This window comes from Cannabis sativa, chromosome 2, assembly GCF_029168945.1.
Source record: "Cannabis sativa cultivar Pink pepper isolate KNU-18-1 chromosome 2, ASM2916894v1, whole genome shotgun sequence".
NCBI classification, from domain to species: Eukaryota; Viridiplantae; Streptophyta; class Magnoliopsida; order Rosales; family Cannabaceae; genus Cannabis; species Cannabis sativa.
In genome coordinates, this window is record NC_083602.1 from 24,004,863 (window position 1) to 24,065,810 (window position 60,948).

At 34.3% G+C, this 60,948-nt stretch overlaps 6 protein-coding genes across 7 annotated transcripts; 3 read left to right on the forward strand and 3 right to left on the reverse strand.

Annotated features, from left to right (window-relative positions):
* Positions 1-1,471: 1,471 nt before the first annotated feature.
* Positions 1,472-4,753, reverse strand: LOC115718861 (CBS domain-containing protein CBSX6). The gene is made up of 2 exons (XM_030647670.2): positions 3,660-4,753; positions 1,472-2,674 (listed from the first exon to the last, which is right to left on the reverse strand). Exons 1-2 carry the CDS (start codon positions 4,001-4,003, stop codon positions 1,744-1,746), a joined length of 1,275 nt encoding a protein of 424 aa, XP_030503530.2. The 5' UTR covers positions 4,004-4,753; the 3' UTR covers positions 1,472-1,743.
* Positions 4,754-39,651: 34,898 nt separating this feature from the next.
* On the forward strand, positions 39,652-42,586 carry LOC115719288 (receptor-like protein CLAVATA2). Its single transcript, XM_030648268.2, has one exon. It carries the CDS (start codon positions 40,101-40,103, stop codon positions 42,309-42,311), a length of 2,211 nt encoding a protein of 736 aa, XP_030504128.2. The 5' UTR covers positions 39,652-40,100; the 3' UTR covers positions 42,312-42,586.
* Positions 42,587-42,673: 87 nt separating this feature from the next.
* LOC115719289 (protein TRIGALACTOSYLDIACYLGLYCEROL 3, chloroplastic) lies at positions 42,674-46,476 on the reverse strand. The gene is made up of 10 exons (XM_030648270.2): positions 45,959-46,476; positions 45,527-45,658; positions 45,311-45,406; positions 45,095-45,172; positions 44,945-45,006; positions 44,755-44,830; positions 44,485-44,592; positions 43,410-43,585; positions 43,226-43,310; positions 42,674-43,075 (listed from the first exon to the last, which is right to left on the reverse strand). Exons 1-10 carry the CDS (start codon positions 46,148-46,150, stop codon positions 43,037-43,039), a joined length of 1,044 nt encoding a protein of 347 aa, XP_030504130.2. The 5' UTR covers positions 46,151-46,476; the 3' UTR covers positions 42,674-43,036.
* A 139-nt stretch (positions 46,477-46,615) lies between these two features.
* Positions 46,616-48,435, forward strand: LOC115721199 (uncharacterized). 2 transcript variants are annotated; one of them, XM_061110315.1, is made up of 4 exons: positions 46,630-46,754; positions 47,196-47,359; positions 47,844-47,948; positions 48,032-48,435. In XM_061110315.1, exons 2-4 carry the CDS (start codon positions 47,270-47,272, stop codon positions 48,128-48,130), a joined length of 294 nt encoding a protein of 97 aa, XP_060966298.1. In that variant the 5' UTR covers positions 46,630-46,754; positions 47,196-47,269; the 3' UTR covers positions 48,131-48,435. The 2 variants fall into 2 exon arrangements, with proteins under 2 accessions (XP_030506318.1, XP_060966298.1); XM_030650458.2 differs by lacking the exon at positions 47,196-47,359 and having other exon boundaries at positions 46,616-46,754.
* Positions 48,436-48,900: 465 nt separating this feature from the next.
* On the reverse strand, positions 48,901-51,719 carry LOC115721198 (probable glycosyltransferase At5g20260). The gene is made up of 4 exons (XM_030650457.2): positions 51,364-51,719; positions 51,106-51,266; positions 50,014-50,374; positions 48,901-49,670 (listed from the first exon to the last, which is right to left on the reverse strand). The coding sequence occupies exons 1-4, from the start codon at positions 51,646-51,648 to the stop codon at positions 49,005-49,007; spliced, it is 1,473 nt and encodes a 490-aa protein (XP_030506317.2). The 5' UTR covers positions 51,649-51,719; the 3' UTR covers positions 48,901-49,004.
* Positions 51,720-56,590: 4,871 nt separating this feature from the next.
* Positions 56,591-58,950, forward strand: LOC133034860 (uncharacterized). The gene is made up of 3 exons (XM_061110316.1): positions 56,591-57,870; positions 57,967-58,057; positions 58,133-58,950. Exons 1-3 carry the CDS (start codon positions 56,753-56,755, stop codon positions 58,877-58,879), a joined length of 1,956 nt encoding a protein of 651 aa, XP_060966299.1. The 5' UTR covers positions 56,591-56,752; the 3' UTR covers positions 58,880-58,950.
* The last annotated feature ends 1,998 nt before the right edge of the window (positions 58,951-60,948 follow it).

Below are 60,948 nucleotides of genomic sequence, written 5' to 3' on the forward strand. Positions count from 1 at the left end.
AATCCCCTTTGTATTGTCCTCAGATTCCTACTTAGAAAATATGATAAAACTTGCACTACTATGGAATTGTTATCTATACGTTTGTTTAGGACTTTCACTTCTATGTGGCTCGATAGGAAGACAAAAAAGAGTTCATAGCAACAGTTCTTCAAGGTTTCTTTGAATGCAAGGAGATTGGTTGTAACTAGAGAAGGCTCATGCGAGCAAGTGAGATGAGGTTCAAGACTACTTCAAAGACATTTTTATTACTTTTGCATGCTACACAATGACGTGAGAATTTTATTTATAAATTAGCTAAACTCTTCGAAATTTAAGAATTCAAATTGAGGTGTAACAAAGAATAGAAGCATCACAACAATTATATTTTATGTTTATAATTTATATTAAACATGTTTCTTACTGACATGTTTATTAATTAAATTATATATCACATCATCTATTATAATAATTAACAGTTAATAATACATTATTCAAAAAAAAAATTCAAACATACAATTGCAATTAACTTTAACCTAGTATATATATGTATATATATATGAGCATTATTATTAGGTACTAGTGGTGCCTAGCACCTTTTAGATGTATTGTTTTGCAATTGGCTAGTGATACTCCTTAAAAGTGATTGTATTAAACTATATAGGATCCTATACTTAATTAGACCAATAGCGATATTGACACGTAGAAGGGTGTTCAGCACCATTAGTGTTTTTTAGCATATTATTTTTCATCTGTCTGAGTTATATAACAATTTGGTCAATTTTAGTTCAAGGACCAAATTTTAGTCCATTCAAAGAGCTACTATGCAATGGTATACAGACTTTCTTGTACGAGAAATATTCTTCCATAATTTAACTTTCTTTTGCAAAAAAAAAAAAAAAGATAGAGAGAGAAACCCTTTGGTTATTAAAATCCAAAGACATTATAATTTGGAAGAAGACAAAGTATAAGTGGGTGTAGTTGCAGTGACAAATTGCTGAAGATGGAAAAGTATTATGACCAAGGAATGAGGCATCTAATTTCTTGAAAATGTTCTACCTATCATGATAGAATGAATATTGGTTTGATGCTGTGAACTTTCTGAGTTGGAGGATTCAAATATACCAAATTACCACCCACTACTACTGCAGTGCAAGCCATGTGTACTTGACTTTCAAACTAAGATCTGGACAATATATATGTATATATACGTTCTGGGATTTTTTCTTTGTTTTGAATGAGCACAACTTAGCTCAAATCTTATAGACTCCACCACTTAATAGTTAATAACAATAAATATACTGGGATATAAAAAAGCAATATGTATATATATAATTATATTATGTAATGGTATTGCTGTCTAAAGCTTAAGCTTCAAGCTCCATTGGACATTGGTCTTACTACAATACTAAAATTCAGTTGGGATGTTTACCAAACCAGAAGAAAAATCTCACCATCATTTCCCCTCTTCCAACATGAGCTCTTAAATAATCAGTATCATAAGAAACACATCCATTATTTATAACATCATCATTCATTACAATTATCATACAGATTGTGAAGATCTTATAAATACCACGCCAGACAAGCCCAAAATCAATTCATACAGCCACAACCAGTAGAAGTTGCAGGGGGGCTAGAAGTACAAAAGAAAGTTCAATTCAAAGTACTGAGTTCTCAAACAAAAATGTTTGGTTGGAAAAGTTTAACAGACTTCGGCACTTTTACTAGGCTAACAAATCAAATAATACCAATCAAACAAACAAATCAAGTTTGAATTTCATTAACAATTCCCCCCTCACAATGTCGACTTGCCGCAGCAAAAGCAGCAGGTTGTTTTGTCACAGCTGCCATGATGTCTGCATAACCCACCACGCCTACCAAAACGTCCTCACTTTCATCCTCAATCACCCACACATGGGTTGCTCTGTGGGACAGCATTTGAGCCATGACGGCAGCTAATGAGCTGGTGACCTTGCAAGTTAAGGGTGCACTTCTTCCCCTGTACATGCTCCTACTAATGCCAAAACTGGAGTTTCCAGGATTAAACCCCATACTTCTGCTACTAAACTTCCTGGCCCTTGTCGATCCACCTCCATTAGTTTGGCCATTGTTGCCAACATTTGGGTTCAAACAGAAATCTTGTGACCTTGATGATACATTATCCTCAACTCCCATAACAAACTGCCCAGCTGAAAAGTTGGCTAAAGCCCAAGCAGCAGCTAAATGATCGCATTTCCATAGTTTAGAGGCAGAGATCTCACCAATGATCTTACATTGATCGCCATACATACGTTCCACAACAGCAATTGCGCAGGGGTCTCTTGGAATATTCTCGGTGGTTTCTATGGCTGGAGAGGAGGCTTCAATTGAGTGGTAGTTTGGGTTGATGATTCCAAGGGACGAGATGGACGAGAGAGGAAGTGGTGCTAAGGCCCCAAGACAACCGATGACAAAACGAATAACATCTTCTCTAGACAGACAGCAGAATTTGTCACGGGATGTCGTTGTAGAAGATGAGGGCCAATTTGGATTGTGATAAAGGTTGTTATTACTGCCACCAGTGGTGTCAACGTTCTTGAGCCACTTACCATTATAAAGAATCGAGAATCGTTTGCTCATGCCTTTCCACACCACACTCTTTCGAACCAGAAGACGCTTCACTCCTTGCTTCATCATCTCAAGTGCATCAATCAATCTTGTACAAGACAGAAAAAAAACATTAGAATGAGATCAGTCATTGGTGAAAATCCATCTCTTGATCCTGTTCCAATGTGGATCTTACAAAGATGAAAAGCCTACAGTGAATCATACGATGATCCACTATATCTATTATATACAGAAATAGAAGAAATTCAAATGAATATACAACTGCAATATGTATACGAAAAGGAAGCGAAGTTTAACATCTTTAGCCCCACTCCAAATTGACCACATTCCAAATAAGCAAATAAAGCATGAGTAAGGCATAAAATGCTTAATTTTAAACACTATACCTTAGCCATAAATTATCTTACAGTATGTATGTTAGCTTAACATCCAACATTAAATTTGGCCATCATTGAGAACATAAAAATATCTGACCTCCAAATTTGGAGGAAACCCCAAACCCGAGATAAAATTAAGGTGTCCTTTAAACAAGGAAATTGCCATCATTAGTGGCTTACACTGAATAGTGCCTGGGAAGATATTGAGGTAAAAAAAATACACAAAATAGAAGAGACCCTCATTTATCAAGATATCATTTCACGTATGAGTATGAAAACTGAGGACTGGTGATAGTACTACGGTAAATCAATTGTATTTTACAATGTAGAAAACAAAATCAAAGTAAAAACCATGTCTTATGTCTTGGCTCAAAACTTGAAATCACCATAAATATCAATGAAACATATCATTGCCCCCAACCCCTGCTTGAAGGTTAGGCTGTAATATCAACTCGAGCAAGAACTGAATCCAAATACAAACCAAACAAACAAAGAACATAAAAGAGAGCAAAAGCTTTTATTCATTTTAGAGAAACAGAGCAGAATGAACATAATCTAAGTTTTCCTCATACAAACAAGAAAACACTCAATTATAGGCATCCAAAGCAATTAAGCAAGTATAACAAGCCATAGAAAATTGAAACTTGAATAGTAAAATGTTAATGAATCAACAGAATGAAGAAAGAGTCAACCAACCTTGTGGCGGGATCAACTTGTCTCAAGCAAGAATTACTAGGCACAACAACTTCAGAAACAGGTGTCTTCATAGCTTTCTCTTGATCCTCCAAACACTCATTTCTAGCCAAGAAAGCAACAACATCAAGAGAATTTAGAATACCCACAAACCTCTGCTGCCTCATTTCATTATTCTCGATCACACCCACCACTGATCTTTTCTTCCAGACAGCTATTCCGGCCTCCGTCGACTCTCCGATCGCCTGTATCGCCGCCTCCACCGTCTCCGTCTCACAAAACTCGACCATCTCCGGCTTCCCCACCGTCAGATCGCCCACCACATGGTATAGGAACACCGACGCCATCGTTTTCCCAGTAATTCTCGATTCAAAAGTAAAGAAAACGGGATATGTGTTTTCTCACCTTTCCAGACCCAATAAACAATCCCAAGAGAAAATAAAGGAATTTTTTGGGGGAATGGGTTGGTTTGTTTTGATTTTAATTTCTCAAGAAAAAACAAAAACACGCAGAAAAGGAATAAAATATTTAAGATCAAATCAAAATAACGGTAATCGAGAACTATAAGAGAGTGTGGAGGAAGATGAGGAGGAGGTGAAGTCCTGTAATTGGTAGCCTGTAAAGAGTCAAAACAGTGAAGGGAGTGAGAGTATTCTCCATGGATGAACCACGAGAAGAAGCTTACTGCCCATCAAAGACTAACTTTGGCTCCAAAACAAAAAGATATTTCTGAAAAGTTGGTCTGACTAAAAACTATGAAGTCTTTCCTTCAAAAAAAACTATGAAGTCTTCACCTCTGTGATGCCTTTTAGCATCTTCATTTGTATATCTATATGTGTATTTATCTATAATTAAATAAATTAATAATTGTCTGTATATGAGGATGTGAATAATGAGATGAATATGAGGAATCCAGTTGCCATGTGAGGACAGAAATAAAATATAAATGTGATAACTGATAAGTCCTAAATTGTGGCATATGCAATGAGATTTATATACTAATCATAGTTTTTGGTTTTTTTTGTGGTGTGATAATATTTTCTAAACATGGCTTTTGAATTGTTTTCCTTTCTTTTTCTGTAAAAAATTTTGATTTTTCTTCAAGGGGGAAAAGGTAGTTTTGGTTCTGGTAATATGTAATCGAAATTTGAATTGGTGGGGACAATTAATGATAAAATTGGAGATGTTCCACATTGGCATTGCAATTATTGATTGGGCATTAAAATTCGTAAAATATATGGAGTAATTCTCCTAAAATATATGGGAGAACATAGATACAATATTTTGTTATAAAAAAATAAAAACCAGGCATATAAATTATGTAAGAATAATTTTTTTGTTTATTTGTTTCGAAGTTATCATCAAAATATAGTATATATATTTTCCAAACCGATCAAAATATTTTATTAGGTGTTCTTCGATATCTTCCACTAGTTTCGGAGCTACGAAACTTCTGGGAAGCGAAGTCCTTTCACGGGAAAGGTTCAGTCGATGGTTACCGGCGCCAGTGTTCCTCATTCTGCCTCGTTTCTTCTGCGATTTTTTGCCTCGTTTCTTCTGCGATTTTTTCTGGGCGATTCACAGGTTCGGGTTACCTTTTTTCTGGATATTTTAATTTATTTTCTGCGGTTTTCTGGGTGGTGCAGCCTATTCTTTGTGTTGGGTTCTTTCTGGAATTTTTCTGGGCATTTTGTGTTGGGTTCGGTTGTGTTTTGTGGGGCTCGGTTGTGTTGTGTTGGGTTCGGTTCTTGCTGGAATTACTCTGGGCAGTTTGTATTGGGTTCGGTTGTGTTGTGTGGGGTGTACTCCATGGATTTGGAACTGGTGAACAGACTTTCTGAGGTTTTGGTCCTTGATGAGGGTGATGGGCCTGTGATTTCCTTGAATAAGGCTGGTATTGAGGAAGGAAAAAAGAAGATAGATTTGTGTTTGGTAGGGAAAGTAATCGGCCCTAGGCCTGCCAATAGAGAAGGAATTGAAAAGGCTATGAGTGGGGTATGAAAAATCCACCACCGATTTCAAGTGGAAGAATTGAGTTCAAAGAATGTCTTTCGTTTTTTCTTTGGGTGTAGGGAGGATCGGCAAAGGGTGTTTGGTGGTGGGCCATGGACAATTGATAAGCAATTGATTTGTTTTGTGAAACCAATGGGGTTGGGTGAAATTTCAAAGATGAACATTGATTTTACTTCATTTTGGATATCCATTAATAATGTCCCATTAGCTTGCATGACTGAACTTTTTGCAAGAGAATGTGGGGAGAGGATTGGAAAGTTAGAAGACATCAAGATTGTTAATGGTACTATGAAAGTGAGGGTGCGCATTAACATTACGGAACCTCTGAAGCGTGGATTGCGTGTGGCGATCGATGATCAAGGTAATGAGGTTTCACTTCTATTTCAATACGAACATTTACTTGACTTTTGTTTTGACTGTGGAATCATCGGGCATAAGGCATTGGATTGTCCTTTGCGGGACTTTGGTGGGGTTAATCCTAATTTTGATGGTGGGAGATATGGTTCGTGGATGTGTGCTCCGAGTTCTCCGCCACGTGATCGGACTAGGTATCAAAAAAAGCGAGAGACTTCCCCCTCTAACAGGCCGATTATGACTATGGGAGAAGCCTCAAAGATTGTTTCGGCGGTTGAGAGAAGCCGAGTTCGTTATTCTGGCCCTACAACAGAGGAGTTCGCTCCTACCTCAGTTTTAGAGGCTCGGGAACGTGAGGAAGAACTGGCGTCCAAGGCTAATATGAAACCAAAGGCTCCCGTGGTTGCTGGGGGTCAATCGGAGGTGACTGAGATTGTGTTGGGGAGACTGAATGGTGATCCTATGGTGTCCGAGGACGTGCTCTTGCCTTCTTCTGCACCTTCGGTTTGTGTGCCGGGTGTGGGAATGGTGATGGCCGATAATGCTAGCGAGACGGAGCAGTTGGGAAAGGTGTTTTCTTCGGATATGGATGGTGGTTCATCTAGTGGAAAGGTGGATGGTGTGGGAGATGTTAGTGACCACCGAGTGCTGAAGGCCACTAAAGACAACAAGGGAAAGGGTGTGATTGTTCATTCGGATCAAGATGAGCTCTCGTTTCGCCAAGCACTCCAACAAACTTTTGAGCCGATAATTCAAGCACAAAAATCGAAGACTTGGAAGCGTCTTAATTCTATAAAGGGCCGTGGCCCTCATGGGGTAGCTAAGGCGGCCACTTATCCTATTAGTCCTAAGTTATCTCATGTCATTGTGGCCAATGCCAAATGTAAGGTGAGTCCTAAGGTTGGTGGGGGTGGAAAACGTAAGATGGAGATGGATGTTAATTCTGCAAGTGTGAAAAAGGGACGTTTGGAGGAGCCATCTGACATGGTTCCTGAGCATGAGAATATTGTTTTGGCGAGGCCTGCGGAGCAGGCTCGCCCAGAGCAATGAGTCTTCTTTGTTGGAACGCCCGGGGCTTGGGGAACCCTGGTGCGTTGACTGCCTTACGAACGATTGTTCGTAAGTTTTCCCCAAGTTTGGTTTTCTTATCTGAAACTAAACTTTTTGGTGGGTGGGCAGAAGGTATTCGACGGCATGTTAATTTTCCAAATAGTTTTCATGTTGATTGTGTGGGCAAGAGTGGAGGTTTGTTGTTGATGTGGAATGATGATTGGGAGGTGTCGGTGAAATCATATTCGGTAGGACATATTGATGCTTTGGTGCAATGTCCGGGGAGGAGTTTGTGGCGGTTCACTGGCTTTTATGGAAATCCTAAGGCAAGTTGTCGATCTGAATCTTGGAGATTGTTGTGTCGGCTTAAGGATCTTTTTACTCTCCCTTGGGTCTGTGGTGGTGACTTTAATGAAATTCTTTCTATTAATGAGAAGAAAGGGGGCGCTGATAGAAGCTTATCTGCTATGTCTGATTTTCAACAAGCTCTGGATAAGTGTTCCTTGGTTGATATGGGGTTTGAGGGTCAATGCTTCACTTGGCTAAATAAGAGGCAGGGTGGGGCGCATGTACAAGAGCGGCTTGATCGCTATTTTTGTAACCAGGAATGGCATGATTTGTATCCATCGGTTCGAGTTCTCAATGGTGATTTGCTTCATTCGGATCATCGACCGGTGGTGGCTTCCCTTGAGAATGTTATTAGACATCAGCGGAATGAGAGGAAAAGATGCTTTCGGTTTGAAACTCATTGGTTGAAAGATGATGAATGTCATGACATTGTTCACCGGGCTTGGTTGGCTTCTGAAGTTTCATCACCTTTGGATAATCAAGATTGTATTCTTGATATTTTTGGTAGGTGTGCGGATCAGTTAGGGGCGTGGAATAAGGGTAAATTTGGGTCGATTCCCCGTCTTGTGAGAGAGACTCAGAAACAGTTGGATGATCTCCTTAGTGTCTCGGCCCCATTAGTTCGTATGGATGAGGTTAAGCGTCTTGAAGTTAAGCTTAATGATCTTTTATCTCGTGAGGAGTGTTACTGGAAGTTGCGGTCGCGGGCGGATTGGTTAGCTCTTGGTGATAGGAATACTAAATATTTTCACAATAAAGCAACGGGTCGGAAGAAGAAAAATGCCATAGTAGAGATTATGACTGAGGATGGCCGTAGACTGAGTACGGAAGAGGATATTGTGAGTGAAATTGAACGATACTTTGGCACCATTTTTTCCTCGGCTTCTCCTTCCATGCAGCAAGTGGCGGATGGTATTACCAATATTGAAACAAGAATTTCTCCGGAAGAGTGTGACATGCTTAATGCTCCTTTTACGGGTGATGATGTGTGGGCTGCGGTCAAAGCCATTGGGTCTACGAAGGCTGCGGGTCCGGATGGGTTTCATGCTATTTTCTTTCAGAAATATTGGGATATTATTGGGCCAAGGGTGTCAGCTGTGTGTCTTGCAATTTTAAATGGTCACCAATCTGTGAGAAAGTTCAACAAGTCTAATGTTGTGATGATTCCTAAAATTACAAAGCCTTCTTTTGTTAAGGAATATCGGCCTATTAGTCTCTGCAGTGTTATGTATAAGATTGTGGCGAAGGCCGTGGCCTTGCGATTGAAAGGTACTTTATCTCCGCTGATCTCTTCATTTCAGAGTGCGTTTGTGCCGGGTCGTGCTATTCATGATAATGTTATGGTGGGGTTTGAATTGCTACATTCCCTATTTAAGAAAAATAATGGGGTCCGGGGATTTATGGCTTTGAAGCTGGATATGAGTAAGGCGTATGATAGGGTGGAGTGGAGTTTCTTGCGGGCGATTATGTGTAAGTTCGGGTTTCCTTGTCGATGGGTGGATCTGATTATGGATTGTGTTTCTACGCCGGAGTACAGCTTTTTGGTAAATGGAAGACCTAGAGGTTGTGTGGTGCCTTCGAGGGGGTTAAGGCAGGGGTGTCCTCTCTCCCCCTACTTATTTCTCTTCTGTGCTGAGGCGCTATCTACCATGCTTCAACAGGCTGAGGCTGCTGGTGATTTGATGGGATTTCGGTGTTCCCGAGCTGGGCCTCGGGTGTCTCATCTTTTCTTTGCTGATGATAGTTTAATTTTTGGGAGAGCTAATGGGAGGGAGGCGGAGTCTCTTCGTCGGATTCTTCAGTGTTATGAGAACGCTTCTGGCCAGCAAGTGAATTTTGAAAAATCTGCTATTACATTCAGTCCGAATGTTTTGCCAGCAGATCGTACAAGTGTATTGGGAATTTTAGGCTTGGGGTCAGTTGCTACTCATGATAAGTACTTGGGGTTGCCAACTGTTATTGGGAGGAATAAAAAGCGGACCTTTGCAAGTATTTGTGACAAGGTTCAGAAACGGGTTCGAGGTTGGAAGAGGAGTTTCTTTTCGGCGGGGGGTAGGGAGATTCTCATCAAGGCTATTCTGCAGGCGGTTCCCAACTATCTGATGAGTATATTCCAGTTGCCGGTGGCCACTTGTGATAAGCTTCGCTCAATTATTTTGCAATTTTGGTGGGGTACTCAGAATGATAAAAGAAAGATTGCGTGGGTTAAATGGGAGAGTGTCTGTCAACCTAAGTCAAAGGGGGGATTAGGCTTCAAGGATATTCGGCTCTTTAATCAAGCTATGGTTGCTAAACAAGTTTGGCGTCTGCTCCAATCGCCAGATTCCTTGGCCGCCCGGGTGCTGAAGCAGAAATATTTTCCCACTCTATCCATTCTGGAGGCTAAGGATCGCCCTGGCTCGTCTCATTTGTGGTCGAGTTTAGTGTGGGGGCTGGAGTTGTTGCAATCGGGCATGAGGAAAGGTGTGGGGGATGGTCAGAGTGTACATGCGTTTCGGGATCCTTGGCTTCCCAGGCCGAGATCGTTTCGTCCTATTTCGCCTGCGCCTAGTGATGATGTCATGGTTTCTGACTTGATTGGTGCCAATGGGGTGTGGGATATTACTTTGTTATCCAATTATTTCTTGAGGATGGATATGGATGTCATTCTAGGCATCCCCTTGGGGGGTGGGCGGTGTGCAGATTGGTGGTGTTGGCATTATTCTCCGAATGGCTGTTATACTGTGAAGAGTGGTTATGCTCTTGCTCTTGATTTGGTGAGGGATAGGAATGGTGGCTCTTCGGTCGATCAGGCTCATTGGTGGAATGGTATGTGGAATTTACGGGTCCCACAAAAGGTCAAAATTTTCTTATGGAGAATGTATCACCGAGCCCTCCCGACCAATTCCCAGCTTATCAAACGAAAGATCCCGGTTCAGCCGCTTTGTCAGAGATGTGGTGAGGATTCGGAAACTCCGGAGCATGCGTTGGTTTTTTGCTCGGCGTTGCGGCCTTTATGGATGAAGCTTAGGATCTGGCATGTGCTCCACCATGGGCGGACTGGGTCTTTGGCGGAGTTGCTTATTTATCTATTTGATGTGCTTGATCACCAAAATTTTGCTTTGTTGGCTATGATTTGGTCGTGGTTGTGGTATGATAGAAATTCTGTGTTGTTTGGAAAGAAACAATCTCGATTAGAAGTGATTGATGTTCTCGCGTTGGAAGCCTTGGAGGAGTTTCATGGGGTGGGGGTGAGTGCAGGCGGTCATGTGTTGGGTGACCCGGGGCCGGGGGGTGGTTGGGTGGGGGGTGGTGGTGGTGGGGTTGGGAGGCCGAGGGGGGATGGGGGTGGTGGGGTGAGGAGAGGTCGGTGGTGGCCTCCCGGGATGGGTGAATTTGTGCTCTCTGTCGGTGCGGCCGTCACACCGGGACGCGGCTTTGCGGGGTTCGGGGGGGTGGTCCGGGATGGTGAAGGGGTTGTGTGGGCGGCATGGGCAGGGGGTACAGTTGGGGACTTTCAGGTGGCGGTTGCGGAGCTACTGGCTTTACGTGAAGGACTGAAGCGGGTGGTTCGTTTGGGGTTCTCTTTGGCGCGTGTGGAGACGGATTCTTCTGTGGTGTGTTCTTGGATTAATTTTCCTGATAATATTCTTCTGTTTAAACCAATTGTTGAGGAGATTATTTCTCTTTTAGCTGCTGTTGGTGGTGGTTCTTGTTGTGCCATTTCGCGAGATGCGAATGGTGTGGCCCACGCACTAGCTAAGTCTGTTACTAGTTTTAATGGCGGTCATTTGTGAGCAGATGCTTGTCCTAGATTTATTAGTGATCCTGTAACAGCTGATTTGATTTGAGTTAATAACATACTTTCTTTCAAAAAAAAAAAAAATATTTTATTAGGTAACATGTAACATGTTAAGTAACATGTTGAACGATGATTTATTCCTCTCTCTTCGGGGGATAATTGCTTTGATTTTGTTTAAAATAAAGATTTTCAAAGTTATAAAACTCTAAATCATGACATCTTGAATATTGGGTATAGATTCTATTTCTAATATACTTTATGATAGGATAAGATAAACATTTATAAATTTGTTTATTGTATATTGTTTAATAATGGAGAATGGAAGCAACTACAAACAACCACAAAAAGACTTTCCATTATGTATAACACTTTTTATATCAATTAAACCAAGTTTTTCAGTCGCTGTCAAATGATTAACCAAGGAATGCTATAATTTTGGTAAATGTCTTAAAAAGTGTTTGAGGATATGGACATATTCAATATTTTTTAATAAATGTTTACTATTAAAGCGAAAATAAATGTAAGTAAAATTGCCTTAAAGTGTTATTTTTGCTATCTTTACTTTCATTTTATCATTATTATTTTTTATAGAGTAAATAAATTTAATTATTTAAAATATATCAAATAATAATATAATATTATTTTAATAATTTTTAGAAGTATTTGCTATTAGAATATTATTAGAATAAAAAGTAAAAAAAAAATAATGTAAAAGAAAAATAAAATAGAATAAAGTTTTTAGCGGTTAAACATTTCTTACTATCATCACACTTGCACTTAATTCTCCAATTCTAAAAGTATTAAAATCTTCCACATTACTGCTAGTAAATTTAACGTGTCATCTATTTAATTTAGTTAACAGCCAACATAGACAGCTTATGTGTACACTCTTGTACGCGTAATACATTTATATAGGTACACCTTCGATAGTTATTTAAAAATTATAAAAAATCATTTCAAAACTTATTTTAAAATTAAAAAAATAATTTAAAGTTATAAAATTATTAAAAGATAAAAAAAAATAATAATAAAAGTAAAAAAACTAATAATTTTTTTTCTATTCTTTCTTTTCTTTTCCATGTTGTTCTTCTTAAAACTTTTTTTAGGTTCTATATGTTACTTGATTATTCGTCATTTTCATAATACCACCACCATCACCACTCACCACCACACATTACCACTGCCATCTATCTACATCGAAACCATCACTATCGACCACCATGACAACCTATTTTTCACATCCAATCACACCAAAATAAATAAAAAACTAAAACAAAAATTAAAATCCAAAACTCATATCACCAAACTATTAAAGCAAATTCCTCACATTATTCTTAGCTACTTGTTGATTAATAACGCATAGTCAAATAAATGATAATATAAATATTTGAATAATAAAAATAGGAATATGATTTTGTCCCGTGATGAATTTTCACGGAATGTATTTTGTGGTACATTAGATGGGTCCCAAAGTTTCATTAAATGAGTGTCAGGGTACGTTTCTACTTTTTAACCCTAATTACTCTTAGATCAATCTCAGCCGTCAGATCAAATGACTCTCTCATCTGACGGCTGTCGTACATCACGAATTACAATCCGTGAAAGTACAATAACGGGACAAAATCATATCCCAATACAAAGAATAAAGAACTATAAATGACAAAAGATTTATAGAGGCTTGGCCCTGAATCGGTAATGACTTACTTTTCTTTTTTGTTATATATATATGAAATATAACAAGATCACATGAACCTGGTCAAGTGAGTTTCTGGCTATCTTTGAAAGTTACAAGCAATTTGGCAGCACAATAACTCTCTCGATAATATAAAATTTGGCCCCCAAAATAGTGAATATAATGCACTATTTATAGGGAAAAAGATGTAACATCTTTACATTTAATTATAATAAAAAATATTTAATATTTTATTGTGTCAATCCTATGAAATTCTCAATTCCCCCTAATTCTCGCAATCCCACACTTATAGGCGTCCTGATTGACCTATTCGTAAGGGATAAAGTTATTGGGATGAACTAGACATTCCTCTCTAGGAGTTTCTTGATCAGATGCTTCGTCCATGAGGCGTCTTTTAAATTGTTTGGTAGGATGGCTAGCATGTTCCGCCTATCAATTGTTTGGTACTAGACGACTCTATCTGGCCTATACTTCGCCCAACATCTTCTGGATAGTCTTACATCTGTCCAACCCCTGCTATACTTTTCATGTGTCACATTATTATGTGCCACATCATTAGGGTAACTTTTGGGATAATATTTGCTCCTAAGTTTGTGTGGCAACTTCAGGTCGTATGGGGACTTCTCGACTTCATTATTTGCACGGTCATGTGACGCATGTCCATTCCTGTGTGAACCGCCCTTCAAAGAAATATGTCAACCCAAAGAAAATGCTCTATCTGTCCTTTCAAATATTTTTCTTTAATTACTTTTCCTTGAAAAACTGCACCTTGGTGATCATGTCTGACAGTTACACATTCTTCCATTTGGTTTTTAAAGCAAAGTGTTAGCCCAAAAAATTGATCTCGATGACATGGACATCAATGTTTGACATGTGTCAAGAAAGAAAACATCTCAGAGTTGAGTAGTCTCGAGTCATAGCAGTCGATCTGGAAGGGGTCTTTAGCCCTGCGGCTAGGTTGACTTCAGGAACTCTAGAATGGGTGTTTGGATCCTGCCAAATTTTTTCCAACTCACTATCTTTCAGTAGTCTGTTTCATCAAGACATGAAGTATCCAAGTCCAAGGCCTTGGAGCTAAAAATAAACGAAACAACACCATGGAAATCAACTCAGGCACCTAGGGTTTCACCTAGCACCCAAGTTGACAACCCAACTAGGGTTTTAATTTTGGGACTGTCTCAGTGCAAATGGGTCAAACATTGTATTGTGACATGAACTAAACATGTCGCGAACGTATTTGAGGCATCAGAATTAAATTTGTAGAACTTTTGTTTTTTAGCAGCAGGTGCCTCAGGCACCCAGCACCCGAATTGACATATTGTCAACTTGGGCCACTGTTGGAAATATTTTACCAGGATCTAGATTTACTACCATGTATGTTTCATTAACATCCTAACATGAATTCTAAAACAATGAAATAAACAAATATAAAGTTTAGGAAACCTTACATTGGGTGCAGCGGAATATAATGACTCCTTCCGTTCAGATCTCTAGCCCTTGATTCCTTTCTGTAGCAGAGCATCACCAAGATCTGAACCTGGATGTCTTTCTCTCCTTCCTTTGATGTTGATTCTCCTTCTTATTGTTTGGAATCTCCTACAGTCTTACACACTATGATTGAGATACCACTTGATGTGTGTGGGCACTACTCTATTACTCAAGGATTTCGAAAGTGAAGAAGAAAAGAAGAGGGAAAGTGGTTCGGCTATAGAGAAAAGAATAGGAGGCTCAAATTTCATCTGACAAAGTTAACTGTGAATGAGAGCCATCACTATCTATTTATAGGTAACCACCTAGGTTTAAGTTAGAATTATTTGACATTAAAATAATGAAAAAAATAAATGATAAAAGCCTATAAGAGTGGCCGGCCATGGGCTTTGGATAATGGGCCTCACTTATGCAATTTTGCCGTTTTATCATTTCTGCTTCTCATTTTCTCAAAAACGCCAATTTTCAAATTCAACCATTTAAATGCCAATTCTAATTATTTAATAACTAAAAATTAATTATTAAATTGTTAGGTTTTATGCCCTAAATAAAACTCCATTTCAATGTAATCTATTTTATTCAACATCAATAAAGAAACAGAAGTATTTTTCATTCATTTGTGTATGTTTTGGTTCACTTTATCAATAGCTTGTCTATTTGATTTATAAATTCATCTTAAACTCTTTTCACATACTTGATCATGTTTATTGTGCTGTCATCACATTGGAAAGTAAACATGACTATGTGAATAAAGTTTCCTAGATTTATCAGACATAGGGTTTTTTTGATATGATAATCTACAACAAGAGTTTACTTGTATTTGGAGAAATACTATGTTCTTTCCAGAACATTGGTTAAAGTAAAGCTCAGGTTGGATGCATGGAGTATGCATCGGAAGGGACCGATATTGAACTTTGACTTAGATTTAATTAAACTTACCGTAGAATCTATTCAAGTCAATATCGCCAAGTTGATCCTAGATCAAATGATCTTAATCCTGTTATGATTAGGCTCAATCTTGAAAGGCTATTCGTGTTCTTTGATTTTTTAGTTAAGCCTACTTTTAGGTCAGGGTGATACGTACATTTTGGGAACACGGTAGTGCAATTGAGTGGGAGCGCTAGCATAAACATGGAATCTATAGCTTCTACCTGGCGAATAGTAAGCAAAGGATGATCTCCTTCGAGCTTGACCAAACGAAAATAAATGGTGGAGATCTCATTTCACATAAGCTGAAATATCATTTATACGGGGTCAAGTGTTTTAAGGATAAAATACATAGTAGGGTGTTACGGTAAACTAATCCCTTTACTGTGTAGATCATTCATATAGAGGATCATTGATCACATTAGGATTATAACAATGAATAACTAATGATGTGTCTATATGGTGGAACATATAGAGCATTCTATATACTGAGAGTGCAATTCTAAGTTCTATGCGTGGATTCAACGAAGAATTAATAAGTTAGTGAATTTTAGTGCTAAATTCTTGATCTACTTATTGGAAGCTCGGTTATATAGACCCACGGTCCCCCCACTAGTTGAGATAATATTGTTTGTAAGACTCATGTAATTGGTTTTGATTAATCAATTATAATTCACAAATTAGACTATGTCTATTTGTGAAATTTTTACTAAGTAAGGGCGAAATTGTAAAGAAAGAGTTAATAGGGGTATATTTGTTAATTATGATACTTTGTATGGTTCAATTAATAAATATGATAAATGACAATATTATTTAATAATTATTTATAGTTATTAAATAGTTAGAATTGGCATTTAAATGGTTGAATTAGGAAATTAGCATTTTTGAGAAAATCAGATACAAAAGGTGTTAAAATTGCAAAATTGCAAAAAGCAAGGCCCAATCCACTAAGCCATGGCCGGCCACCTTTGTAGGCTTTTTAAGTTGATTTTTTCATTATTTTAATGTCATATAATTCAAATCTAACCCTAGTGGAATGCTATAAATAGATAGTGAAGGCTTCAGGAAAATTACACTTCTGATTCAGAAAACCTGAGCCTCTCTCTCTACCTTGGCCGCCACCCTCTCTCTCTCTTCTTCCTTGATAATTTCGACTTACCTTAGTGATTAGAGTAGTGCCCACACACATCAAGCAATACCTCAATCATAGTGAGGAAGATCGTGAAGAAAGATCATCAGCAAAGGAGATTCAGCATCAAGGATTCAGAGAAAGAGATCCAGGTTCAGATCTTGATAATACTCTGCTACAGAAAGGATTCAAGGGTTAGAGATCTGAACGAAAGGAGTCATTTAATTCCGCTGCACCCAATGTAAGGTTTCTTAAACTTTATATGTGTTTAATTTATCGTTTTGGAAAGTTCTTATTTAGGATGTTAATAAGCATACTTGTGAGTAGATCTAAGATCCTGGTAAAATAATTTCCAACATAAATAATATTGTCATTTAATATATCTATTAATTAGACATATAAAGTCTCTTAATTAATAAATAAAACCTAGAATCTCTTTTCTTACAATTTTGCCCTTGCTTGGTGAAAATTCTAAACTAGACATAGTCTAACTTTAGAATTATAATTGATTAATCAAAATCAATTAACTGAGTCTTACAAGCAGTATGGTCTCAACTAGTATGGGGACCATGGGCCTATATTTCCGAGCTTCCAATAAGTCGAACCGAATTTACTAAGTAAATTCCCTAACTTATTAATTCCTTATTGAATCCACACTTAGAACTTGGAATTGCACTCTCAGTCATATAGAACGCTCTATATGTTCCACGATATAGATACGTCATTAGTTATCCATTGTTATAATCCTAATTTGATCAACGACCCTCTAATAGATGATCTACATTGAATAAACACTAAATTACCGTTACACCTTCAATGTATTTTATCCTTAAAACACTTAGCTCCGTATAAATGATATTTCAGCGAAGTGAAATGAGATCTCAACCATTTATCTCTGTTTAGCCAAACTCGAAGGATATCATCGTTTCACTTCTAAATTCCTATAGAAGTTATATACTCCATATTTATGTTAGCGCTCCCACTCAATTATACTATCATGTTCCCAAAATGTACGTATCACCCTGACTGTTCAAAAGTAGGCTTAACTAACAAATCAAAGAACATGTATAATACTCTTGAGATCGAACCTAACCATATCAGGATTAAGATCATTTGATCTAGGATCAACGGGTGATATTGAATTGAAAAGATATTATGGTAAATTTTAATATATCTAATCAAAGTTCAATATCGGTCCCTTCCGATGTATACTCCATACATTCGATACTGGTAAACTTTGCCAATGCCCTGGAAAGGACATAACACTTATCCAAGGTGTAAGAATACCTATCGCTGATTATCATGTCAGTCTAAATCCAGTGAACTGACAAATCAGGGAATAATTTTTCGAACATATAATTAAGATTATATTCCACTGTGCTGACAACACTATAATCATTAACAAATTCATATGTTCTGGACTTAAATAGAATTTATACATTATATATATAATCATGAAATAAATCATGCGAACCATGCAACATTAAAATGTTATTTCTGATCTTTATTAATAAGTAAATTTGATTATATTGAAATGAGTTTTATTTAGGGCATAAAACCCAACAGCCACTTCCAAGCATCAAACTGAAAATTCATCTCGAGAATTTTCTTTGTCTTCATCAAAAACAGAGATAAAAGTGCTTTTGAGGAAGAAACGGACCAACCTGGAGGCCAAAATAAGGGACCAGTGCCCAGGTTGAGACTTAGTCAGCGCCCAGGTTGATATTTTGTCAATCTGGGCCAATTCCAAGGAATTTTTCCAAAAATTCTTCCGAGCAAATCAACTTTCTAAGGGCTTGAAACTGGACCTAGCGCCTAGGTTAACACTTGGCACTAGGCCTAGTGCCCATATTAACATATTGTCAACCTGGATTGTTTCCAATTAGTTTCCAAAAAGGTGTTCTGAGAATTTTTCCTTTATTAGAAATAATGAAGATACAAGTAAACTTGGGGAGAAAACAGTAATTCCAGGGGCATCACAACTAACCCTAATGCCCAAGTTGACCTAGTGTTGGGCTTAGAGCCTAGGTTGACATTCAATCTTTGATCACTAAAATGCAAATTATTCTTCAAGAATTCTCTCCAAAATGGTCAAAATGGGGTAGGAGGCCTAATCCTCAATTTCAAGAACCTTGAAAGTATCAAAATGACATCTCAGAAGCATTAAAAAGAGCACCCAGGTTGATATATGGCCTGGTATGTTGGGTTCTACTTATCCGATTCTAATTCCATCTCGGCCGTTCATCTAGATTTTCATAGTAACTGAGATCTATGAATTCAGAAGAGTCAAATTTACAACTTCATATTTTCATTTTTCCGACAAAGTGACTTACTCAAAAATTAGGTAGTTTCGAGTCTCCTATTTTTGCAGAATAACAACATCTCTGAGAACTGGTGACATGGCTAAGTGATATCAAAATATCACATAGGCTTCAAAAATTACATCCCAAACGCTATTTTCCCTTGGCCCAGCGTCCAAGTTGACATCACATATTAACATGGGCGGTGGGAGCATAACAATCTTTAGTAAAACGATCATAACTCACTCAATATTTATCTGATTGATGCGATTCAACTTGCATTTCAAAGCTATTTCAATGATTTATCAAGTCATGTGTCACACTCCAATTGAACTTTTGAAGTTACCGACTCCAAATTTTACCATCAAGAGAGTTACAAATTTAAGCTACAACTTACCCGAAGTGGGTGCAGACGTAACTCGAGCTCTAGAAATTGACGAATGACCTCCGCAGTCAATTTCACCGTTAGAACATCATCTTCGATCAAAAATAGCCTGAATGTGTTTTTCCATATTTTTTGGAATATTTTATTATTATTTTAATAGGACGTCCTTCCCTATAAAAGGAGAGCTCTACTAGCTCACTTTTTAAGTTCACAAAAGTACCCATAAGCTCAGAGCATCTCTCTCTAGTTTCTCTCTCTTGAAATTAGAGCATCCGAACTTAGCCATTTTTTGTAAAACATCTCTGAAGAAATAAAACTTTAAATAGACGTAGCTCCATTACTGTCGTGATACATGGAGTGAACTACTATAAATTGTTATGTCTCTCTTATTATTTTTCGTGTTTCTAGCAAGGGATACGTGGACTCTAGGTTAGCATCCAAAGCCCACCAGGGGGCCCAAAGAAGGTAACTTGGGCAAAGCCCAAGTTCAACAAGACCCTCTAGGAAGGCATCTTCCTTTCTCGCTCAGACAATGCTTCCGGAAGGTCAAACAACGTATTCCTAAAAGCCTAGCACAATTTCCCTTTTTATCAAATCGCACAGAATAAGGAATTAACTCTCCTATAATCTCGGCTAGAAGATCATATCAACCTAAGAGGGAAAACTACCTAAAATAAAGATTAAGTAATTAATTCACAATTAATTACCCCCAATTAAAGAACATGGTAATGACAGCTTGACCTTGTTCAATTTGCCTAGTCAGCAAACTCATCGTCCCATGGGCTGGGCCTCACGAATATAGCCCTAACTTGTGTATGATTCATGAAAACTCCCCATTAGAGGGAAAGGGAAACTAAGTATGATTCTTGTAAACTCTATATATACTCACATAACCATTTGGATTAAGGGTTGAGCACTCTTGCAATATTTGCTCAGGAAAAAACAGAGAACATATACTCATTGTATTCCCAAAGGCTTTTCTAGATAAAATACATAATAATATCGACTCGTGGACTAAGACTTTTTAATGCCCCAACCACGTAAAAAATTCTAAGTGTTGTTTTGTTCCCTCTTTGAATTATTTATTCCTTCAGTTCTTATTTCTTATAATTGGTTTTCCGAAAATCTTGGTAAATATTTTGGTGCTTTCATTGAGAGCTGAAGGAAGTAGTGATACTATATGATGATTACATTCAGTAATCATGGTACTCACTAGAAATAAATCTGGTCTTCATTGTATGGATCCTAATGCTAAGGCAAGGGATACAAAAGATTTGAATGAGGTGACAAGCCACCATAAGGATCAAACATGATAAAGACCAAAATTGTGACAATCCTATATTTGAAGACAATGAAACAGGAGACAATAGTTTCAATGATGTTTGAGATGATCCCCAAGACATGTTTGTTGGTGGTAGTGCTGAAAAGAAGGACAATCTAGACGAGTCAGACCTTGTGGTATTATGGTCAAGAAGTTAGAAATAATTGAACGTAAATTAACTCGGTAAGAAGAATTCTCTTTGCAATTGTTTGAAAAAGTATCGAGAATTGAGGCTGCATTAATAGCACTAACTTCTAGAAATAGAGCCAAACAAATGACTCCAGAGGATAACACCATCGAAAAAAATAATTCTAAAAATCCTAGAACTTATGATCCACATAAGGATAAAGGGAAAGGAAAAGTAGGTGAAACCTCAAAGAAGCCTCCTTAGGCTGAACAATAAAGAAATCTAAATCTTCCAGTCAACCTCAATAGAAAAAGAAAGGAAACCATGCTTCAGGGCAGGGTGACCAGACTAATTCTAGACCCAGAGTTGTGTAGAAAGATAAGTCTAATGCCTGAGCCAAGAAGCCTACTACCTGGAATGATAAGAATCATTGTAATGATTCTAGTAGTCGAAGCAATGATGTCAAATTGGTGCATCTAGTTTCAGACAACGACGTGGAAATCTCTCCACAAATGATCTTCAAAGAAGATTAAATGAAAAGAAAGAGAAGGCTAGAACAGAATAAGCCAGACCTCGTGGGAATGAATTGAGGAATCATATCAATGATTGAGTCCATGGAAGAGAATCTTCAAATGATAAAACTCAATGTGTGGAATGTAAAGTCAAAGAGTTGACGAAGCTCATGGAGAAGATCTCCTAAAGACAAAATGGAACTGTGTCTGATTCAGAAGAAGAAGATACAGAATCATGTGTGAAGAGAACTATAGACGTACCACTACTAGAGTGCTTCAGAATTCCTTAAATGGAATTTTATGAAGGAAGGACAGACCCCAGGGACCACTTATCAAAATACAACTGCATAATGCAAGTTGCTAAGGCTAGTGATGATGAAAAATGTCTTTGCTTTTCATTGACTCTGACAAAATCTGTAGAAGACTGGAAGGAGAGTTTATCTCTGAGATCAATCCACAATTGGAGAGACCTGCAAGAAGTGTTCAAAAAGTAATTTGTAAAAGCAAAGGACTTTTGTAACGCCCTACTATTTAGGCGCGTTCAGTGATTTTCTCAAATATTGTGACAAATTTAAATTTTAACTTTTAAAGTTTATATATAAATATTTATCCAAAAGCCAGGATCCCGTCTTAAGAAAGTCACATTCATATACAAACTACATTTTAATGACATGTCGCATAATGACTACAAAATAGATCTCAAAATGCTCAAAAATTGAACTTTCTAGGCTAAACCGTCATGACATGTACAAACATTATCGAGCTTTTGACTAAGGGTTTTTAGCTTTAGCCTTTCCTTTACCTACACATGACAAACAACACTGGTGAGTCGACAGACTCAATAAGAAAAACATAAAACATATAATGTATACCGACTTGTACCTAGGTGCCCATACAACTATTTACAAGGCTTATCAAATGGTCAAGAACATTCTTAACAGAAGTATAACCTCTGTACAACAGACACTTAAGTACACGTCCATACTAGTGTTGGTAGGGCTAACTCGTACTCTCAGGTACAACTTAGTGTTGTACCACATGCACTACGTACTCATCCCGTACTAGTGTTGGTAACACTGCATCCTACCCTTTAAACATTATACATTGTACCAATACACTCCGTACCACTACTATAATAGTGTTGGTAGTATATGACTAACATAACTTGAATGCAATTTATATACATACACACATACATATACATATTTTCTGCTAATCTTACCTAGTTTCCAAATTCAAGCGTGTCGGTCGACCTGAATGGAAAATCACGTGCTGAACAGAGGCTCTATGCCACAATCACGTCAAACGGGTAAATAACTTTCTAAGATATTTTTAGGGACCTCAACTCAAAACTAAAAGTTTCTCTATCGATAAATAGAATGAAAAATCCCTAAATATCGAAGAAACACACAAAAAAATGATATTACAAGAAAACTCCTAATAAATGGTAGGTTGTTTCTGTAAAAATAACAAGCTATTTTTCTAAGTTCTCTGCCAGTAAAAATAGCAGACCATTTTCTTAGAAATGGTCTGCCGTTTTCTGCTGCAGAAAACAAAAAAGTATCAAAATAACCCAATTTGACCCCAAACTTCAACACAAGCTCCAGATCACCTAATAATAACATAACAAACTAGTTCCAAGCAACAAAACCCCAAAATATGTAGAATTTTAAAAACTGCCATTGTTAAGCCAAAACTCAAACTTGCTCAACCACTCAAAACCCCATTAAAAACCACTCAAACTAGCTCCAAGTAACTTAGAATTAACCCAAAAACTAAAATATCACTCAATTAACTCAGACAGAAACTAATTCCCAATTTGCATGCTTAAACCTAGTAAAACCTAAAACATTCAAAGGATGAGAGTTTTATAAGGTTTACCTTTACTAAAACAACTTCAATTGCTTGTTGAAATCTCTAAAAATTGGTGAGGTTGACTGGCTTTCCTTTGGTTCTTGTGAGCTGAAAGTGAGAGAGAGAAAGCAAGAAATAATTTTGCTTTCAATTTAGCTTCTTAATTGATAGCTTAATTGATAACTAAAGGATAAACTTTAATTTTATGTATTTACTAAATAATGATCAGCTTCCACCTGGTTGTGTGCCCTAAATAAAACTCATTTCAATATAATCAGACTTACTAATTAATAAAAGACCAGAAATTATTTTATGGTGCATGGTTCACATGATTTATTTCATGATTATGTTTAATATATAAATTCTATTAAGTCCAGAACATATATAAATATATATTTATTAATAATGTCGTTAGCACAGTGGAATATAATCATGATTATATGTTTAAAAGTTTAATTCCCATGATTTGTCAGTTCACTGTGTGATGTATGCTTACACCTTGGATAAGTGTTATGTCCTTTCCAGGGCATTGGCAAAGATTACAAGTATCAGGTGCATGGAGTATACATTGGAATGGACCGATATTGATCTTGGATAAGATATCATAAACTTACCGTTATATGTTTCTAAGTCAATATCAATTGTTGATCTTAGGTCTATGGATTGTAATCTTAATATGGTTAGGCTCGGCTTAGTTGTATTATTTATGTTCTTCAAGTTGTTTGTGGATGCTAACCTATGGTTCTAGCAGATATTTACATCTTGGGAACATAGTAGTTCAATTGAGTGGGAGCATTGATCATAGATATGGAATCTATAGCTTCTATAAGTATTTAGAAGTGAAACAATGATTTCCTTCGAGCTTGGCTGAATAGAGATAAATGATTGAGGCCTCATTTTAGTAATTATATTAGTTTACTAAAGTATCATTTATAGGTAACTAAGTATTTTAAGGATAAAATACATTAAAGGGTAGAATGGTAAATTCATCCCTATTCAATGTAGATCATCTATATAGGATCATTGACTATTAGGATTGTAACAATAGATAATCATAACGTATCTATATTGTGATACATATACAGCGTTCTATATAATTGCGAGTGCTATTCAATTCCAAATCTATAGTGGCGCAAAGCGGAATTAATAAGTTAAAGAATTTACTTGGTAAATTATAGATCTACTTATTGAAAGCTCGGTTATATAGGCCCATGGTCCCCTCACTAGTTGAGATAATACTGCTTGCAGACTCAGTTAATTAGTTTTAGTTAATCAATTATAATTCTAAAGTTAGACTATGTCTTATTTATGAATTTTCACTTAGCAAGGGTTTAATTGTGAAGAAAAGAGGTTTTGGGGTCAATTTATTAATTAAGAGACTTTGTATGGTCTATTTAAACATAAAGTATGAACAGAAGCTATTGATTTTCTAGTCCATCTCCTAGATGGAGGCATCAAACACAGGGGCAGGAGGCTGTGTCTTAACCTTCCCTTTTCCTTTGGATTTTTGGGTTACCCTGTATCCACCAGCCTCCGGAGTAGTCTCCATAGCACTATTTTGTTAAAGTTCCTAGACAGGGGCCTCCACTAGAACTCCCCCAGTGCCACCTCCTCCATAGAAGCACCAGCTGGATTTTCCTCAATTTCCACTGCCTTAAGATGGAAATCTTGGTTCAAATCCATCATTGGAAAAATGAAAGAGAAACCAAGAAATTAGACACCCATTATCCAAATGACAGTATGGGCATCGGAGAAGGCCTCCCCTAAAATTGCTTGGAAAGGTCCCAACTAGACCTATCACTCCTAGAAGATTGTTCTTGCCAGGCGACACAAAGTGACAGATCGGAATACCAGAAAGAAAACCAGAGCAAGTTTCATGCAAAAATTTCAAAAGTTAAGCCTTTTCAGACACCTAACAACTCTAAATAGACGAATAAATAGATCTAGTACTCACTCGAAGGTTCATCATGCATGGTTCAAACCCTAATCCAAAAATCCTAAGAACATCCAAATGTATACGGAGCATAAATTGCCATAACCTAATTATTTAAACAGTATCAACACTCCCATGGCGCAAAGATTTCACCATAACTCTGTCTTAGAAAATGTAATTCTAAGAGCATCAATCCACCATTTACACATACCAAATATCCTAGACCTAGCTTAAACAAAGCATTTCTATCCTAGATACGAAATAGAAAATATTCAATAAAGCATCAGGATACTTACTTGGTATATGAGTGGGGAATGAAAGATTTTTGTGGGAATCTACCCAAGAGTGTTAAACCTTGTCGATCACGCGATCGTAGCCGGCTTGCATGTCAAAATCCTCACCGGGCTAGGGTTGAATTAGGTCGAGGTTTAACAGCTCTGCATTTGGAAAGCGGCCTAAAAAAAGGTTTAGAAAGTATTGAAGTAAAGAGTCGAAGGCATCTTGGAATTCAAAAATGGAGATTTTGAAGGTCTAAAGTAATGAAAAAAGGAAAAGTGGGCCTAAGAAATCTATTTATACTTCGGCCAGATCCATACAATTTGAAATGAATGGCCCATATCCTGAATCTCAAAAAGCATGATTTGATCCGATAGATGGGAAGTTGAAAAGATGGCATTTAAAAACCTACTCAAAGCATTCATTTTTCATCATTGCATGCCTCGAGTCCAACGTGCATTAAAAAAGGGTCATCTCAATCGACTTGCCATCACTGCAATTTTCTTTAGCAAATGTTCCCCCTGCACGTGCATATTAGTAAACAGATGCAATAAAGATACCGCATGTGTGCCACGTCAACAACACCATTGGTACCTGAACCCTCAGTTGGTAACTGCTCTCATTAAAAGGACACATCCACATTCCAAGTAATCACCACGTGTCGAAAACTCATCTCCAAGATCCAAAAGAATATAGGAAGCTCCCGCAACTCAAAGTGTCTCAGAAGCTTGCGGGTAAATATTATCTGTGTTTCTGAGCAAATGACATGTGGCACAAAAGAAAGAGATTATCTTGTGATCTCCCTAATTAAAACCCCACAACTAAAGCAAGGCATGGAGAAGCTTCACTGATTCAGGACATATTAACCCCAAGCGGAATGCGGAGATCCACCTTGCCTTACTTTAGCTTCATGGACACGGAAGACATACTACCACTCAGAGACACAGAGTGGCCCCAGCTCAAAGGCTGCCCACACGATACCCAAATGGGTACTCGGAAGTCTTATCACGGACGTTGATTCCCAAAAGGATTGCAAACATCTGCTTTCGATACAAATCCGCAGCTCCCAGCGATAGTTATGTTTTTTCTAACATAGAATCAAATCTTGTCCCATGTGTCTAAACATCGTAGTGCGCATACCTCATACACCTTTTTTTTCCAGAAGATTATTCTAGATCTCTACTTTTTAAGATGAAACCTTTGGACGACACGTGCCCACTACGTACAATGTGTTGGAAATTATTTTACCAGGATCTTAGATCTACTCACAAGTATGTTTATTAACACCATGAATATGAACTTTCTAAAACGATGAAATAAACACATATAAAGTTTAGGAAACCTTACATTGGGTGCAGCGGAACAATATGACTCCTTCCGTTCAGATATCTAGCCCTTGATTCCTTTCTGTAGCAGAGCATTATCAATATTTGAACCTGGATCTCTTTCTCTGAATCTTTGATGCTGAAACCTCCTTCTTGCTGAAAGTCTTTCTTCACGATCTTCCTCACTATGATTGAGGTATCACTTGCTGTGTGTGGGCACTACTCTTACACTAAGAATTTCGAAATTTAAGGAAGAAGAAAGAGAGAGTGGGTTCGGCCAAAGATAGGGAGAGAGAGAGGCTCAGTTTTTTCTGAATTAGAAGTGTCAGAAGAAAAGTGTAATTTTCCTGAAGCCTTCACTATCTATTTATAGCATTCCACTAGGGTTAGGTTTGAATTATTTGGCATTAAAATAATGAAAATATCAGTTTAAATTGCCTACAAAAGTGGCTGGCCATGCTTAGTGGATTTGGGCCTCACTTTTTGCAATTTTGCAGTTTTATCTTTTTTGCATCTGATTTTCTCAAAAACGCCAATTTTCTAATTCAACCATTTAAATGCCAATTCTAACTATTTAATAACTATAAATAATTATTAAATAATATTGTCATTTATCATATTTATTAATTGAACCATACAAAGTATCATAATTAACAAATATGCCCCTAAAACTCTTTCTTTACAATTTCGCCCTTACTTAGTGAAAAATTCACAAATAGACATAGTCTAATTTGAGAATTTATAATTGATTAATCAAAACCAATTATATGAGTCTTACAAGCAATATTATCTCAACTAGTGCGGGGACCATGGGTCTATATAACCGAGCTTCCAATAAGTAGATCAAGAATTTAGCACTAAAATTCACTAACTTATTAATTCTTCTTTATTTGCTACTTTATTTTCAGACTTAGTCATTATCTTAGAAAAGTAGTATTTGTTTGAACAAACACTTTCTTATCTATTGACTATGGGATGGTCAACCCCTAATCACTTAGAATAGCTAACAAACCATGGTTAATAGTTCTAGCTTTTCTTAAGATTTTGATTAGGTCATCCATGAATCTAGTAATGATTTACATTAAGTATACAACCATTACATCATTCTGAAATTGTATTACCATAGAAGGAATTAGGCAACGACTAGTAACTAATCATCAACATGCAACTCGAAATTTCTGGGGAGGTAAGTTTGGATATAATTCAAAAATCAATTTAATAATCTTTGAACTGCATATCTACTAACTATTTCTCCACCCCTATCAGTTCGCAAGATTTTTAACCACTTACCTTAATAGTTTTAACCATTGCTAGAAATTAATGAAATTTTTAAACATTTCAAATTTCTTGCTAAAAGGTATAATCTAGAGTTATCGTTTTAAGAATACAACGAAAAACTCATATCCACCCCTGAATGTACATCCATCTGCGAATGAGATGAACTACTTTCAGTGGATATAGGCATATTAACTCTTTGGAGAGATTGATCTTGTCAAATCCACTATGAACAAGATACAAATGCCATAGATTAATGAAAAATGTGGTTGAGTCTTTTGATGATTTAGGTATAGTTACATCAAAGAGTTCTTAGAATAGTGCAAGTGGATCCTGGTCACAGAATACCTAACTTATATTCCATACAGTTTTAATCCATTAATAGAAGATGGATATTAAACACTTGAGAAAGTGTAACTGTATTGTATTCTGGAATTAGAAATATAAGAAAATTTCTATTTGGAATCTAAAATTAAAGTCAAATACTTAAATTTATACCAAATATAATGAGTAATTCTATCTTGGACCAGCACTACTAATACAAAATCTAAGTCAGATTTTCCCATACAAGTAGGAGATTTCTAAGATTGAAGATTTATATCAATTGGGAATAGAATTTCGGGATTATAATCATATGCGTCATTTAATTTCTTAAGAGAAAATATAGAATGACATGAAATGATTTATAGACCATTCATCCAATGATATGTTATTGAGCTAATTCGAAATGAATAAGCTAAGAGGAATTAGGATAATTTCGTTTAAAATAAGAATCCAACGATACTTCGATTAGCGAAAGTCAAAGTAATCTTATTTATACAATCTTCTTGTTTCATATCGTAAAATTACTAGTCTAAGGTGTCATCAATTGATGAACAGCTAGATGTCGCATATACAATATTTATCTTTCGAGATCTAACACTATTATGTATGTCTAATGGTAAAAATCCACTAGGGATTTATCTCATTAGATAAACAAGCCAAGTTAGACCAACAATGAAGATTCGAAAATAAACTACAACTTAATAACAGAAAATAACATGGTTCAATATAAATTCATACACAATTCAGAAATTATTAAACATATAGCAAGTAGGAATGACAAGTGAAAATACTAAAACTTACAATCCTAAATAATTTCCAAGGTTTTCAACAAACTGATATCAGTGTCCTGTTTAGGCGAGAGTCAAAGCTATCATCCATTGAATAGAGTTGTCAGCTCATCTAAAATGTTAAACATTCTAGCAACCTTTTATTCGATCAAGATTGGAATTCAGCGTTGTCCCGTTTAGGCGAGAGTCAAGGCAATTCTATCTTATGAGCTTCCACCATTGTTTCATAATTTGCAAGTCAAGTATGGTCGCCACCATTAGGGTGATCCATACCATACAAAACACTTACAAACTACTTATCATTCGAGATTAAACGGTGTGAAATTACTCACTAAAACAAACGCGGTGTAAAACCCACAATGGAAATCGAATGTCTTTTGATTAAAAGCTCATTATTTAAAGAGAGTTGTATTTTCTTTGATTCTCTTTATTTATTCTATTTATTTTAAATATATATTTATTTAATTAAAATTTCCAATTTAGAATGAAAAAATTCTAAATACAAATTTTAATTTAATATTTATAAATTTTACTTAGATGGATATGAAAATAACATGAATTATTTCCATCTTAGTAATAATTTCCAATAAATATTTAGAATAATATTCAATTTAAGTTGTTACAAAATTAATTTAAATTAATTTACAACTCAAATTTTATTTTCTATAAATATATATTGCATTTCGAAAAATTAAAGTATTTAAGAATACAATTTTTGAAAAATGCATATTAAAATAAAAAATAAATCCTGGAAAAATTATTCTAATTTAATGTTGGCCCAAAATTAATTAATAAAATTAATTTACAACAAAAAATATAATTTTCCCATTTAATTAAATATATATAAGAAAAATTTCAAATATTTAAGTATAATGATGAAAATCAACTTAAATATTAATTTTCTATTTAATTAAATACACTAGAAAAATACTTCAAGCAAAAATATCACCTATCTAGATTTTCCTTTGACTAATTAATTCAATTTCTAATAATATATTTTAATTCATGTATTTTAAATTAATCAATTAATGAAAAAATCATTGATTTAAGTTGATCCAAAATTAAAATAAATAATTTACAACTTTATTCTATTTTTCAAATAAAATTCGAAATTCCAGCATTTAAGAAATGCAATTTCGAAATTTGATTAATAAAATAAAGAAATATATTTTGAAAATTATTTAAATTTAGTTGAAAAAAATAAATTTCAACTAAAAATAATTTTCTATTTAATTAAGTGTCATGAAAAAGAAATATTTAAGTATCATGATGAAAATCAACTTAGATATTTAATTTTCAAATTAATTAAATGTATTAAATTCAAGAAATAAATAATTAAGTGTAGAGAAGGCTTAATTATTAATCTCTAGTTTAATACTAGGAAAAATATACTTAAAATAAATTGTACCAAAATTAATTATATAAATAATTAATTTCACAATGTATAATATTTTCCTATTTAATATTAGAAATAATAAGTAGTCTAGAAATAACTATCTAGAAAATATCTTATTTAACTAAGTATCTTTTCCACAAAATTTTTTTTAAAAAATAATATCTAATTTAAGTTGTATTAGAAAAAATCTAGAACTTAAATATCTTTCAAATTTAAATTTAATTAAATATCAAAAATTAAGTTATAACCACTTAAGTTGAAAATATTCCATTTTAAGTTAATATTCGAAAAGATATTAACTCAAAAAAAATATCTAAAATATTCCATTTTAAGTTAATATTCGAAAAGATATTAACTTAAAAAATATCTAAAGAATCATAATAACGATTGCCTAAAATTCCTCAACTTAATTTTGAAATTTGAAATTCAAAAGATATTCAGATTTAAGTTGGTTAGTTGTAGATAACTAAATATCAACTTAAATAGGAATATTTAATGAAAAAATTAAATTAAGCTCCAGAAAGAATCTAGATGGTTATAATTCTATATTTAATTAAATACAAGAAAATACATATAGTTTAGCTTAGAATAAAGAATTCTTTAAACTATAATTTTCTTAAATTAATTTCAAAATAAATAAAATTAATTATGTTGCTAATCAATTTTATTAGGTTAAACTAGTTTAATTAACCTAGTACAGTCATTCAAATCAGGCAAATGGGCCTTCACAATTGGGGTGGTTTATGTGAGGGGGTGCTGGGTTCAGTATGTCGTACCCACTACTATGGCTCCCAACTCTCACACAAGGCCCAAAAGAGAGGAATTTAACCTTAAAATGAACAACTGTTATTAATTGAATAGGCCCAAAAACTAAATGAGCCTAAATAAAATTTATCAAGAACAATGATATTTTATTTAGCAACAACAACCTATATGCATCTATAATGAAATTAAACACATAGGCTCACATAGGCACACTTTGGATGGGTCCTATCATGTTGCTAGGTCATACACAGATGAAAGAAGATTGTAAATATACCTGCTACAAATTATTTACTTGACCAAGGGAGCCATCATATCATTAGATCTGGCAAAAAGTAACCATGGCTATTTGCAATCAAGTAATAATAGGTTTTGAAAACTTACAAACAAGCTAAAACACATACTCCTGCAACAAGGTTAGCTGGATAGTTGAATGTAGGATTTATTTAATTTTAAATAAATAAATAATTTTGAAATAATTAATTAAATAAATAAAATATTTATTTTCGAAAATTTAAAATAAAATAAAAAATTTCGAAAATTTAAAAAAAAAATTAAATTTAAAATTAAACCTACAATTTTGAAAAATTAGGTTTCAACCAACCTAAATATCATTTCAAAATTTGCTAACTACTTTTAAAATTTAAATGTTATTTTATAAATAAAAATTAAATAAAAAATTAAAAAAGATAAATGAATATCTTTTTCAGATTTTAAATGTAATTTAAATAAATAAAATAACAAAATTTAAAAGTTAGCAAAATATCTTACATCTTTTTAAAATTACATGATTATAGTTATCTTATTTTAAATTTAAATAAGGTCAAATTATTTAAAAAAAATTTAATTTAAAATATTTTAAATCTGACCTTAAATTTAAAAATAAGATAAGATATAATCAAATTTAAAAAATAAGATAGATTATTAAGCAAAAAAAATAGATACTAACTATTTTTAAATTCAAATTACACTAATATCTTGAATTAAATTTAAAAAATATTAAATTAATTCAGAATGATAACTAGAATTGAATTAGGAATAGTAATAGTATAAATACAGAACTACACAAAAAATCGGAAGTTAATTCCATGAAAAAACATGAAAAAACGAAGAAAAACGAAAAGATTGTGAGCTGTACGGACAGTTTTCGCGATCGCATGAAAATTTCAGCACAACTCCGATTTTTTTGAAACTTCAAAAAATCATAACTAATTCAAATTAAATCGAAATTGAGTTCTGTAAAAAAGTAACTTGCTTAATTTTTTCCATACTATCCAATAAAAATAATTACAGAAACAGATATTCAATTATTTTTAACGAAAATTCACAAACATCAATCAATCATCAAATAACACTCAATACAACATGATACCATCCAAAAACAAACAAACAATCGTTTTAAAGTCCAAATTTTTTGCAAGTAAATCAATTACCATGGCTCTGAGGCCAGTTTTTGGAATTATTTTACAGGGATCTTAGATCTACTCACAAGTATGTTTATTAACACCCTAAATATGAACTTTCTAAAACGATGAAATAAACACATATAAAGTTTAGGAAACCTTACATTGGGTGCAGCGGAACAATATGACTCCTTCCGTTCAGATATCTAGCCCTTGATTCCTTTCTATAGCAGAGCATTATCAATATCTGAACCTGGATCTCTTTCTCTGAATCTTTGATGCTGAAACCTCCTTCTTGCTGAAAGTCTTTCTTCACGATCTTCCTCACTATGATTGAGGTATCACTTGCTGTGTGTGGGCACTACTCTTACACTAAGAATTTCGAAATTTAAGGAAGAAGAAAGAGAGAGTGGGTTCGGCCAAAGATAGGGAGAGAGAGAGAGGCTCAGTTTTTTCTGAATTAGAAGTGTCAGAAGAGAAGTGTAATTTTCCTGAAGCCTTCACTATCTATTTATAGCATTCCACTAGGGTTAGGTTTGAATTATTTGGCATTAAAATAATGAAAATATCAGTTTAAATTGCCTACAAAAGTGGCTGGCCATGCTTAGTGGATTTGGGCCTCACTTTTTGCAATTTTGCAGTTTTATCTTTTCTGCATCTGATTTTCTCAAAAATGCTAATTTTCTAATTCAACCATTTAAATGCCAATTCTAACTATTTAATAACTATAAATAATTATTAAATAATATTGTCATTTATCATATTTATTAATTGAACCATACAAAGTATCATAATTAACAAATATGACCCTAAAACTCTTTCTTTACAATTTCGCCCTTACTTAGTGAAAAATTCACAAATAGACATAGTCTAATTTGAGAATTATAATTGATTAATCAAAACCAATTATATGAGTCTTACAAGCAATATTATCTTAACTAGTGCGGGGACCATGGGTCTATATAACCGAGCTTCCAATAAGTAGATCAAGAATTTAGCACTAAAATTCACTAACTTATTAATTTTTCGTTGAATCCACGCATAGAACTCAGAATTGCACTCTCAGTATATAAAATGCTCTATATGTTCCACCATATAGATGCATCATTAGTTATCCATTGTTATAATCCTAATGTGATCAATGATCCTCTATATGAATGATCTACACTGTAAAGGGATTAGATTACCGTTACACCCTAAAATGTATTTTATCCTTAAAACACTTGATCCCGTATAAATGATATTTCAGCTTATGTGAAATGAGTACTCTACCATTTATGTTCGTTTGGTCAAGCTCGAAGGAGATCATCTTTTGCTTACTATTCGCCAGATAGAAGCTATAGATTCCATGTTTATGCTAGCGCTCCCACTCAATTGCACTACCGTGTTCCCAAAATGTACGTATCACCCTGACCTAAAAGTAGGCTTAACTAACAAATCAAAGAACACGAATAGCCTTTCAAGATTGAGCCTAATCATAACAGGATTAAGAACATTTGATCTAGGATCAACTAGGCGATATTGACTTGAATAGATATTACGGTAAGTTTAATAAATCTAAGTCAAAGTTCAATATCGGTCCCTTCCGATGCATACTCCATGCATCCAACCTGAGCTTTACTTTAACCAATGCTCTGGAAAGAACATAGCACTTCTCCAAATGCAAGTAAACTCTGTTGTAGATTATCATATCAGTAAAACCCTATGTCTGATAAATCTAGGAAACTTTATTCACATAGTCATGTTTACTTTCCAATGTGTCGACAGCACAATAAACAGGATGAAGTATGTGAAAAGGGTTTCAGACGAATTCATACATTATGTACATATAATCACGAAATAAATCATGTGAATCATGCAACATTAAATTTTATTTCTGATCTATATTAATAAGTAAATCTGATTATATTGAAATGAGTTTTATTTAGGGCATAAAATCCAACACAATGGTCCCCTTTTGTCCAGCTTCTGCAATGCACAAGCATAATTCCTTGCAAGGAGCCCAATAGTCAGCTCTTTTTGCATGTAATTTACCCCATTAGTGGGCTTTGAGTAGAAACCTTAGGCGGGTCATGGGCATGTCCATATCCACCTCACTACCTATAGATACCCTTCTATTTCTATACGAAAGGGGGATCACAACCTAGATAGCTGAAACTCTGTTGAAATTGCTCTAAGCTTTCGTCTTCTTCAAGAGAAACACAGAGCAACAAAGTTAGGGTTTCTTGCAAAATACTATAAAACATATCAAATACGTCCTTAGAGGCTAATAGACTGACTCGTGGACTAAGGTTAATTAATACTAGAACCACGTAAAAATCTCTATCTTAATTATTACTGTATTTTATTATTTCTAAAGCTCTTATATATTTAGTTTATAAATGATCAAATAAATGTTTCTTGGCGAGGAGTTAAACTCTTAAAGTATCCTAAATGATCCTATAATATCCACAATAGATAACTTTTGAATGGTAATAATTAGAGCGCAAGTACTTAGGACTCCACTACTACAACAATTGCAATAAAAATCCTATTAAACAACTGAAAATAACAGCAACACAACAAAAAAAAAAGTAACAACAAAAATCACAATCCAGAAAAAAAAAAAATACAATACCTCAATAATTTTTTTACCAGTGGGAACTTCAACATCACCATCAAAGAAAACCTTTGACTTAGAAACTTTCCCCTTACCCTAAATATTTTTAAAAAACAACTCAGATCAACAACAAAACAACCGTATAAAGCATAAAAAATCAAATATAACATACTAAACACCAAATAGTAAATACTAAACAACAAAACAATAAAAAAATTTAAAAATAGAGAATGATTAACAAAATCACAAATTAAAAACAGTAAGAAAAAAAATCACGTACAAAAACCCTAAAATAACATTAAAACAACAGATTCCATAAAATAAAAAAAAAAACATTCAGAAAACACACACACAAACTAAACAAATAAAACAACTACATTCATATTAAAAAAGTACCATTACCTCACCAACCATAAAAAAAAAATAAAGCTAAATACTTTTGGAACTATCTCAAACTCGACATATTCATCTTCTTTCTAAAAATTAGAATTTGAATCTTCAATAAACACTTTCAAACATTCATAATCACTTAGTAACTTTCTTAACTTTCTATTTGAAGAAATAGAGAATGTAGGGCTAGGAAGATCATCTTTAAAAAAAATTTCTTAGCAATGCCTTTCTTACCCATTTCCGACTTGTTCGAACTTTTTTTAAGAGATTTTTGAGGTTTTTTTACGATTGGGGAAGAAGAACAAGAACGGGTAACATCTATTAACGGGAAGGACAAGTATTTATAAGGGAATGCTGATCAAAGAAAGATAAAAAAAGGAAAGAAAAAATGTTTTTTCGAAAGAAAATAATTGAATCAGGGTGGAATGGAGTTCAAAAATAAGAACCCGTTCCTATCTTTCTTTAGATCGTGGCTGAATTTTTCAAACAAAAAAAGAAAAAATAAAAATGTGAAAAGAAATGAAAATGAGATGAAGAGCTTAAGAATGAAGGTGATAATGAAAAAAAAAAAAAGAAATGATAAGATAACAAATAGCAGTAACATGTGATCAGACTGAGAAGAAAAAAAAAGTGACAAAAATAACAAATATATTTCAAACAGCATAAAAATATTTTTTTTTTAAAAAATAAAGTATAAATGTAAAATGTACACAGTATAAACGTAATTTATAGCTTGAACAACTGGCAAATATTAAGTATTTCCTCCCCAACATTGAGGTTTTGACAGACTAGGGCCAATATTCATGGCCCACAAGTTTCGAATTTAGTTGTATTAAACATTGGGGAATTTTCATAAATATGAAAATTGAGGGTATAGTTTACTTTTTTTATGGCATAAATAAATAACACTATAGGGTTATGATTTTTTTATTATTATTATTATTTTTTATTTAAATTTATATGAGTTTTTTTATGCTATTTTTTTGTAAAAAAAAAGTGAAAATCCCATATTTGTAAAACAAAAATAAATTTTGCCAGAAAAATCACCGGTGCCGAAAAAGTCGCCGGTACCGAAAAAGTAACTGGAAAAATCACCGTCGTCGGAAAGTCACCAGAAAAGTCACCGTCACCAGAAAAGTCACTAGAAGTAAATGTCTCAGATATAACTAAAAATATAACAGGTTCTATAAATAAAAACTACTAACTCTAACCAGTTATAATTGAAATATAACCAGTTCTGTAACATAATAAATAAAAATAAATAACATAAAATAACTCAAACCAGTTATAATTAAAATAGAACCGGTTCTATAACAGTGTTATAATGAATAATAACACAAAATAACTCAAAACTGGTTATAACTAAAATAGAACTGGTTATATAACATAATGAATACAAACAAGTAACACACAATAATTCAAACCGATTAAAATTAAAAAATACATGGGAAATCAGTTCCTAAAACACTGAATTAAAAACAAAACTAGTTCTACAGTAAAAAACCTCATAAAACCGATTATAATTTTTTTTTTAAAAAAAAAGAATGGAGATCAATTTCAAAAAAAATTGAGGCATAAATATGAAAAGAACGAATTCCATAAAAAAATAAATAAACAAAAATAATAACACACAATAACTCAAATATAATATAAAGAAACCGGTTATATTTATCAACTAGTAAAAATTTAAGACAAAAAAACTGGTTCCGTAAAGCAACTAAGATAAAAACTCTCACACAAAAATCAGTTAAATAAAATAGCTCAAACAAAAATATCCATTCAACATGCTCTAACCCACCAAATAATTACACCCATACCATATCTACCACAAAATACTCATTCATTATGTTATATAACCGATTCTATTTTTAGTTATAACCGGTTTGAGTTATTTCATGTTATTTGTTTTTATTCGTTATAACATTGTTATAGAACTGGTTCTAATTTAATTTTAATTAGTTTGAGTTACTTTATTTTATTTGTTTTTATTCATTATGTTACAGAACCGATTTATATTTCAATTATAACCGGTTTGAGTTATTTTGTGTTATTTATTTTCATTCATGATGTTATAGAACCGGTTTTATTTTTGTTTATATTTGAGACATCTACTTTTGGTGACTTTTTCCGACGACGGTGACTTTTCCGGTGACTTTTTGGCGACACTAACTTTTCCGACGCTGACAACTTTTCCGACAAAACTTATTATTATTTACAAATATGGAATTTCGATCTTCTTTTACAAAAATATGGCATAAAATAAACCCATATAAATGTAAAAAATAAAAAAACTCATAACCCTTTAGCATTATTTATTGGGAAATTTACATCATTTACTAACTTTTCCAATAATCTTACAATTATACTGTGACACGCTCAAAATAACATTTTTACTGTTTTTTTTTTTTTTTTAATTTGGCAGTATACTGCCTTGATTCAAAGATATGGACATTAGTATAGGGTTTTATATATTATGTGGCTTATAGGTGTCTTTATGAGGTTTAACCTCTTCATTTTTTAAAATAATGGTGCTTTAAAAAGGGATGATTTGACAACTTTATTATTACTTAAATTTGAAATTGAAGACAACTCACCCATCACCCACGTGATTCCCATTCCCAAGTTTATAAATGTATTTTGTTTCTCTCTCTATCTCTTTTTGTGGGTTGATGTTTATAGAAAAATTCTTGAGATTGGTGTCAAGATAAAGACCATCAACCAAAAACTTTACATAAAACTCTTCTCTCCATTCTTCACTATTTCAAAAACTTACAAAGCTCATTCCTTTCATTCATTTGTTCAGTTCTTCTTCTTCATCTTCTTTTCTTTTCTTTTTATTTTTTTTGTAATTTTTTGAAGTTCTTAGTTATGTTTTTTTTTTGAAAATATAAGAGTTAGTGTGGTTTTTTTTTGTTCTAATTTTCTAGAACTTTCTTGCAAATATAGTGCATTTAGTATTGAGGATGTGCACAACATAGTTAATTTTTGATCATTTTTTTCTTTTATTGTTTTATTTGTTTTAGTATTGTTTTACTATTGTTTTTCATGATTTATTTATTTGATGCTGATTTCACTGCCCTTGCTCCATCTCGCTGGAATTAATAGGTATTTTCTGGATGTTCTCGTGTTGTTGTAATGGTTCTGTATGTGAGTGTGGAAGATGGAGGCTATAAATACATTTCTTCTTCGTTTTCTTTGGCTATTTTTGTGGTTTTTTTCTTTTGGTTCTCCTATAAATATATTTGACGAGCTCACTCACAAGAGAGTTTTGAGGTGTGTGTTTCTTTTATATTTTTCTAAGTAGTTATATTTGCTTCATTTGTTTTTGTGTTGTTTCAGTGTTGTTTTAGTAGTTTTTTTTATTATAATTTTCTAGGAATAGACTTGCAAATATAGTTGATTTTGCATCTGGTGTTGAGGTTGTGCAGCAGATTGTTTGTTTTTTTTAATCATTTTTTTCTTTTGTTTTGTTTGATTGTTTTAGTGTTGTTTTACCGTTGTTTTGCCATGATTATTTATTGACGTCGATTTTACTGCTTTTGTTCAATCTTGTCGGAATTAATGGTTATTTTCTAGTTGTCTTGGTGTTGTTGTGGTGGTTATGTCTGTGATTGTCAAAGATGGAGGCATCATACTATTGTTTTGGTATTGACAGTATAAAAGAAAAAAAAAAAAGGAGGACAGTATAAATGTTAATTCTGCCGTGTGGCAGTAAAATTGAAAAGTATTACCCCAAATCCAGTATTTTTCTAAAATACCCTATTTATTTATGCCATAAAAAATTAAACTCTTATAATTTTTCCATATATGGTGTAATTTGAGAAAATTACATGGTATACCCACTTTACTTTATTTGTTTTAATTTTTACCTCCATCTTTATATACTTTAAGATATACCCACTTTTATAGATGATGTCCCCATTAACTCTTTAGGTTAATGTAAATTATATGCTAGACTTAAGTAGAGAGTGAGAGTATATAGGGAAATTTATTTAAAAAAGTGGGTATATTTTAATAAAATATAATATGAGAGTATTTTTAATTAATGGATACAAAAAAAAATGGTATTTTTCAACTTATTCCGTGAATTTCTACTTAAACATTGGAGCCCAAAGTAAGGCCCAATAAACTCTAGGCTTTTGTCAGCCCAAAAGGAGCGGGAAACTACGCGCAGGAAAAGGAATGTAGTAGCCCATACATGGATTGGATGAAGTTCCATATATACATACTATTCCATGATTTGCTCACTCTTTCTCTCTCTGGTGTAGTTATTAAAGAGAAGGAAAAAAGGAAAGGTTAAAGAGGGAAGAGAGAGAAAGGTTTTGATTCCTCCAATCTCACTTTACTTTAATGAGCTATAGATATATCAAATCATATCATGTAATTGATATTTATTGTTTATTCTTTTTTACTCTAAAACCCCAAAGAAAGAGAATTTATGTAGTTCTCTTTTCTCTCACACTTGAGAGTAAAGGTACATTCTTTCTCACTGTTCCAGCTAACCCTTTTCATTTCTTCCTCATATGCAACTCTTTCTTTCTGTATATGTATGAATCCTTAACTTGTTGTTTGTTGTTTGGTTGAAACTTACACTTGTCCAAGATTTTGCTTGAAGAAGAAAGGTTTAAGCTTCCATCCATTCATTCCATTTTACTCCTCTTAAACCTTTTACTCCTATCCAGATTTTTATAATGGGAAAGAAACGGGTTTTGGCTTATTGGACTTGTAAAGCTCTAAAATTGCATGTAGTGCCACTCATATTGGTGATTTTGCTGTCTTCCATGGTTTCTCAGTCTGTTGATATTGACTCAGATGAAAAAGGCTCACTTTTACTGTTCAAGTCATGGGTGCAAGATCCTAGTCGGAGTTTGTCTAGTTGGGTTGGGTCTAACTGTAGCAACTGGACTGGAATCACTTGCGAGAACCAGACTGGTCATGTGGTTTCAATTAACTTGGTGAACATGAACTTGTCAGGCCAAATTCACCCCAATTTCTGCAAACTTCCTTTTCTTGAACAGTTGGTTTTGTCTCAAAACAATTTTACATGCCCAATCCCCTCGTGTTTTGGTAATATGCAGAATCTTAAAAGTCTTAATCTTAGTCACAATCGGTTTCATGGTATGCTGCCTAACACACTCATGAGGCTTAGCCAGTTAACAGAGCTCGTTGTGAGTGGTAACAAGGATTTGGGAGGCATTGTTCCTAGATGGGTTGGTAATTTCTCAACCAAGTTGGAGAAACTTGCTCTGGATTCTAACTCTTTTCTAGGTGAAATTCCTGAAGAGTTGTTGCACTTGGAGTCTTTGAAGCATCTGGACTTTGGGAACAATAATTTATCTGGTAGTCTTCCTGATTTTCATCAGCCATTAGTTTTTCTCAACCTTGGCTCCAACCGGTTTTCGGGTACCTTGCCTTGTTTCTCAGCTTCAGTTCAGTCTCTCAGTGTCTTGAATGTGGCTAACAATGCACTTGTAGGGGGAATACCTTCTTGTATGGCTTCACTAACGAGTTTGACCCTTCTAAACCTTTCATTCAACCATTTGGCTTATAAGATACCACCTAGACTTGTGTTTTCAGAGAAGCTTTTTGTATTGGACTTGAGCAACAATGATTTATCAGGTCCTCTTCCAAGCAAGATTGCAGTGACAACAGATAAATCAGGGCTTCTCCTTCTTGACCTGTCTCACAACCGCTTTTCGGGTGAAATACCTTTAAAGATAACAGAACTGAAAAGCTTACAGGCATTGTTTCTTTCACACAATCTTCTTGTTGGGGAGATTCCAGCTAGAATTGGAAACTTAACTTATCTCCAAGTGATTGATCTGTCACACAACTCCTTAACAGGTTCAATTCCACTGAACATTGTGGGTTGTTTTCAGCTTCTTGCATTGAAACTCAATGACAATAATCTTTCTGGTGAAATCCAACCGGAGCTTGATGCGTTGGACGGCTTGAAGATCTTGGACATTAGCAACAACAAGATTTCTGGTGAAATCCCATTAACTTTGGCAGGCTGTAAGTCGCTGGAGATTGTAGATTTCAGCTCAAACCATCTGTCTGGAATGTTAAATGATGCCATAACCAAATGGACAAGTCTCAGGTATCTCTCCCTAGCTCACAACAATTTCAATGGAAGTTTACCAAGCTGGTTGTTCACATTCGAAGCAATCCAAATGATGGATTTGTCAGGAAACAAATTCTCTGGTTTCCTACCAGATGGAAACTTCAATACTAGCTTAAACTTCAACAACAGAGGAGACATCAGTAAAATTCCAAAGGAACAAAGGATCACATGGCGTGATTTGGGCACCAAAGTTTCAATCTTTGTTTCTGGTAGTAGTGAACTACGGTTCATTTATTTTCTATCTTCACTGGTTGGAATTGACATATCTGGTAATATGCTACGTGGGGAAGTTCCTGCTGGTTTATTTGGACTGAAAGGTTTAGAATATCTGAATTTATCATACAATTTTCTTAATGGACATGTTCCAAGTTTGGAGAAGATGAAGAGCTTAAGAGCCTTGGACTTGTCCCATAATTCTTTGTCAGGTCATATCCCAGGAAACATTTCCAGCCTTCAGTATCTGACGCTTTTAAATCTGTCATACAACTCTTTTTCTGGTTTTGTTCCCAAGAAGCAAGCATATTTGAGGTTTCCTGGCGCATTTGCCGGAAACCCAGGCTTGTGTGTGGAGTCCTCTGGTGGAGGGTGCGACTCTGACGGCCTTCCAGTGGTTCCGGGGAAGGCCTTTGAGGACGACAACGCTGACGGCCTGATCGCTAACGGCATGATTTCTTTGTGGATTTTTGGTTTAAGCACTTCTCTTAGCTTCTACTTTGGGATTTTTACGATCTTTTGCTCTGCTCGAGCAAGGAACTACATTCTCCAGACAAAGGTTTGAGAAGAAACGTAAAGTTTTGCAGCCTACTTTTTCTTTTTCTCTAGACAACAAGTTGAGTTTTCTTGCGATGATCAAATAGTCTCTCCTAATTTGTTCTTCCATGTTTATCAAAAAGCTGTTTCTGATTGTGAAAATGCAGCTATATATATAGTTTGACATCAATGTTATGAACAAGTCTTTGTAATTATTATTGGAGTTCTTTACCCCCTTTTTCTATAAAGTTGTCTAGAACTCTTGACCTGTGTACTGTAGTTAAAAGTTAGGCCATTCCTTTACCCTTTAGCCTTATTTTCATGTAACTGTTTTTCATTGACAAGATTAAAAAGTTGTTGCAAAAAATATTGATATAGTTCGATGAAAAATAATAAAATCAGCGGAATTTTATAAATTTATAGAACTACAGTAGAAAGAACAGTTCATTTTAAATGTCACTAACAATATCAAATGGTTGAATCATCTAACCGGCCTAAGAATACAACAAATTATATGTGTAAGTAATGTCGATTCAGCAGGCTCTTCTGAATCGAGTTGGCACCCAAAAAGTGTGGCTTTTTTTTTTTTCTCTTTCTCATCAAGCATCAAGAACTCAATTGCTTAAACTCGAATTTCTTGTTGAGTATGCAAAAGGGCTAGCTCCATACAAGTTCTCACTGCTAATTTCTCAGTATTTAGGAATCCAAGTAGATGACTACTAACAACAGCACCGCAGACTCAATTTGCCAAGGCTAGTACTTAATTGGGCCATCCAAGCTCCCAGATGCAAACTGAAAAGACGAAAGGCGAAAACTAAAAAACATTAGAAGCCTGAAATCATCATCACAAAGTCTTGAGTTACGAAATGTTCAACACGTCGAATGATGTTAGTAGCCATGCGAATGGAAGGACAGACTTAGGTTGTTGTTGTTGTTTGTTACCTGTTGGACAAATGGATTTGTTGACGTTGTAAATTCATGAGTCATCCCTTCCCAAACAATCTTACCCTCGTGAAGAAATATTAACCTATAATAATAATATAATGAACTAGCTGTTTACTTAAGCATACAAGTAAGAGAAATCAACATGGTGAAAAGGAGATATTATTGAAATTTAAAGCGTAACCTGTCAACCGCTCTTCCAATGGTACTATGTTGGTGGGTGACAACCACGTATGATGCAATATTCCCAGGCTTCCCAACTGCATCTTCGCCTTTCATGTGTACAGATCGGATGAGATCTTCAACAACAGTAGATGCGATAGGATCAAGCCCAGCCGTAGGTTCATCATATAAAAGAACCTGTTTAAAAGGATTTAGAAGAATGTCAGAAGACACTAAAACATTGAGCTGCCTTTGCCAAATCAACATGAAAATATTATGTATATTAGAGGATATGTATGGAAACGTATGTGTAAGGATCAACATGCGCCACTCATCCGTGTTGAAATCTATAAACAAAGTGTACAATGTACAAAGAATAAAACTAAACACACCCATAAAATATGAAGTACTTTTCGTACACATACACTGAGCAGTCTTCAACATCTTACGTTTTCGATTATCTAATTAAACACTTAATGAAAGTAAATCATCTTTCCATTCCAAAACTTCCACGATTCCTCCCCGAACCAAACATGAATCTTTCAATTAATTTGACTTTCACACTCAATTACATCTGATACATATCAGAATTCACAATATTTTTTTTTTATGTAATGAGTTTGTCCTCTCTGGTCATATTTGAATATAAAAATATTGAAACTGTTCACTAATCCAATAAAAGAATAGTTGGAGGTCTCTTCTGACCAAACAAATAATTGTCAACAAAGTTGTTTGATGATTTCTCAAATTCAAAGAATTCCTCTTACTTTCTCTTACTTTATTCACAGGTCGTCCACTTAGCTGGATTTGGAAAGAGATAAAAGGAAAAAAGGGGGACTGAAATAAACTTTTTTCCTTCCATTTTTTCAATCAAACAAAAGGTTTTAATCTGTTTATATCAACATGAGTGCTTTATGTAAAAAAAAAATCCAACTCTCCATTCTAGATTAGCATGGTAATATAAGGAGTATCTTTCCTACACACACTGTGGGGACGTCTACAAAATTGTTTCCAACAATATCAAGCATAATAGAAAAAAAGGCTGATTGAGTAAAAACCATACACTTGCAAGCTATTATGCACTAACCAAACCATACCTCAGGCTCTATAGCTTTCTTTGAAGTATCACAAATAATCGATCGAGCTAATGCAACCCTTTTTTTCATTCCACCAGACAATTCAGAAGGCATCCTTTCCTCCACATCCTGATGGGATATAGAGAACAAAAATCAAGGTTAGTGCATGTGAGAAACAGAACCACAGGACGCCTTATAAAGGCCAAAATCTAGTAAAAGCAGCACATGGGCTTTTGGAAATGTAACTTCTATTCTGTCAGAATAATTAGACATTTATAGCTAGAATATTACCTTTAATCCAACAGCAGCCAAGCTTTCTGTCACAAGCTTTGAAATTTGATCACCAGGCATGCTTGAGTTCTCATATCTATCCAACAAAACTCAAATGTATCACTTATCTTAGGAGTACAATATTAAAATCACAAAATCTAACTTAAAGAGATGCTATTAAATAAAACAAGGGTAGTGTAGGTTTTCTTACAGGAGGAAACCAACATTTTCCCGAACTGTGAGAGAATCAAAAAGTGCCGCGCTTTGGAAAACCTGTTAAATTATAGACCAGTGCATTATAAATTACATAATGTGAGAACCAACTATACATTAAACTACATAAGTTTTAAACAATATTTACCAATCCAATTCGTAGCCCAGAAATCTCCTCGTCACTAATCAAACCAGCTCTTTTTCTGCCTCGAATGTAAACTTCTCCCTGCTCATTGAATAGTAAGTAGAGTCAACAAATGAGATCAAGCAATTCTATAATGTTCAAAATTCTAAAGCTCAATTAAGATAAAGATGATTTAATTGAGTAAGGACACTCTAGGGAAAGCCTGATCCAAATAATTACCTTGTCTGGGGTTAGAAGTCCTGCAATAATCTTTAAAATTGTAGATTTTCCAGTACCAGATGGCCCAATTATCCCAACAGCTTCACCATGTCTAATCTATACAAGAGAAAAGGCAACAGTATATAAGAAAATGTAATGCAACACTACACAAAAATCATCAACCAGAAAATAAAATAGACAATGATTTGGTATTTTAACAGATGAAATTAGATTCACCTTGAAGTTCACACCTCTCAATATATGCTTCTCTCCAAATGATTTATGGACGTCTCGACACTCAATTAGAACATCAGAATCACCATAATCAGGCTCCCGAACCCTGCTCAACTCACCTGACTTAAATGAATCCTAACCACATAATCTCTGTCAGTCCAATAAGAACAGAACCGCTTCAAATCAGAGTGCAAAACAATTATCAATGAATTTTCAGCAGAAATGTCCATAAATCAAAGTTTCACAGTTCACCTCCACTCCATATATGGCTTTTAATAAATGAATTATTCAATCACTAGTACAGAAACAAGACAACTAGCTCGAACTAAAACATATGCTTAAAAAGGTGTTCAAACCAATCTAATGGAATTCTCATGAAAGAATAACGCTAGAAAGAAAGCAAAAGCTATATTAAAATAGGGGCAAAGTATTTACATTGAATTTGGTAGCAAAGGACCCATCATTCCTCAAGTTCTGGGGAGGCGCCATGCAAGAACAAATGATCTTATCGTGCACTTTCTTCTGCCTAGAACCGCTATAAAGCATTGTTCTTCCGAACAGAACAGACCGGAGAGAATCACTGGGTATAATTAGAGGAGCTACCCCTGTGCTTGACAGAGAAGCCATTTTTTTTAATTCAGAAAAATTCAGCTTATTCTGGGTCACCGAAATTTCTTAACTTGAACCAGACCCAGATCAATTTATCGACCAAAAATCACCTTACGAAGCAAATGAGATTCTGGGCTCTCGTGAAGTAGAAGCCGAAACGAAACCGTGTTTCAGGTCTCTCACCCATACAAAAACCCAATTCGCTAATTTTTTGGCCTCCTTTTCGCTGATTCCTTTTATGTTATTATTACTACTTTAATGGCTTCAACACTTCATCTTCAACCAAAGCTGGTCTTCGTTGAAGAACTTTTATTTTATTTTTACTACTTTAAAAAAATTTTATTAGTAGTAGTACTTGGTTTGGGTACGAAAAGGCCGCTAGATTCGGGTTGTATCCGAACCCGAATCCTATAACAAAACAGATGAAAAAAATTCGACCCGACCCACTCTCTACTATCTAGATTCTAGAAGCAACCAACCACCGTCTTCCTCTGCTTCTAATTTCTAAACCCCTCTCAATTGACAAAATCTCAAGCTTGCTTGCATTTTGTTCAATTGGATTGAGGAAGGAGTAATAATGCATCCTCCATTAACGCTTCACAAGCATCCCATGTGTGCCGAAGTGAGTCCATTTTTCACTGTCTTCTCTTTCCCTTCAATTTTGGGGTTTTATGTATTTGTTGTTTAGTATAGTCCTTCGAATATATAGCACCAGATCTTTACATATTACTTCATACTAGATATATGTACGTGAATATGATCTATTTTTATATTTATATTGGTTAGAAATATTGCTGAAAAGAGCAAGCGAAACAAAGAATTCCTAGGGGAAAATAAAAACATAAATTATTAAACTAGAACAATCTCCCAAATTCTTAATGACCTAGGACAAGCAAAATTCTTAAACTCTTCAACTAAAGTGCTGCCCAGGATTTAAAATTTTGCCAGATTTCTTTCTAAAAGATGTTAAATTTTCTAAGAATTTTTTCCTCATACAGCCCAACCATTCCACAGCTTTCATAACTATAATAGCACTGATTTATTTTCTTGTAACCACCAATAGGGGGTTCTCTGGCTATTTCTCCAATTAAAGCTTCAAACAGCCCAAAATGCACCATCTTAAATCCTATACTCATAATGGCAATGTCTTTTCTAGTCCGTGAATATGGTGCAAATGTGGTTGTCCAAGAACATTTAAAGTCCTCTGAAATTGTTGATGTATCAAAGGTGCGCCTGGGATCCTCAACTTCTTGTACATTTTTGGTAATAAATAAAATCACATTAGGTAGACAAAAGAACAAATAGTATCTTTTGATTCGTATTTTCATTGATGATTCTTGTTTATGCACCATGGCACTCCAAATTATTAATCAGAATTTTTCAAAATTTTGAGTAACTAGCACTATGTTTCTTGCTCTACGTCACACTGTTTCAATTAAGAAACAGGCTTTAAACTATTTCCAAGACATGTTTGTTTACTGTCATTTCCTTGAAATATAATTGATGAATGCACCTAGCAGTAATTTTTTTGATTTCTTATTAATGAGACATTTGTTTTGCTAAATTACATGGTTGGGAACTTTTTTTTTTTTTTCTGAATTACTTGGTTGGGAACTTGTTTAGGCCAAAACACATTAAAATTCTTATGAAACAACAGCGAAAGATAGAAAGATAGATTGACGCTTCAATATTTATTTTCTGCTTTGTGCAGATAATTGAGCTGTTCCAGCAGTGTCATTTGGATCATCCTATTGGTAAATTCTTTGGTGAATGTACGGATCTCAAGATAAAGCTTGATCGTTGCTTTCGACAGGAAGTGAGTTTTTATTCAGCTAGTGTCTATTTATTGTTCAAGTTTTAATGGTATGTTGATTTTAAGGAGTTTGGAATTGTTCACAGAAAGCTCTAAAGAGGAAAGAAAACTTTGAACAGAGTAAGAAACTGAAGGAAAGGTTGCATGCTTTCAGGAAAGAAAGTGCTGAGACAAGCACCGAGTAGGGTAATTTTGTACCCTTAATTGCCAAGTCTTCGACGATGGTGGACCCATTTTTTTCTTTTTAACCACACAATTATTTAACATAGACCGAAGATGATAGCGTGTTTATATGCTATCACATATTGGTGATAAGCTGGAATGAGCAAATTAGATTGCTCTGCATATTTCTTTTCATGCATAAAAGAAAATGGAACTATGATTCATAATAGTTTATTTGATTGAGTTACCCAACCAGCTTGTATATCTTTATTTGTTACAATTCACATTTTCAAAATAAATTATATGTCATTACAGATTCATTTGTTTATGTTTCCTCATTTTATACTTTTACCATGAATTGCTTGAACAAGATAGAAGTGAAGAAAAGGGTCAGTGATTTGGAGAAAATCTACATGATTGCAGGTAATCACATATAAATACTTTTTAATGCCTTTCAATTTCCACATGGTTAAACATTATAAATTCTAGAAATGTGAAATGATGAGATTGTCTTCCAAACAAGTTTTCCTGTGGAGGCAAGAGCTGGTGAAAAAATGGTAATGTAGGTTGAACATCTTTAGTGTTTTGCTTCTACACTTAAAGATACTCACTTGCACAGATACGGAGAGCAATGTACTTAGGAGGTGATGCATTAAATTTCTCATAGCAATTTTGTAGGGTGTATGGTTGATTATGATCAGTCTTTGAAGAGTTGCACAAGAGAGTTTCTAAATGATGTTTTCTAGTGATTTTGAAGGCCATTTACCAAAATTTGCTTTGTTTGCTTGTCTGATTTATTGAATCTAAAGCATCTCTATTATTTCTGGAATAGAAACATATACTCAATGGGGTCATAGTTAAATCAATTAGAAGATAATGTGTAAAAAGCCTGGTAAATCAATGTGGTAGCCTAATGTTAAGTCTTCTTAGCCAGAGCGAGTGAAGCACCATGTGAAATGCATCATACGGCTTAGCTGGTCTGTTGAGCTCAAAGTGCCTCTTCACTTGTAACACCTTTTTTTGTAACTTCAAGAACTTGGAATGAGGAATGGCTTTCAAGATCTTCTTAAGCTCAGGTATTCTTTTGGGTGAGATTTGAATGGAGAATTTGGTCCAATCAAGAACCTCACCAAAAGGCAAGGAATAATTATAAGAGATGAGAACAGGAACACAACCTTCATACATGGCCTCCACAACTCTAGGACTAGCAACTTCAGACCCACTTGGGCACAAGCAGAACTTGGTCCTTCCCATTATTTCATTATAGTTTTGTCCTTTGGGAAGGTACTCATGAACTTGGATTTCATCATCTTTATCCTTCCAATGCTCGAACAAGTACTTTCTAATGTCTCCATGGGCACCGCCAGCGAAAAAGGCGAGGATTTTGCGGTTTGTCGGAGATTGGCCTAGTGGAGGTGGTCCAAGTTTGTGATTCATTGGCAAGTTGTATTCAGGTAATGAAACGTCTCTCATAGGCTGAAAACCTTCTGATACGTTAGCATTGCATAGGACTCTTATAAAATTGTTGAAGTACTTTGGATCGTCACGTATGATTTCTGGAGCCTATAAAACAAATACCAATGTTATCTTAACTAGATAATTAAGCTGAGAGCATCATGCATCGTAGTATTAATATATGAATCATGTCAAGTCTATGAATGAGTTATTATGTGTGAAAACAAAACAAAGGTCTACTAGAAGAAGAAAGCCTAGAAACAAGTACTTTTGTAAGCTGTATATTCTATGCTATTTTATATAGTGAAGAACGAAGTAGCATAGAATATACAGCTTACAGATTTTCTTAAGCTGTATATTCCTTTTGTGTATGATGTTGAACATTACAGCACTATATAAGCCTTTAGTGTTAATAAAATAGTAAATCATCAAGTATAATAGCATGACATACCCAATCATGACAAGAAACCATAAAGTGGTCAGCACCATGGCTACGATTCCAATAAGGGTATCTTTGGGCCACAACGTTGATATAATCAGTGAAAACTCGGACCATTCGACCATGGAAGAGATAAGGTCTAGGCCGTTCATATAGAAAATCAGCCATACTCTTCACACTTATAGGTACATAAAATGCATGGGCCTCATCAGGATGACGGGCCAAGAATGGGCTCAGCCCACTAGCATCCATCTCATCCATGAACTGGCCCTCAATTGAGTAGATGTTAACCATGGGCCCCATATGAAACAAGGGTATATCTCCTTCCTTATAGGCCCATATCTTGAATCTCTTCACCATCTCTATGTGGCTCCTATATAAAACAAGCACGCATTTTATAATAAAACATTAAAGAAATGTAATATAATATTTTTGGGAAAAATCAAGTCAAAAGTTTGGAGTCATATATAAGCAATGTAAACGTGTATAGAAACACTGAAAATACCAGTAAGGAAAGGGTGTCAAAGAATAATGCTCCATATTTTGGCGGAGCATAATATATGTCTCTGAATTTTATGAACCTTGCAGTTGTGTTAAAGCTTACACTACTCCCATGAAAGCTAGCTAAAGGTTTAACTTTAAGTATAAATACACGAATAACTCATATGCTATATAATTAAGCAATATTTTTAGATAAATTTAATTAAGTATTTATGAGTAACCCTAAATACTTAATTAACCCTAATTGAGGAAAACTTGATAATAATAATAATGCCTGCATTCAAAAATAATAATAATGACTCATAAAGCTCATAATTCTATGTTATAATCCTAGCAAGAGCAATGTAATGTAATGAGAATATTAGTGGGACAATGTAGCTGAAAAAGGATTGCTTTCACCAAAAAAAACAAGGACTGGCTTGAGAGTAGAGTATATTTTATAAAGGGAACATCCTAAATTAAATTCTTTATCAACCTTTTCAATAAAAAGAAATTAAAGAGCATTATTGAAAGGTTTTGGGGTATACATATGCAATTCTTAAACAAATACAAAAAAAAAAAAAAAATAGTTTGATTAATATATATACAAAAGAAGGACTCAACTGATGAAAGGCATAGGAGTTTCTGTAAATATCGCCAGTGGGGATATAATTCTCGTGCTTATCAGATGTACAATTATTGGTGAGAATTGCCTTGCGTATAGCGGCTCTTGCTCTGGCCAACTCATCTTCAATTTTATGTACACTGCTATAATTTCTCTTCCTCTATTCATCAATTCAAACAACGTATTAAGAAAACTCAAGTGATATATAATAAATTGTTAAGTACCTATGTATATAGGATTAATTAATAAGCTCTTACTTGGATAATATTGATATTTTCAGGAGCCAAAGCTGGGGAAATTGGAAACTCATGATCATCATGATATCCTTGCCTGTTAAGTTCTCCTAAAACTGGCGCTGTGGCATCCAAAACGGTGTCGTTTTTCTCTGATACTACTGAGTTAGAAGAAGAAGAGGAAGGATTGTTTAGTGTACTAAAACGGGTTCGTTGATTAAAGGGAGAAAAATAAATGAGTAGAAGGAGACAAAAGAAAACTGAAGAAGATAGTAAATAAGGAGAACTGAACTTAAATGCAAAGGCCATATTTTTTTTTTTTCGGTTATACTTTTGTGGCAGATAACTAGATATTTAGGTTAGTCGCAAGTGGATTTCTATATGTATATGCTTTTGCCTTTAGGGTCGTTCCTATTTATTTATTTATTTATTTAATATTGAGCTCGTGAAAATTATAAATGGTAGCGTAAATATGAAAACGGTGAACTATACATATAATTATATCAATATAGTTATTGCTAAAATTAATGTAGATCTCCGGTTTTACCGTGACACTCTCAATAATTCTTTAACTTTTGTTTTCTTTAGTGTTTCCAATCAAACAATAATGTCACGTCATTAAATTATTGGTTATATATATTCTTGGGTTGATTAATGATTTCATATACATGTCGACTCGTTGAATAGGATCAAAGAGAAAAAAAGAACCAAAGGTTGCTTGAAGATTTAATCAAATGAAATTTTTTAATCCAATTTACAAGCCAGCTAACTCAATCAAATATTGTATATGATGCTGTGTGATCGGCTTTATTAGCTTATTATAAATATAAATGAATATATAAATATATGTATATATTATTTTGAAAAACCTTTTAAGAATGAGAATTCACCTAAGTTAGTAAAGGAATAAAGCTATTCCCATCTTTTTTTTTTTTTTTTTTTTTTTTTTTCTAATTGAGCTATTCCCATCTATTTTGGCAAAACCAGACATAAGATCTCAAGTTTAAACAATATAAGCAAAATATATAAATTAAGAATTCAAGTTATTTCCACCATCAACGAAGTACTAGTTGATTGCATGAAACAATCATAGGGTGAGCTGAACATTTTGAACGGGTTTGACCCGAACCCGAGCAATCCGCCCGAACCCGAACTAGTGAACCCGCAAAAAAAAAATTTAAAAAAGTTTCGGGCGGGTTGGGTTCAACCCGGTACCCTTCGGGTGGGTTGGCGGGTTGAGATTTTAGGGGTAAGAATTCCCCCAATAGCGGCGGGCCTATTAGCGGCGGAGCTCCTCCGCCGCTAATAATGGGGCTATTAGCGGCGGAGCCCTTGCTTGGCCGCTATTGGGGGGCGGAATTTTTTTTTTAAAAAAAAAATTAATAGCGGCGGGCTGTCCGCCGCTAATGCCCGCCGCTATTACTATTAGCGGCGGGGTCCGCCGCTAATACCCCGCCGCTAATAGGTGGGCGGGAAAAATCCCGCCCATTGTGATTCAAACTATTAGCGGCGGGGTATTAGCGGCGGACCCCGCCGCTAATAGTATTTTATTTAAAAAAATAAAAAAATAATTAAATGTTATTAGCGGCGGGGTCCGCCGCTAATACCCCGCCGCTAATAACACTGACCCCGCCGCTAATAACACTATATATACCCCATCAGACCCCTCATCCCCATTTTTCCATTTTCTCTCAAAAAATAACCCTAACCGCCTCCTCCTTCCCCTTCTCCTTTTCTGAAAATTCCCACCGCCTCCATCTCCGACGCACCACCACTCCGACGGACCACCACCCCGACGCACCACCACCCCGACGCACCACCACCCCGACGCACCACCACCCCGACGTACCACCACCCCGACGCACCACCGGTTATTTTAGGTAAGTATTGTTTTTTTTTTTATTATTATTTTAGATTTGTTATTATATAGTTTTATGTTTTAGATTGGTTTATATAATGTATATTTAAAATTTGAATGTTATATATTTTAGGTTTTAAATAATTTTGAGTTTATAAATGTAGGTTTTTATATAGAAAAATCTGTGTGTATATATATTTTTGTATATAAAATTGGGTATATTTATATATAAATATATGTTTATCTATATTTGTGTATATATAATTGGGTATATATATAAGTTTTGATTTTTTTATGTGTATATATACTTTATAAAAACTGTATATTATATATATTTGTATATAACAGTTTATAGGGATATGATTTTGTCCCGTTATTGTACTTTCACGGATTGTAATCCGTGATGTACGACAGCCGTCAGATGAGGGAATTATTTGATCTGACGGCTGAGATTGATCTAGGGGTAATTAGGGTTAAAAAGTAAAAACGTACCCTGACACTCATTTAATGTACCCTGAGACCCCTCTAATGTACCACGGAATACATTGCGGGAAAGTACATCATGGGACAAAATCATATCCCACAGTTTATATATATATGTATATAGCAGTGTAGTATATATATTGTATTGTATTATTATGTAAAGTATAAAAACTGTACATTATATATATTATACATAACAGTGTAGTGTATGTATTGTATATATTAATCTGTATATATATATTATATTTATATAATAGTTTAAACATAATAGTGTAGTGTATATTTTGTATATATTATTTTTTTTATTTATATATTTGTGTATATAAAATATATAGTATATGGTTTTTTTTTTTGAAGAAAATATATAGTATATGTTAATGTATATATAATTTATATATTGTAACATTGTTGTATATTGTATTGTTGTTATTTGTAGGTTTTTTAATTAATTTTAGTAATTAGTAATATGTTATACTTTTTGTTTTCAGATTGGTATTATTAGTAATTTGTATTTGTTTATTTTATGTTAGATTTTATTGAAATTAAATTAATTTGTTGTTAAGTTTGCTAAAATTTGAAAAGTAAATTTAGCAAATTTAGAATATTGAAAAAAATTTAAAAAATTAGAAAAAAAAATATTAGTTTATAGCTTAATATATATATAAAAAGATTTTTTTAAATAATAATAATTAGTTTTTTAGTAACTTAATAAATAATATAAATATTAAAAGTTAAAAAGATTAATTAGAAGATTTGATTTATTTTTTTAATTTTAATTAAAATTTAAATTAAATGGATTAACTTTTATTTGAATTTTAAAAAATAATTTTTTTTGTATTTTTAAGGTGGTAAAAATTAATTATTTTATATTTATTTTAATTTAGAAAATAAATTTATTTTTATATAAATGATAAATAATTCAAAAATTTAAAAATTAAAAATTTAAAATTTAATAATTTAATGAATTTTTATAGTGTAATATGTAAAATGAATTTTTTTATAATATAATTAGTTTAAATTTTGATAACTAATTTTTAAGTTTCAAAAAATAATAATTCATTTAAAATTTAATTATTTGATATTTATTTAAATTTAGAAAATAAATTTATTTTTTTATAAATAATAAAAATAACACAAAAAATTAAAAATTAATAATAAAGAACAATAATAATTCATATTTATAATTATATTAAAAATATATCATAACTTTTGTACTCATAAAATTTCATAAGACTTTACAAAAATTAAAAAATTAATAATAAAGAACAATAATAATTCATATTTATAATTATATTTAAAAATATATCATAAAATTTGTATTCATAAAATTTCATAATACTTTACAAAATTCATATTTATAATTATATTTAAAAATATATCATAACTTTTGTACTCATAAAATTTCATAAGACTTTACAAAAATTTAAAAATTAATAATAAAGAACAATAATAATTCATATTTATAATTATATTTAAAAATATATCATAACTTTTGTACTTATAAAATTTCATAAGACTTTACAAAAATTTAAAAATTAATAATAAAGAACAATAATAATTCATATTTATAATTATATTTAAAAATATATCATAAAATTCGTACTCATAAAATTTCATAAGACTTTACAAAAATTTAAATATTTAATACTTCATTTGTCGTCTAAATTGTAGATGGCGACAATCGATAAGTCTTGGACCAAAATCAGAAATCGTGGTTGCCATGAATTTTGGAATGGTCTACAAGCCTTTTTAGCAATGGCATCAGAACATAAGGATTGTGATGGACGAATACGATGTCCTTGTGTGAGATGTATAAATAGTAGGTTTGAAAAAATAGATAGGGTTAGAGCACACGTATTTGATTGAGGTTTTATGCAAGGATATGAGAAGTGGATTTATCACGGGGAGCCTGAGGATGCCGTCGTTGATGTAACGATTGCTTAGATGTTGAATCAGAGGATGAAATGATTCCTATTTTAGAAGACTTCTTTCCCTCGACAACTGAGGAACCGCAAGGAGAAGATGAACAACCAACCACAAACCCACAATTTGATGACTTATTTGAGGAAATTGAAGCTGAATTGTATCCCGGTTGTGATTGGATTTCATCTCTTAACTTTTTAGCAAAGCTATTGCATTTAAAAGTTAGGGGAAAAATTCCTAATAACATCTTTGAAGAATTATTGAAGCTTTTAAAGTTTGCGTTTCCGAAGGAAAATAATATTCCATCAACTTACTACGAGGCAAAAAAGAGATTGAAGAAATTAGGCTTGGGTTATGATAATATCGATGTCTGTTTGTATAATTGTTGCTTATTTTATAAGGAGAATGCATCCAAGGAGGCTTGTCCAGTTTGCGGAACTAGTCGTTGGGTTACTTCCGAGAACGGGAAAGGAAAAAAAGTTCATTGCAAAGTCATGCGATACTTTCCGTTGACACCTCGACTTAAAAGATTATATAGTTCGAGGATTACAGCGAAAAGCATGATATGGCATCATACTGGAAAATCAAAAGATGATGGGGTGTTGCGACACCCGGTCGATGGTTTAGCTTGGAAAGACTTTGATGCAAAACATCCCGAGTTTGCAAGGGACCCAAGAAATGTTCGACTTGGGTTAGCTGCTGATGGATTTAATCCATTTGGCAACATGAGTCTTGCATACAGCATGTGGCCAGTGGTGTTGGCTAACTATAATCTACCACCTTGGTTATGTATGAAAGATAATTATTTTTTGCTATCTACCCTAATTCCTGGTGCAAAATCTCCAGGTAAAGACATGGATATATTTTTAAGACCTTTGGTGGATGAATTAAAGGAGTTGTGGAATAATGGGGTAGCAACGAGAGATAGTTCGACCAACTCGATGTTCACCATGCGTGCTGCGCTTTTGTGGACAGTGAATGATTTTCCTACTCGTAGTAGCTTGTCTGGGTGGAGTGGTCAAGGTTATAAAGCTTGCCCTACTTGTAATGAAGACACGACGTCCATTCGAGTGATCGGGAAGACATCATATGTTGGTCATCGAAGGTTCTTGCCAAGTAACCATGCAATGAGAAGGGATACTCGATTTGATGGTAAAGTTGAAAGAAGACCTCCTCCAAGACGATTTACCTGTGAAGAAATATTATCACAAGTTAATTCTCGAACCCCAAATTCCCGGACATCATGAAAATTTTGGGGGCGTGAAACGTAGAAGAGTTGCAGAAAATTATAATTGGAGGAAAAAAAGTATTTTCTACGAGTTGGAGTATTGGAGCACGAATATTTTAAAACACAACATTGATGTCATGCATGTTGAGAAGAATGTGTGTGATAGTCTCCTAGGAACCATCTTGGATAATGATAAATCAAAGGACACAACCAATGCGCGCCATGATTTAAAGAAGATGGGTATTAGGGAATCGTTGTGGATTTATGAAGATGGGAATGGGAGGCTAATGAAACCGCATGCTCCTTATGTTTTGACTCGTGAGAAAAGACAACTTTTTTGTCAGTTTGTTAAAGGAATAAAGTTTCCCGATGGCTTCTGTTCAAATTTAAAGAGCAAAGTTTCTCCAGATGAGTCTAACATTATTGGGTTAAAATCCCACGATTGTCATGTCATTATGCAGCGAGTACTAGCGGTTGGTGTCCGTAAATTTCTACCTCGTGACACTGCAACAACTATTACTCAGCTGTGTAATTTTTTTCGACAGTTATGCTCTAGAACTCTAAATATAAAAGATATGGAGGATGCTCAAAATAATTTAATTATGTTATTGTGCAAGATGGAATTGATTTTTCCTCCAGCTTTTTTTGACATAATGATACACTTGGTATTGCATTTGCCTGAAGAAGCGATATTGGGTGGCCCGGTCTTTATGAGATGGATGTATCCTTTTGAAAGGTACATGAAAAAATTGAAGAATTATGTGGGAAATAAGGCACGTCCTGAAGGGTCAATTGCAGAAGGTTATGTTGCTGATGAGGCAGTAACCTTTTGTTCAATGTACTTTAAAGGGTGTGAAACAAGATTTAATCGGCTTGATCGAAATGAAGATGCGCCTTCTGTTTGTCGCTATCTCTCAGTTTTTAATTCTCAATCTCGTCCTTTAACTAGCGGACTTATCAAGCCTCTTGATCATATCAGTCGTGCAAAAGCTGAGTGGTACATTCTTCAAAATTCTCCTGAAATCCAAGCTTACTTAGAGTAAGTTTGTTACATTTTTATAAATTATTTTATTAAATTTTTAGTTTTTATTTTCTATCTCCCTCTATTGTATCTTGACATTATCATACTTCACAGTGAACATTTGGACAAGATCAGGCATGAATATCCTAATGGTAATCACGATGTCTTGCATAGGCAAACTTTCCGTTCGTGGTTTCATAAGAAGGTATAACGACAAAATTGTAAAGTTTTAATTCAATCATTTATATTCCTCTCATATTAATACATTTTATGTATTTAGATATATGAGTTGCACAAGCTTGGAACTTTACAAAATGGTGATGAGTTACTCGCTCTCGCTTCCGGGTCCGATTACTTAGCAACATTTTACGAAGGTTGTGTAGTGAATGGTGTTCGGTTTATTGCATCAAAGCGAGACCAAAAGCGGAAGACACAAAATAGTGGTGTTACTGTTGCTGGAACTGAAGGGTTTAATTATTACGGCACACTTGAAGATGTAATCACTATATCTTATACTGGTGCATATACAGTGTCATTGTTTGAATGTAAATGGTATAACACTAATCCATTAAGAAAGAAGACAATCACTGAAAATAATATAACTAGTATAAATACTCGTGGATATTGGTATCAAGATGAACCGTACATCCTTGCTAACCAGGCGAAGCAAGTTTTCTATCTTGAAGATCCACTCAGAGGTCGCGATTGGAAGGTTGTTGAAGATATTAGCCATCGACAAATTTGGGACATTACTGACAACGAAGATGAGACTGATGTAGATGTTGTTAGTGATTCTAACTCTGCCAATTTTGTGTTGACGGTTGATCTTGGAGAGTTGATTATGCAATCGAATGAACCTCCAGTAATTGTTGAATCGTCCGATCAGTTAGTGGATTCTGAGATAGAGAATAATGAACTTGATGAAAATTATGTTGCTGAAGAAGTAGATGATTTACTAGTTGAACATGTGGAGGATGAAAATGTAAACTTAGTGAATGATGGAAATGATAGTGATTCTTCAGTGTAACTTTTATTTTGTAAACATTTGTTACTAAAATTTTTTACAATTAAAGGACTATTTAATTTCTTTCGCATTAACATTTGTGTGATATTTCAATTATGTGTTTCACATTTGTGAATTCTTACATTTTTTTCCGTCTTCAAAGTAAAGTAAAATGTCAGCTACGTTAGCGACATACCACGGTGGGGATGGTGATGGCAGGGATCCCCCTGATCCTTCTAGGGTACCGTCGTCTTGTGAAGCAGGTTTTCATATTTTTTCAAATCTACAATAGTTCTGAATATAAATAGTGAATGTATGATTTACTAATAAAATTATTTTTCCCTCGAATATATATAGTTCCACCTCCGGTCAGAAAGGGTCGTGGGGTTGCCGCAAACGCTAATCTCGAAAAAAAAGGAGAGAAGCTGGTAAGCCCTTACCGGTGGAGGTAGATCTTGAAACAGGCAAAGTTGTTGGCACTGAAGCAACCAATTATGTTCGATTTCTTGGCCAACAAGTAAGCATGTTGTGCCCGGGTGGTCATCTAAATTTTTCTGATGTACCCCAACAATACAAGGATCAAGTGCTCAATCGAATTAGAGTGAGTGATTTTTAATTATTAAAAGTTGTAATAATTTTATGTCCTCATTTATAAATTAACATAATTTTAAATTACTTTTATTACATAGTGCTACTTTGATATCGATGGGAATCCCCATCGAGACCTACTTATGGGGACTTTATATTCGGTGATGGCGGAGCGGTATAGTGAGCGAAAGACACTCAGACACAAGCATTTCAAACAACATTACAAAAAACCAGAAGATTGGGACACAGTTCTCAAATTCCCCCCTGACTACTTGAATACCGAGACTTGGAAACCGGTTTGCGAATTGTTCGTTAGCGAGGCATTTTTGAATCGTTCAACTAAATATAAATCGAATCGGCAACTAATGAAATATCCAACAACGCAAGGCACAAAATCGTTGGCGTCAATACGCCACGGAATGGTATGTATTAATTCTTTAATTGTTAAATGTTTCATAAAAAAAATTCTTTAATAGTTAGTAATATTTTTTTCTTATAATAAACTAATTTAATTGTTTATATTTGTATAGGGGGGGTCCTCCTGGAGAGCATGTAGTTGAAGCATGGAAGGAGATCCATGTGAAAAAACCGTCTGGAACTTTCGTTAATGAATTAGCTGCAAAAGATTATGTAAGTGATTAAAATGATTTATTATTAAAATTTATATTTTATATTAATTACATATTCTAATAATTTTGATTTAAATAGGAGGAACTGATCAAGGAGCTTGATAGGAAGCGACTGGAACGACAATCCCAGCGATGCGGGACCGAATGCGAATCCGATGCTCGGTTATCAGTTTGACGTTATGGAAACAGTACTAGGCCAAAGATCTGACTATCAAAGAGGCGTGGGTAAAAGGCTCAAGGGCAAAGGAAAGAAACCAATCCCTCAAACTCAATCAACGGTGCCTCCCCAACCAACTACTGAAATGATGAGCACTGTGGCAGATATATTCTCAGCTATGCGTGCCACTTGGGGGGTAATTTGACGCCTGAACAACGTGCCCAAATATTTAACCCACGCTTTGACAATTTCATTCAAACGTATAGTCAGTCGCAGTCGCCTGGTGGTTCGTCTTCTCAGAGTCATGCCGCTCCTCCGGAACAGCAACAACAACCTCCTTCGCAACCACAATTTCAGCCTTCCTCGCAACAACAATTCCAAAATTTGTCACAACAGCAATTTGAAAATTTTTTGCAGCAGCAACAACCCCAATCTTTTCCTCAGCAGCAACAACAGTCTGCTCCGTCAATGGGAAATCAGTTCTTATACCGAACACCGTCAGAGTCTCCTCCGCTCGGCTCAAACTTTGCTGATTTTGGATTATTTGGGAGTTCATCGCAGGAGAACCAATTTTATTCAACTCCCATTTTCAACCAAGCTGAGCTCGGTAATTTAACGCTGGGTTTATCATCAGACCAAGCGTATGTGCCTTCTCCGCCACGGGCTTCGGGGACTCGTACCGAAAATAATCCAGATCAAGACTTCATAATTAGAGACCT

Excerpts from the sequence above, each read along its gene's own strand:
- LOC115718861 (XM_030647670.2), bottom strand. The coding sequence starts at position 4,003 with ATGGCGTCGGTGTTCCTATACCATGTGGTGGGCGATCTGACGGTGGGG. Across the intron at positions 2,675-3,659 it reads CAAGTTGATCCCGCCACAAG|ATTGATTGATGCACTTGAGA; the intron begins GTTGGTTGACTC and ends GTCTTGTACAAG.
- LOC115719288 (XM_030648268.2), top strand. The coding sequence starts at position 40,101 with ATGGGAAAGAAACGGGTTTTGGCTTATTGGACTTGTAAAGCTCTAAAA.
- LOC115719289 (XM_030648270.2), bottom strand. The coding sequence starts at position 46,150 with ATGGCTTCTCTGTCAAGCACAGGGGTAGCTCCTCTAATTATACCCAGT. Across the intron at positions 45,173-45,310 it reads GACTTCTAACCCCAGACAAG|GGAGAAGTTTACATTCGAGG; the intron begins GTAATTATTTGG and ends TTCAATGAGCAG. Across the intron at positions 43,076-43,225 it reads CAAATCCATTTGTCCAACAG|TTTGCATCTGGGAGCTTGGA; the intron begins GTAACAAACAAC and ends TCGTCTTTTCAG.
- LOC115721199 (XM_061110315.1), top strand. The coding sequence starts at position 47,270 with ATGGCAATGTCTTTTCTAGTCCGTGAATATGGTGCAAATGTGGTTGTC. Across the intron at positions 47,360-47,843 it reads AAATTGTTGATGTATCAAAG|ATAATTGAGCTGTTCCAGCA; the intron begins GTGCGCCTGGGA and ends TGCTTTGTGCAG. Across the intron at positions 47,949-48,031 it reads ATCGTTGCTTTCGACAGGAA|AAAGCTCTAAAGAGGAAAGA; the intron begins GTGAGTTTTTAT and ends AATTGTTCACAG.
- LOC115721198 (XM_030650457.2), bottom strand. The coding sequence starts at position 51,648 with ATGGCCTTTGCATTTAAGTTCAGTTCTCCTTATTTACTATCTTCTTCA. Across the intron at positions 51,267-51,363 it reads AAAATATCAATATTATCCAA|AGGAAGAGAAATTATAGCAG; the intron begins GTAAGAGCTTAT and ends ATTGATGAATAG. Across the intron at positions 50,375-51,105 it reads AACTCCTATGCCTTTCATCA|GAGCCACATAGAGATGGTGA; the intron begins GTTGAGTCCTTC and ends TGTTTTATATAG.
- LOC133034860 (XM_061110316.1), top strand. The coding sequence starts at position 56,753 with ATGGTAAAGTTGAAAGAAGACCTCCTCCAAGACGATTTACCTGTGAAG. Across the intron at positions 57,871-57,966 it reads GAAATCCAAGCTTACTTAGA|TGAACATTTGGACAAGATCA; the intron begins GTAAGTTTGTTA and ends CATACTTCACAG. Across the intron at positions 58,058-58,132 it reads GTTCGTGGTTTCATAAGAAG|ATATATGAGTTGCACAAGCT; the intron begins GTATAACGACAA and ends TTATGTATTTAG.